At 50.6% G+C, this 64,040-nt stretch overlaps 5 protein-coding genes across 6 annotated transcripts; 4 read left to right on the top strand and 1 right to left on the bottom strand.

The window, feature by feature from the left end:
- The first annotated feature begins 5,455 nt into the window (after positions 1-5,455).
- On the top strand, positions 5,456-8,126 carry LOC105190929 (probable pyruvate dehydrogenase E1 component subunit alpha, mitochondrial). Its single transcript, XM_011153953.3, has 6 exons — positions 5,456-5,768; positions 6,177-6,413; positions 6,474-6,692; positions 6,764-7,012; positions 7,093-7,341; positions 7,461-8,126. Exons 1-6 carry the CDS (start codon positions 5,718-5,720, stop codon positions 7,644-7,646), a joined length of 1,191 nt encoding a protein of 396 aa, XP_011152255.1. The 5' UTR covers positions 5,456-5,717; the 3' UTR covers positions 7,647-8,126.
- A 280-nt stretch (positions 8,127-8,406) lies between these two features.
- Positions 8,407-11,078, top strand: LOC105190928 (receptor expression-enhancing protein 5). Of its 2 annotated transcripts, none has more exons than XM_011153952.3 (4): positions 8,407-8,640; positions 9,030-9,262; positions 9,347-9,482; positions 9,579-11,078. In XM_011153952.3, exons 1-4 carry the CDS (start codon positions 8,514-8,516, stop codon positions 9,620-9,622), a joined length of 540 nt encoding a protein of 179 aa, XP_011152254.1. In that variant the 5' UTR covers positions 8,407-8,513; the 3' UTR covers positions 9,623-11,078. The 2 variants fall into 2 exon arrangements, with proteins under 2 accessions (XP_011152254.1, XP_011152252.1); XM_011153950.3 differs by having other exon boundaries at positions 8,410-8,640; positions 9,576-11,078.
- A 24-nt stretch (positions 11,079-11,102) lies between these two features.
- gudu (Armadillo repeat-containing protein gudu) lies at positions 11,103-15,037 on the bottom strand. Its single transcript, XM_011153956.3, has 10 exons — positions 14,938-15,037; positions 14,512-14,815; positions 14,216-14,419; positions 13,909-13,995; positions 13,577-13,825; positions 13,042-13,473; positions 12,272-12,676; positions 11,872-12,093; positions 11,486-11,601; positions 11,103-11,168 (listed from the first exon to the last, which is right to left on the bottom strand). The coding sequence occupies exons 1-10, from the start codon at positions 14,988-14,990 to the stop codon at positions 11,135-11,137; spliced, it is 2,106 nt and encodes a 701-aa protein (XP_011152258.1). The 5' UTR covers positions 14,991-15,037; the 3' UTR covers positions 11,103-11,134.
- Positions 15,038-16,328: 1,291 nt separating this feature from the next.
- On the top strand, positions 16,329-17,355 carry mRpS21 (mitochondrial ribosomal protein S21). Its single transcript, XM_011153949.2, has 2 exons — positions 16,329-16,460; positions 16,978-17,355. Exons 1-2 carry the CDS (start codon positions 16,344-16,346, stop codon positions 17,248-17,250), a joined length of 390 nt encoding a protein of 129 aa, XP_011152251.1. The 5' UTR covers positions 16,329-16,343; the 3' UTR covers positions 17,251-17,355.
- A 9,392-nt stretch (positions 17,356-26,747) lies between these two features.
- LOC105190925 (uncharacterized) lies at positions 26,748-51,896 on the top strand. Its single transcript, XM_011153948.3, has 6 exons — positions 26,748-27,243; positions 41,754-41,883; positions 44,165-44,307; positions 45,732-45,873; positions 47,985-48,099; positions 48,708-51,896. Exons 1-6 carry the CDS (start codon positions 27,180-27,182, stop codon positions 48,822-48,824), a joined length of 711 nt encoding a protein of 236 aa, XP_011152250.1. The 5' UTR covers positions 26,748-27,179; the 3' UTR covers positions 48,825-51,896.
- The last annotated feature ends 12,144 nt before the right edge of the window (positions 51,897-64,040 follow it).

Below are 64,040 nucleotides of genomic sequence, written 5' to 3'. Positions count from 1 at the left end.
TTGGAAACTTTAAACTTCGATATCTCCTAAACGGGTTAGAGATACAGGTTCGGAAAGTACCAATTAAGCCCTTTCAAACCTATTTTGGACAACATGGACACTCTCTACCCCAGTAGAAGGCGAGATATCGACGATGAAGTGATATCGACGGAGAAAGGTCTGGAAAACTTAACCTTCGATATCTCTAAACGGTTAGAGATACAGGCTTCGGACAGGTACCAAATTAAAGCCCTTTCAAAACCTACATTTGGACTACATGACGACCTCTACTCCAATAGAAGCGGAGATATCGGATGAAGCGGATATCGGGAAAGGAAACTTTAACCTTCGATATCTCCTAAACGGTTAGAGATACAGGCTTCGGACAGTACAAATTAAAGCCCTTTCAAACCTACATTTGGACTACATGACGACCTCTACTCCCAATAGAAGCGGATATCGACGATGAAGGCTGGATATCGAGGAAAGTTAGAAACTTTAACCTTCGATATCTCCTAAACGGTTAGAGATACAGGCTTCGGACAGGTACCAAATTAAAGCCCTTTCAAAACCCTACATTTGGACTACATGGACGACCTCTACTCCAATAGAAGCGGAGATATCGACGGATGAAGGCTGGATATCGACGGAGAAAGGTTAGAAAACTTTAACCTTCGATATCTCCTAAACGGTTAGAGATACAGGCTTCGGACAGGTACCAAATTAAAGCCCTTTCAAAACCCTACATTTTGGACTACATGACGACTCTCTACTCCCAGTAAGCGGAGATATCGACGAAAAAGGTTTGAAAATCTTTAACCTTCGATATCTCCTAAACGGTTAGAGATACAGGCTTCGGACAGGTACCAAATTAAAGCCCTTTCAAAACCCTACATTTTGGACTACATGGACGACTCTCTACTCCAGTAGAAGCGGAGATATCGACGGATGAAGGCTGGATATGACGGAGAAAGGTTTGGAAAACTTTAACCTTCGATATCTCCTAACGGTTAGAGATACAGGCTTCGGACAGGTACCAAATTAAAGCCCTTTCAAAACCTACATTTTGGACTACATGGACGACTCTCTACTCCCAGTAGAAGCGGAGATATCGTACGGAGAAAGGGTTGGAAAACTTTAACTTCGATATCTCCTAAACGGTTAGAGATACAGGCTTCGGACAGGTACCAAATTAAAGCCCTTTCAAAACCCTACATTTTGGACTACATGGACGACTCTCTACTCCCAGTAAACGCGGAGATATCGACGGATGAAGTGGATATCGACGGAGAAAGGTTGGAAAACTTTAACCTTCGATATCTCCTAAACGGTTAGAGATACAGGCTTCGGACAGGTACCAAATTAAAGCCCTTTCAAAACCCTACATTTGACTACAATGGACGACTCTCTACTCCCAGTAGAAGCGGAGATATCGACGGATGAAGGCTGGATATCGACGGAGAAGGTTGGAAAAACTTTAACCTTCGTATCTCCTAAACGGTTAGAGATACAGGCTTCGGACAGGTACCAAATTAAAGCCCTTTCAAAACCCTACATTTTGGACTACAATGGACGACTCTCTACTCCCAGTAGAAGCGGAGATATCGTCGTGAGAAAGGTTGGAAAACTTTAAACTTCGATATCTCCTAAACGGTTAGAGATACAGGCTTCGGACAGGTACCAAATTAAGCCCTTTCAAAACCCTACATTTTTGGACTACATGGACGACTCTCTACTCCCAGTAGAAGCGGAGATATCGACGGATGAAGGCTGGATATCGACGGAGAAAGGTTGGAAACTTTAACCTTCGATATCTCCTAAACGGTTAGAGATACAGGCTTCGGACAGGTACCAAATTAAAGCCCTTTCAAAACCCTACATTTTGGACTACATGGACGACTCTCTACTCCCAGTAGAAGCGGAGATATCGACGGAGGAAAGGTGGAAAACTTTAACCTTCCGATATCTCCTAAACGGTTAGAGATACAGGCTTCGGACAGGTACCAAATTAAAGCCCTTTCAAAACCCTACATTTTGGACTACATGGACGACCTCTACTCCCAGTAGAAGCGGAGATATGAGATATCGACGGAGAAAGGTTGGAAAACTTTAAACTTCGATATCTCCTAAACGGTTAGAGATACAGGCTTCGGACAGGTACCAAATTAAAGCCCTTTCAAAACCCTACATTTTGGACTACATGGACGACTCTCTACTCCCAGTAGAAGCGGAGATATCGACGGAGAAAGAGGTTGGAAAACTTTAACTTCGATATCTCCTAACGGTTAGAGATACAGGCTTCGGACAGGTACCAAATTAAAGCCCTTTCAAAACCCTACATTTTGGACTACATGGACGACTCTCTACTCCCAGTAGAAGCGGAGATATCGATAAGGCTGGATATCGACGGAGAAAGGTTGGAAAACTTTAACCTTCGATATCTCCTAAACGGTTAGAGATACAGGCTTCGGACAGGTACCAAATTAAAGCCCTTTCAAAACCCTACATTTTGGACTACATGGACGACTCTCTACTCCCAGTAGAAGCGGAGATATCGACGGATGAAGGCTGGATATCGACGGAGAAAGGTTGGAAAACTTTAACCTTCGATATCTCCTAAACGGTTAGAGATACAGGCTTCGGACAGGTACCAAATTAAAGCCCTTTCAAAACCCTACATTTTGGACTACATGGACGACTCTCTACTCCCAGTAGAAGCGGAGATATCGTCGGGAGAAAGGTTGGAAAACTTTAACCTTCGATATCTCCTAAACGGTTAGAGATACAGGCTTCGGACAGGTACCAAATTAAAGCCCTTTCAAAACCCTACATTTTGGACTACATGGACGACTCTCTACTCCCAGTAGAAGCGGAGATATCGACGGATGAAGGTGGATATCGACGGAGAAAGGTTGGAAAACTTTAACCTTCGATATCTCCTAAACGGTTAGAGATACAGGCTTCGGACAGGTACCAAATTAAAGCCCTTTCAAAACCCTACATTTTGGACTACATGGACGACTCTCTACTCCCAGTAGAAGCGGAGATATCGACGGATGAAGGCTGGATATCGACGGAGAAAGGTTGGAAAACTTTAACCTTCGATATCTCCTAAACGGTTAGAGATACAGGCTTCGGACAGGTACCAAATTAAAGCCCTTTCAAAACCCTACATTTTGGACTACATGGACGACTCTCTACTCCCAGTAGAAGCGGAGATATCGACGGAGAAAGGTTGGAAAACTTTAACCTTCGATATCTCCTAAACGGTTAGAGATACAGGCTTCGGACAGGTACCAAATTAAAGCCCTTTCAAAACCCTACATTTTGGACTACATGGACGACTCTCTACTCCCAGTAGAAGCGGAGATATCGACGGATGAAGGCTGGATATCGACGGAGAAAGGTTGGAAAACTTTAACCTTCGATATCTCCTAAACGGTTAGAGATACAGGCTTCGGACAGGTACCAAATTAAAGCCCTTTCAAAACCCTACATTTTGGACTACATGGACGACTCTCTACTCCCAGTAGAAGCGGAGATATCGTCGGAGAAATGTTGGAAAACTTTAAACTTCGATATCTCCTAAACGGTTAGAGATACAGGCTTCGGACAGGTACCAAATTAAAGCCCTTTCAAAACCCTACATTTTGGACTACATGGACGACTCTCTACTCCCAGTAGAAGCGGAGATATCGACGGATGAAGGCTGGATATCGACGGAGAAAGGTTGGAAAACTTTAACCTTCGATATCTCCTAAACGGTTAGAGATACAGGCTTCGGACAGGTACCAAATTAAAGCCTCTCAAAACCCTACATTTTGCCGTAAGTGGCGACTCTCTACTCGCAGTAGAAGCGGAGATATCAACGCAGAAAGGTTGGAAAACTTTAACCTTCGATATCTCCTAAACGGTTAGAGATACAGGCCTGGTTCTGGCACCAAATTAAAGTCCTTTCAAAACCCTACATTACAAAACCCTACATTTTCGACTACATGGACGACTCTCTACTCCCAGCAGAAGCGGAGATATCGACGGAGGAAGGCTAGATATCGACGGAGATAGGCTGGAAAACTTTAAACTTCGATATCTCCTAAACGGTTAGAGATACAGGCCTGCTTCTGGCACCAAATTAAAGTCCTCTCAAAACCCTACATTTTGCCGTAAGTGGCGACTCTCTACTCTCAGTAGAAGCGGAGATATCAACGGAGAAAACTTGGAAAACTTTAACCTTCGCATACTACTTAATTTACACAATAAATGTTCCCCGGGAGGCATGCCCCCGGGGTAAATACAGTATATTTTCAGGCATAGGCCTGACCCCAATTTTATATAATTTATTGTCGGGGGACAATCTGCCCCCCCCAACAGTGGGCAATAGATGTAATATATAAGACGTATTATACAGTCAGGGGACATTCTGCTCCCCCTGACAATGGGCAGCAAAAAAACGCATATTATATATAAACTTGGAAAACTTTAACCTTCCGAGCTTTAACCGAGCCGAGCCGAAAAACTTTAACAAGCCGAGCGGAGGGCGGGACTTCAGACGGATAGACGGGAGCAGTTTCTCTGTGTGTGTGTGCCGACTACATTCTTACATAGATACGTACGGCAATTGAAAATGTTTAAGCATATACCCTGAGATTCTATCTGTTGCGTATGACACGTGTGTGTGTGTGTGAGTGCGTATATGCACACGTACGTCACGCACACTTTCAATGCAACACATGCACACGGACACAACTGCACTAAAAAACGCCTGCCGGAATATAAATAAATACTAACGTAACGCTAAAATATTTTGGAAAAATAATTTTGGGTACACACGAAATATTATCTTATTATCATATATTTATATATCGATATAAATCGTATATAATTTTCATGATATTAATCATATACAATCTCAATTCTTATTTTTTTGTGCATGTTAACATGTTAATTCATGTTACAAATGCATAACAATGCGTGAGACCGTGCTTGTCAAGTATGCTATTATGGTTGTAGCACGGACATAAACCGCCTGAAAGTGGATGTAGCACGGACAGCCACCAGATGGTTTTACCGTCGAGACCTAAAAGTGGTTGTAGCATCGTAGTTCCCCTCTCAAAATGGATGCAGATAGCGCCCATTCCCAGTGCGAAAAATCGGTGTCGCCGAAAACGCCGTGTTGGCCGCTCTCAGCTTCCTCTCTGGTGGTTAGATCCGTTGCTATAGTTCCGGAGTATCTGTTATGAGTCGCTACCATCCTTAAATATCGAGGTCGTAGTACAACTCCACGACAAATCGGCCGTGCTGATATTTTTAAGTAATGCAACTCGACGGCACTATTTGACCGACATTTTCCCTTTTCTTTTCTCTTTCTTAACGACATTTTAAACATTGTAATGATATTTTTTAAACATTAAATAGTTTTACGACAATATTAAAAATAAATCGACAATTTTCTATGTTTTTTAGATATAAAAGTTGTCAGAAATTGGCGTCTTTTGTGGTCGCCACTACCTAAAGATGACAGTAAACATTTTTTTAATATGCAATAAGCATGCCCCTACCCACGACCCACGACGTCAGCCTGACATCGCGGACGGAGTGTATCTTTATCTAGTCCGCACTGGTCCGTGTCAGGTAGAGGTGGTCTCTGACGACAAAGTGTCTCATAAGATCTCTGTGAGGGACGTAAAGCTCAAGTTCATCTTCCTACTTTCCTCCTTTTTTGCCCGCTACTGAAGAAAATGATACCGAATTGCATTAGGAATGCAGTCGCGCAATCGTCCCGACGAAACGTAAGTGGTGCACGAAACAATGTGGTGTAACGTACATATGACCTCTAACTCGTTGTATCGCGTTCCGTGATAGAATCTCGTGATTGCTACTTGCAATCGATGTTACGACACGATGTTTCATGAGTTTTCTTTCATTACCTCGCATACTCGCCCAGTTTGGAAGCTGGAAGGTAATTATCACCCGCGCGACTCAACGGTGCAGTATTCTTGTAAATAGCGCTGCTACCTTTTGCAATTTCTGTCTTCAAAATCGATATTAACAAGAGCACAATACCATAAACACTCGGAAGAGAAAATGCATACAAAATACCAAATTATATAATGTAATGCTTATCATATTCATGCACATGTATAATATTGTATCATTTCCATATTGCTGCAAGCTGATCGAACTGCTATTACTTTTAGATGGCCTCGTTTTTCTTAAGCAAAAAAAATAACTATGCCACTGAAGCTTCCTTCGAGACGAAGCCTTACCGCTTACACAAATTAGATTCTGGTCCTTCCACTCAAGTTACTGTGACTAGAGATGATGCCATTGCACTATTTAGACAGCTGCATATGATACGTCGCATGGAAACAGCTGCTGGTAATTTGTATAAGGAGAAGATCATCCGTGGTTTCTGCCATTTGTATTCTGGACAAGTAAGAGCTTCTCAACAGTCAGCATGTATTCTCACATACTCACTTGTATGTCTTTTACAGGAAGCTTGTGCAGTTGGCATGAAGGCTGCTATGAGACCTCAGGATTGTGTAATCACAGCTTATCGTGCACATGGATGGACATATTTGATGGGCATAGATACATTTGGTGTGTTATCAGAACTAACAGGTAGACAAGGTGGCAATGCCAGGGGCAAGGGTGGTTCCATGCACATGTATTCCAAGAATTTCTATGGTGGTAACGGCATCGTCGGTGCTCAGGTCGGTATTCGGCCTGGAATAAGATATGATCCTTGATAACTGGATCCTTTAGCGTCGTCCTCACGAAGTAGGTGCCACTGGGAGTTGGAATCGCTCTTGCGCACAAGTACTTGAACACTGGCGGTGTCTGCCTGGCGTTGTACGGTGACGGAGCGGCTAATCAGGGCCAGGTGTTTGAAGTGTACAACATGGCGAAACTCTGGGATGTACCCTGCATCTTTGTTTGTGAGAACAATGGGTACGGGATGGGTACCAGCGTGGAGCGTGCCTCAGCCAATACAGACTATTACACAAGAGGCGATTATGTACCCGGGATATGGGTATGTGCATGTGTTTTATATCTTATAAGTGATATCGATCTTATCTTGATGCTGGTGCTTATGCCGAAATCTGCACACAGGTGGACGGAATGGACGTGTTAGCCGTGAGGGAAGCCACGAAATTCGCGATAGATTATTGCACCTCAGGCAAAGGACCAATGGTCATGGAAACTGTGACGTACAGGTATAGTGGACACAGTATGTCGGATCCGGGAACTAGCTACCGCACGCGAGAGGAGGTGCAAGAGGTCCGGCAGACTCGGGATCCTCTCACCAGCTTCAAGGAGAGAATTTTGAACGCCAACCTCGTCACCGCTGACGAGATCAAGGTCGGTTCGTGCTCTTGATGAGCGCTCTTTCCTATACAAAATAATACTAATCGATTGTTAAAACTTTATTTCGTCTTGGAAAATGATCATATATGCATTGGGTCTTTTTCTGGTTGCAGACGATAGAGGGTGAAATTAGGAAGAAGGTAGACGACGGCGTGAAAGCCGCCAAAGCCGACAAGGAGATCCCCTTGAGCGAACTTACTGCTGACATTTATTCGATGTGCTTAGAGAAAGGAATTCGCAATACGACTCCTTTCAATCCTCTAACGCACATCAGTCTAGGGCCAGCTGTGAATGCTTAAAATTGCTCAAATTTCGTTTCATAAAATATTGTATATTTTACAGTCCCATACCACCCTCCCCTTCTCAGTATTTTTAGTGAGGTAGATAGGTAGATTTACAAATTAGTGTAGAAATGTACATGCTTTATATACGCGATTTTTTGATTCGAAGATGTATATTATTATTTTATTGAGAAGGAGCGGGTGTTAATGAGACCGATTAATTTGAGTACAATTCTCGCACATTGACATTGAATTCGATGCTTCGACGCGTACGTAACGTTTTATATCGAACTAATTGCCAAAAAGAAAAAAACAACGAGAAATCCTTAAGGATCGGATGTATTTATTTCCAGTGGACAAAAGTTACCGCAAAGATAAGTCCTGTGCGATACAATGTACGCTTAAGATCTGAGCCGTCTGTTAATGTATTAATACGAAGGTAAATATAAATAGTGTAAGAGAAAGAAAAAAATAAAAATTTGTTAACGGATAGTCGAAGAAGACTCTGGTAAAATATTCACAACCTTCGTTCCCGATGTATTTGCTGATATATTTTTTATCTCGCTTGCGCCATCGGCTCCTTTTTCTCTACGTCGCCATTATCGCAACGAAATTCATTATTAATTGATTCAGCGGTGAGAATAACGGGATAAAAGTGATATGATGATGAGAAAATAAAATGTGCGGAGCGCGCGTCCGGTGGAGCCTCTGGTACAATCGCACGTTTGAATCGAACATCGCGCCTCAGGGTCGAGGTCGAAAGAAAGAAGCGTCGATCGGTCGATCGAACGTCGGCCATATCACGCAGCGGCGACACTGCGACAGTGCGGTAGACGGCTGACCAACGGCACGCACAAGGTCCGTAGCCCGAGAGTTTCTGCGAATATGGCCCGAATCGTCGCCGCGAAAGACTACCTCGAGAAAGCACTGAAGGATGAGAGCAAGCCGTGGACGAAGCTGTTCGCCCAGGCGGAGGAGAAGACCGGCGTCGATCGCCTGTACATTTTTCTCGGTGAGTACCGCGGACGAACGATCGCGGGAATTTCTGAAGTCATTCTTGCATCGATTGCACAGAAGCCGCGTACATTCAGATAATGTTTAATTGCGCTGCGATGTGGACGCAACTGCTCCGCTCCGTCGCTCATTATCATTCGTTATGCAATCATACGTAACTTTTCCTCGTTACCTTCATTTCTCTCACCCGTTCTACCGACGGATATACATTTTATTTCTTTCCGGAAAATTCGCAACCTGTTGATCTTTGTATGGATCCAGTAGAACGACGGTTTTTAATAGCGAATTCTACTTTGCTTGGTCATCGTTGAATTCTCGTGAAATAATGTAATGCTCATTATTTGATCGACATGGAACTTCTAGGGATCATGGTCTTTTTTTTTGTAGGACTATTAACACTGTTAGCTGTGTACTTGGTATTTGGACTAGGACAGCAGCTTGTCTGTAACATAGTTGGATTTGTTTATCCGGCATATCAATCTATGAAGGCACTGGAAAGCCCTAGGAAGGAGGACGATACAAAATGGCTCACTTATTGGGTTGTGTTTGCTGTATTCACTATAATAGAATTCTTCTCAGAATATATTGTCTGTTGGTTTCCAGTCTACTGGCTGTTCAAGGTACAGCTTTAGAGACATTGACCTTGAAAACAGAGATATACTAACAAGAGCATATCTTGTAAATAATGAAAAAAATTTTTACAGTGCGTCTTTTATGTATGGTTGATGGTACCAACTGAATATAACGGATCCTTGATTCTCTATCGGCGTGTTGTCCGTCCAAAGTTCTTGCAGTATCAGCCTGGACTAGACAGACTTTTATCCAATGCACGTGACACAGGTAAGGCAATTGATAAAACTTACTCTTAATATCCACATATCATTGGAAAAACTAGAGATGAATAGAAAAGTAAGAATTATTTTCTCGTTGCAGCAGTTAAAACTGCAGCGGAAGCATTGTTGACAACCAAACAAGATTAACGAGATGAATGCAAATCACACTATAAGAGGAACTTGTGAAAGTCTAATCGTTCCTTTTTTCTCTCTCTCTCTTTCTCTCTTTCTCTTTCTCTCTTTTGATCCTGACAGGAAGAGTTGTGAACTTTATGCTTTTCTGAATATTTCTAAGTGTTCTACACTTTAAATGATACAATAAGAAATATTGATTTGAAAATTGTGCAAATAGCCACAGGTAAAAATGACGATTGTTAAAGTTGTTAGGGAAACAGGTTGAGTGAAATCTTGCATTAATAGTGAATACACCAGGGCACAAGAACAAAAGAGAAAAAAATATCTCCCTCTGAAAAATAAATGATTTGCAAAACAGTGTGATAGTTTGGTTATAGAGATAGAACTGATTAAGCAAGGTTTTCGTATGGTATGGAAATATGAGTTTTGTTTCCAGTTGGTCGAGATGGAGCTCAAAAGCAAAACTTTGGAGTGTTTTTGTATTATAGGATAGGAACATCGCGTGTGTCTCCGCCATCCTTACATGTAGTAATTGTTAATATATATATTCCAATGTATCTTACTTTTACAGGGGGCCTCCATCAACATCGATTGAACATTTAGATATTGATTTAAATCGTTGTTCACACATTAGTTGTCTTGGTCAGTCCTCTGTTTGAGCATTAATATTCATTGTACGTCAATGATTCCTCGATGCTTTGTATTTCAAATCGTCCTCGTTATCAATTTAAACTGGATAAGATCAATGTTGATGGAACCAACCTTTAGCATGTCTTACGTAAGTCTTTAGACACTACTGTTAAGGAGTGGCAAAAAGATTTTAGAAATCCAAAGTGTGAAAAATGATAAGATTGTCGGTGATAATATGCGTGTGAGATTCCGATAAATTTCTTATCACCGTTGCCATCTTATCGTACAATCGTGTCTCGACGCTTATTTTTTTTTTTTCCAAAAGTATTCAGGGAAGCGAGCCTCCTTAGCTAGTTTACGAGCCGCCAAGTGCGACGAGAGGGCGGACCAATGATACGATATCCACGATTAGTGTAACTTTGTACGCCCCACGTGTGAACTTGCATCGTACTTGCATGCGACCGTTTTTCGTTTAGTGTACTCTACACTACTCGTTACATTCTTCGTTTTTAAATTGTAGACGTCCAATCCTAAGACATGTGTTGCTCAAGCGAAGACTTTGGTATTGATGCTGAGTAATTAATTATCGGTAGTTGTGTATCCAATGTCCCAAGCGCGGATCGTCGCGCATGTCCGGCTTTTTTGTGACCGCAGAGACCAAATTTTCCCGCAACTCTTTCAATTGCACTTGAAGCTTATCGTTTCGTCAACTTAACGACACGCTCGGTGTTACGATCATTGCCGGATTTACGGGTTTTTAATTGTGAATTGAAATATATTGACGATGATTGTAAATTGCAACTAAGGAATGTGCACAAATAAATATCTTTATTTTATACACCCCTCTCCGTTCTCGTTCTCTTCCGTCTCCTCCTCCCGTGGCGGTAATTCAATTCACAGACGGAAGTCGGTTTCTTGTAGCGTGCTTCTGCGGAAAACCGCGTTGAGGCGATTAAACGACGATTAAAGTTTCGCTAAGTAGCAAAAGCGGTGATTCAGTTTGAAGAGCGCGTACGGCACAACAGTGAGACTGTGACGAAACCAACATGCAATTCCTCTCAGAGGCGTTTCGAGCGAAAGTCGAGGGATAATTTAGACCCGAGGAATTATTTCTCAAGACTTGTAATCGTAGTCGTGAAGAAATCATTAAATAGTGCGCGAGAAATTTAAAATAGAAATTGCCCATTGTGCTCTTCAGACTTCAAGGCGAAAGGAGAGACTAGAAAGCGAAAAGAGAGGAGTTACGTTTCATTGAAGTGGAACTTCTCCGCCGTCAACGCGAGCTTCCTTATGTGGCGTATGGTGGACGCAGCTGCGATTTGCACTTCCGGGTCGTCCGAGCCCACCAGGCGTAAAACGTGCTGTTTCAAAATCCGGAAATTCCAACATAAGACGGCAAGACGCGAAGGTGCTCCGCGACGATTTGCTATTTCGTCGCGTCGCCAGCGGCATTGATCGAGTTGCTCGATGTTGAGAGAGGTGCTGCCGCGACGATTTCCTTATTTTCTCGCGCGGTGAGTCCCGGGATTTTCAGGAAAACTCATTCCCGCGCAGAGCCCTTTTAACATCGAGCGACACGATTCGCGCCGCGTGCACGAGGAGCGTAAATGCTTTGTACGGTGTTTTTGTACCTTGATCACGCTGCAGGTGTGCATAGTCACGCAATTCAGGGGCTCCTTGCTCAAATGGTAAACGGCGATGCAGACGCCCTTCAGCACACTCTTGTTCTTGCTGGTCATGTAATTAACGAGCGGTGCGACCGCGTTCAGTTTGCCGAACTCGTAGCTGTTCCGGTTCCACTCGCAGCAATAAGCTATCGCTAACGTCAGGTTCGCCCGCAGATTCTCGTCCTCCTTCACCGGAAAGAAAAAAAGAGACACATGCGGAATCAACAGATGAACGAGACGCTGGTCGTGACGAGAAAGGACATTCTGATAGCTTTGTTCTTCGCTAAAGTGTGCTTCACCCACGAATTCCTCGACGTTAAATCGGAAGTCAAGCGGGTTACATCGAGTGGTGCCACACACTCACGGTTCCCACGAGGCCCGCCAACTTCTTCACGACGCCGTGATCCGTCAGGATGCCCAGGTTCTCCGGGTCGGCGGCGATTTCCGCAATCATGGCGCAAACCGCGCTAAGCACCTCCATGTTTCCGCTCTCGAGCAGGCTGACGGTGAGCTCCAAGCCGCCCACGAAGGCGCGCACCATCTCGGGCGAGTCCTTGGCGTGCTTGATGCAGGGTACCAGAGCGAGGCAGGCGTTTCGCTTGATCACGTCGCTGGGGTGCTTCAAGAGCGACCAGACCAGTCGCACGCCGTCCAGCCGGTGCTCCGAGTCGTTGATGATGTCCATGCACATCTCGTCGACGGCGCATTCCTTCAGCACCAGCGGCACGTTCTCCAGCAATGGCTCGTACGTGGCGCTCAACAAGCGGATCTGCAAAAATTCCCAGCCGTTATTCGTACGGTCTCGTGGAAATTCGCGGCGGTGAGACGTCGAGTTGGTTCGAGGCAACGCAGTCTCAAAAACGAAACGAATGATCATTGCGGAATCGTCAGAAAACACGACGGGAAACAACGGTTCGCGCGACAGTCATTAGAGACCCGCGATTATTAGTTTCATCATTGTCAAGCGCCAGAACGTAGTAATCTTTCTGCGGTATTTTCCTAACCGATTTCTCTCGGTATCCAGCAACATCCCTAACGCTCATCGTTAGAGCAAGCGGGCAGAGTTGTTTCGCATGGAGGACCGAAGTTTCGTCCTGAGACGCGAATCATCACGCCTGAAACAGCGATCTTTACCAGTTTCGGCAGGCCTTCGTTAGTCCTCAAGACGGTCCTGTTAGCGGGATCTTTACAGCACTCGGCGAGGGCGCCCACGACGTTGGCCAAGACTCGTTCGTCCTCGTTCTCCTCGAGAAGTGGCACCAGCAACGTCACCAGGTCGTTCTGATTGAATCTCGTCACGTTCTCCGGGCTCATGGCACACTTCCAAACGGCACCAGTCACCGCGGCCAACAGGTGTTTATTGGCGCGGACCAAATCGCTCTGCACGAGCCGGCACAGCGGGTCCAGGCCGCCGGACTTTCGCACCCTGTTGCGGGTCTCCTGGTTCGAGGCGCACTTGAAGATCGCCAGGGCGCAGTTCTCCTTGAGCTTGACATTGTCGTTCTTCAAGTGGCGCACCAGCTCGTCGATGATGCCGACCCGCTCGAACTCCTCCCTGAAGACGTTCTGCGAACGCGCGAGCGCATTAGCGAGGGTGCGCCTCTGCAACGGCGCGAAAAATTGATATCGTTTCTCTATCGATCTATTAACTAGCAAGTTTGCGGTAAACCAGATCAGCACACTGCTGCACGACGCCCATCGTAGGTACGATCAGCTGGGTGTGCCTGGATCTTAAGAAGCGCGACATCAAGCGAACGACGCCGTGCTTGCGCAGCTCCTCTTTGACCTTTGGACTACTGCTGAGGGAGTCCAGGACCTTAGCGCAACCCACGGCGACCGCCACGAGTTCCTTGTTGGTCTCGTTCAATTCGTCGTACGGGCGACGGAGAACCTCGTCCGGCACGTCCATCACGTCTAGCTGTCGAGTAAAATTTCGATCGCTCTATGCTGATTTTTCCAATCTTCTCTTCCGTTACGTAACAAAGAGCTGATTGCACTCACTATGAGCGGTATTCCGCTGCGAATTCGAATCTGCTTCCTGGCCTTCCGCACCTGAGCTATAATCGCCATCGTCTCGGTCGCCAGAACCTTGGAGGCAAAATTAACCCTCCTGTACGCGTAGTCAAATTGAGCATCATTACAATAACGCGGTCGAGAAATGTGGAATTTAGCTTGTAGACGCATTCGAGCGACGGAGAATCTCGTTAATCGGTAAGTTGATCAAACTCCGGACGAGCTAGTAAAGTGATGATTAATCGACACATCGAACATTCATTAAGCACAAGCGACTCAGAGGTTGATAAACCACCTGAATATCTCTGGCGGGATGCTTCAGCATCTGAATTAACGGCGTCGTGATGTCCAAGTCAATCAGATGCCGCTTCATTTCTGTCGAAGTCGCAATTTGCAGCAAAACCGACAGCGAACCGTTCTGACACTTGATATCCTTCGTTTCGAGGAGGTTCACGAGGACCTCGAGACCACCCATCCCCTGAATAGTCTTCTGTATATCCTGCAAGTTCAATCAAATGAGGGGGGGGGAGATTTCAAGAAAATCATTACATTCAAGAAACATAATATGCAGAATTAGTGGAACGTGTGTACTTTGTTCATAAGATCGTAATCCTTCAGGAGGCATAAGGACACCATGGTAGCGGTCTGGTTGCCAGCTTTCATGTATTTGATGAGCTTCTGTATGTGCCAAAACTCGGAAGGCACCTCCGGCTGGTCCCTCTGAAGGTATCTGTCCTCCTCTTCGCTCTCCGACTCCAGTTCGTCGTCCGAGCTCTCCTCTTCAGCTTGTTCGCTGATGAGACGTACTCGAGGACCATATGTTTCCCCGACCGTCAAGGATACCCTCGATTTTGTGGTTTCTGGCTCAGCCGGCTCCACGATTTTCGGCTCCGATCTGTAAAAGCCGATTCGAATCGATCGTTTATTTCGACAACGCGTTACCGTATTGTCCAACCAAGACGAGAATACGCTTGTCGCAGTGAATACCGCGGAGACCGTCGTATAATTAAAGCTTACTCTGCGAGATCCAGTTCCAGCATCACAGTGTCCCTTTTCTTTTTCGGGGGCATTTTTAACAGCGAGCCTTAAATATTCTTCTCACTCGACGTATAAGAAGGAGGAGCATCTCCCGATGGGGGAACTCGTTTTTGACAGCCGCGACGGAACAGTATATTATTGATCAAACAATTATCGCCAATCTCGCCTGGAGAATCGAGCGGTTCAACCGAAATAACGGAAACGCTGACGCTTATCGCGAGTGTAGCGCGAGCCACTGATGACGTTTCCGATAATACGCGCCGTTATTTTTCGCTCTCTGTTGTCTCTCTGAAGTGCATCGCTTTCGAATCTGTCAGTTCTCTCTTGGCGCACGAAACTTCTCCGCGAAATTCCCAGTACAATTTTCAAGCAAGGCCTTTCGGCCGAAACTTGTCAGCATATCGCGAAATCATACCGCGTGTACCATTAGCGAGAGGCCCGATTAAAAGAGCCGCTCGCAGCGTTGATCCGTTGATAGCCTCCGCCCTCTTATATCGTCGATATCTGCGACACGAATAAAATCGACGAAGTGGCTCGATTCGTTTCGAGGAGAAGAGAATATAGCGAGCGAAATGAATCGTAAACAAGATTTCGAATACGTCGCACGCTTCTAAGCTCGATGAAACGGATAAAACGATACACAGCGTCTCGTGTCGAAATATGCGCGTGTCGTCGGGCAAATCGGATAATATATGAGAGATCGTACGACATGAACAAATGTTTGTCGTACACGTATACGCTTCCCCGTTCGCCGTCACTTTGCTCCTACTGTCATTGAGCGTGTGGCTCTGCATATGTCGATGGGGATTCGGTTACAATTTGAAAGACCAAGAGGTAATTCATGCACATACATATTTTTTTCGCGTATCTTCTGCTTCACCTGTAAGGATCATCGCGACATGCAGCAACGTTCCAGAGCGTAAAAGAACTTCCTGAAAACGTATTCGTGTTTCTTTCGAGGTCGTCCATTGGCTGGTGGCCTACTTCCTTATCATCACGCTCTTAAACGTGCTCTTCTTAGGACATGTACGATTCTTCTGCGATTTACCCGCCGGAAATGGATAATTAGGTATATCTATTTATATGTTAGGTATCGATAAACGCGCGGTTGCATTCGATTTATGCTCTCTTTTGCTCCGATTCTTTTAGAATTTCGCTTATTCTCGAATGGTTAACCTCTATCTCTAATTCTGCGCGCTTCTTGCTTATGTATTTTATATATTAATGCGACTTGAAGGACAAATTGTATGACACCTGTATAAAAAAATAGCTTGTATTGATCGATTGTTAAATTCAGACTCCCTTCCCTGCTGTGTTGTGTGATAAATATTCTTATTTGTTTACCGTTTAAAGCTTCGGAACTTGTGTCAATTTGCTGCCGCTAGATGGCGTTACTTGTGTCGTTCGGCGTCGTGGAAGATACTCAGATGCTGTTAGATGGCGACACTTGCATCACTGCGCCGAAGGGAATATTTGGTTACGTTCGGATTCTCGAGTGCAAGGTATGTCAATTTACAAATGAATCAATTATTTCCTCGCGATATTTCTCAATTATTCGTCACGATTCTCTCTGAGAAAAGTTATTTATTTCGTGAAAGTGTGAAGAGTGAAACGTGATCACCAGACTCAATGAGAATAGTGCGAATACAGTTGATGGTTCTCCACCTAACCTACAAATCGAACCGCACGATAATATGTATTAATAATATTAATAATATTCGACGGTGTATTAATGATTAATATTATTATAATTAATTCGACGTTCGATATTCTCTTTAAACTCACGAACATGTAATGTGACATTTTATTTATTCTCGCGGTATTATAATAATCTTGGTAAATATGTATTTTAAGCTTTCTTTTTTATTTCTATTTACGAGGAAATTATATTTGTGCTGACAGTAAAGTTAAAAGTAGTATATCATAATTTTATATAAAAGTAGTATATCATAATTTTATATAAGCAGATCGCAGAAAATGCATGAATTTATGTGGTTGTTCTTGATATCTCTTTCTCAGATGGGTCTCGGCAGGCACGCTCAATTCATCAGTCGCACCATCTTTGTACAGAACAACGACGTAGATAAGGCATGTCGCATATTAAATCGAATATTGTCCAAGGAGGATATCTTTGGCCAATACAGGCGCACCAGGTATTATGAGAAACCGACTCAAGTAAGACGCAGGGTCAATTTTGAGAAATGCAAATCAATCTACACGGAGGACATGGCCAGAAAGATTGAGTTTCTTTTTCGAAAGAATCGAGTCGACCCTTATCCTGGTGCATCGTAAGATCACATATTCTATTTTAAATTGTACAATTATATGAAAATCTATATGAAAACTGGCCCATAATTTAGAAATATCAAGATCGGAAATACAAAAGATATCCTGTCACATGCTGTTAGCTAGTCAATTATTCCAGTCGTTCTTGTTTCACACATATATTGATGTATTTAATGAAAACTTATTTAGTCTGCGTTCCGATATTCACTGCCAGCACTGAAAATCTATAATATATGTGACATAAACTATATATTTTCAGCATTGGCAGTGAATATCGGAACATAGCCTTATTTGACACAGATATCATCTTTCTTTTGTTCGAACGATCTTATGTCTCTTGCTCTCTTAAAATTGCATTTGCATACATCAGTATGTGCACGTGAATATGAGTATTAATCAGCTTCAGACGATCTTTAATGCATAATACAGCTCGGGGCGCGAACATTTCATCTGCGAGAAAATATCCAAAAATAAAATTATATTGCATGACATAGTGACACATTACGTACACTACCATGCACATGTGTGCCTATAAAAAAAAGGAATAGAGTACCTCCTCTCGAATATTGCCGTGAGTTTATAGATCGTCTGAAGCGAGAGAACTGTACTCCACTTATCAAGATACAAAAATAAAATTCCCCCGCGCTCTCTGAGAGCCGCGAACGAGTGCCGCGCGTTGATAGATCAACGGCGCGGCATACGATTAAGTGCTAATACAGCGCCGCGGAACGAAATGAAAAATCGCCCCGGCGGACAGGAACGCGTTCCGCCGCTATCTCTCGCCATAACTAACTCAAGGAAGTCCGCGCGCGGGAAAGCGCGCACGCCCTTCCTCCTCTTCTCCTCTTTCGTCTTTTTTTTTTCTCCTTCCATCCTCTCTCCGTAAGCGACTTCCATCATCTTTCTTTCGCGAGAGAGGCGAGAAAAGACAAAATGTCCGGCCGACCGACCGACCGACCGACCGACCGACCGACGACCGGTCGGTTTTCTTGGCAACGACTCCGCCAACTTTGCGAAAATTGAATAGATAGCGGTGCCGGTCATGCCAAGTTTTCCAACGGGGATTGTCGAGGGAGAAGAAGGATAAGTTAAACGTAGAGAGAGAGAGAGAGAGCGCGTAGAGAGGGAGAGACACGGAGGGGAGATCGGTTTCTCTTGTATCCGTCGTTTGGTGATAACGCAAACGTCGACGACGTGGTATTAGAGCGAGATAAGCAGTTCTGGCCGCCGACGGTGCCGTCGCTCGCGACTCGATTTTCGAAATCGTTCCCGCAGCGGAAAACGTTCGGCGAAAATGTCCGCCGGAATGTTAGCGCGAAGCAGGAAACAAGATCCTGCGTACGTTACTCGTATACATTCTATACGTTATACTCGTTTATATGCAGCGTCGCGTCGGCTCACGCTCGGATATTTGGTATCTAACTTTCAAGGGATAGTATCGTTAAATCGGCCCTTGAATTAACACCGCGCTCGAAATGCTCGGGAGCATTTCGCCTCGCCCTCGGTAATCGTCCCGGCACGCGTTCTGTGCGCGTGCGGTGTTATCAATTATACGAGCGATCGCGCCTTTACATCGAAATTCCCCGCTTCTTCGTATTCAGCATCTCTTCGTCTCTCTTTCCCCCCTTTTTCCCCCTCCTCCTGTTTTTACCCCCATTTGTCGCTTATCTTCGTTTTCCTGTTTTACTCGACCCCTCCTCTCGAGTAAACCATTAATTTCCGATAGTGCGATCAGGGCTCGGGCGCGCGATTCAATTAATAAGTAGCCGTTTAACGAGCGAAAGAATGCCATAAACGTATGATTTATCTGAAGATCCCGCGCCGAGAGAGGTGCGGCAACACACCTCATAAGACACGCGGATATCTCTCTTAGCGGGCGTAATGCGCCCGAAAGGGTTCAAACGCGGGTATAAATTCCAACAAGTCGACGACCGGGAGGACCAGGAAGCTCCTCTCAATGCGCTCGACAAGTCGTGTAATCCGCGATTTATTCGGCCTCGGCCGTCATAAATTCGACGGTGCGTTATATTCCCGTGCCCACTAGGGGTGGTAAACGGATCTCATCTCAGCCATCCAGGTAATACTGAGGAGAGAACGGAGGAGAGGCCGTTCTTCGTCGTCGTCGTCGTCGTCGTCGTCGTCGTCGTCGTCGTCGTCATCGTCATCTTCCGCGTTGTCGTCGTCGACGTCATCCCGCTTGAGAAGGCGGTTTGGCTTAACTCCCAGGGAATCTGGATCTGAAACTATCCGACGAACTACTCGCAAGACAGTTTGCCCAGAACCGGATTTCTCAGTCCCGGGGGATGCCACCCTTCGCCCCCCCTCTACTCCCTCCCTCTGTGGCCCGTCCGCCCTCATACCCACACCCCTACCCTCCCGACTATTTCGATTTGAAACTCCGCCGCGTGTGCCTTCGCCGGCCGAGTGACACGATGGCTCCATTATTGCGCGAGTGCTTTGGGGTATTACGTTATGTGGCGGGATCGGATTTCAAGTATGCCGTCGAAACTGTCGTCGAAATAGACCGAGCGTGTCGCGTAGAAAAAGCCCGCGGAAAAGTGCGGATCATCGGCGGCGGATTTACGATCGAGCAAGGCGATACGAGCGGTGACGATTTAGACTCACCAAGCCCCGCTCGAATTTCCGGCGGTTGAATATTTCGTCGCGCGCGCGCGCGCCAAATGTATTTTTTCTTTCTTCTTGTATCGTATTGAATTTTCATCACGCGCGAGATGCGATGCGCTTCTTGACGCTTCCGACGGGAGGCAAAATTTTGCCCTTCTCGTTCATCACTTCACTTTATTCATCCATCTAATTCACCTCAGACGAGAATGTCTCTTCTCTTTCTAATTTCCCTCATCGAGGATTCGTGATTGTTATTCAAGAGCCAGTCGATCTCTTAAATTCGCGGAAAAATACCTCTCTCTCTCTCTCTCTCTCCGTTGTGGATTCGCGATTATTATTTAAGGTGTATTGTAAATTTTTATGGAGGAATATACAGACGACCGGCGAATATATCGCCGGTCTCTCTGTGTTTTCTGTGTTATCATGTACCTACGCCGGATATCGATAAAAGTCCCGAGCACCGAGGGAGAATTGTAAAATTTTTATTTGAACATTGTTCCGACGTTTGCCGCGCTTATCAAAATATCGGAGGTACGGCGCGGCGACCACCTCGAATTATGTCGACTGTCTTTAAAGGTCGACTCGCACGGATCGCGTTTTCCCGCGGGACGGATGCGTCTAAACTCGCATCCCGCGATCCCTCCGAATGTTCGCCAACTTTCAGCCGCATTGAAAATTTCGGATTTAAGAGTTCGTCTTGTCAGAGTCCGTAGGCGAACTGTGCTTTCCGAAACTTTATTCCCGGCGATACCGACTTATCTTCTCGTTTTGTGGATCAATTCGCGACCATCTCTTGAATGTGATTACCACTCGAAGCCACGAGAAGCCGTGTTATTTTTTCGGAGTAACGTTGGAGACTTCGACGAGAAATATATGCGATAACGTCGTACTTTTCTCGTGGCTTACATTAAAATATATTAATATACGCCCAAAATTCACTCGGGAGACAATCTATAATTTTATAATTTTATTCGTAATTTACAATTCGAGAAAGGAAAGAATATTCGGAAGATTAGAATTCTATTTAATACAAAAGAAGACGAATTTCTAAAAACTAGCCTTATATAATAATAAATCCAATCGAGTTTTTTAGACGTCTATTCTAAATATTTTAAATTCTAAAATACGTGGAATTATAAATAGGAGTCGGTTCTATATTCGATCGCGAAATAATTAATCATTTCCAGTGAGTCTGTATGTAATAATATCGCAAACATGTCGCGAATATGGTTATACCAACTTCTTCGGCATTTGTCAAAATCAGAAAAATATCAAAGTGACACAACCATGGGTCAAATATTTCTGTTTCTTTTATCGAATTTCGCGATGAATGATTTCTATCAGCGGTAGCATACATTCGCGGTTGCATTTTGTCGAAATGAGGAGACAAATGAAATTAAACGTGCGTACACGTGACGATATTTTGGCGAAAAGGTTAATCGCAAAAAGCGAGTACAAACTCGACAAACAAAACAAGAGCCGGGATTCGTTCGCTTTTCGCTTTCTCGCGGTGATCATCACGACTCTATCACGAGGGCCGTCTATCACGGCGCGAAAGCGAGGGACCTATCCGTCAAAATCTCACCCCTCCGCGCGCGCGCGCGCGCGCGCGAGGATTAATCGCCTTTTAGCGAGGCACCCGCGGCGTTTGCCGAGACGCGCTTATCAAAAAACTTCTGCGACGATATTTCTGTCTGTCTTCGGGCCACTGAAAAAGAGTTCGCAAGTTAGAATTAGCGGGAACTTTACAGTCATAAAGCATAGAACGGAGTTAAGCCGTGCGCGCATACGCGCCCGCGATCTCTCCAGTCCTCTATTACCACCCCATCCCCTCTTTCTCTCTCTCTCTCTCTCTCTCTCTCTCTCTCTCTTTCTCTCTCTCTCTCTCCTTTCTCTCCCTTGTTTCGCGCGCACGGTGCACCAGTTCCGATTTCCCATGCTCAATGGAACTCGTTTAATTCAGTTTGGTCGGTCGTAGACCGTCGAGGGGACGAATTTGTACCGCCATGACGAAGAACAGTCGCGCGGGCGGGCGACTGACGAGCTCGACCTTTAAGCGCGACGACGACCGCCTCGAGGTATTCACGGTGGTTGACTCGCTCGACTCGACGTCCTTACTCGATTTTGCAAAGCCGACGGATATCGGTATCATCAGCGAGATACAAACAAAGCCCCAACCCGATCCCTGGAACTGACGCGTCGGGCTCGGCTGGAATAACTGACGTGGCCTTCCCCGCCGCGCAAACAAGTCCCGTATTCCCATCGCTCATTCGTCACTGGGCGCGCGATCATCTAATTCGGGATTTCGCCCGCCCGCTTCGTCTGATCGATCGCAAAGATCGCAAAGATATGCGACGGAGCTGCCGTTGCGTTTTTTCGGCCAAATCGAATCGCTCGGAGAGCGCGCGCGCGGGGCGGCCGGCCGAATGTCAATATCGCGTCCTCTAAGTCGGCGAAAGGACCATCATTCTAGGACGATTACTCGAGCCGCTGGCCACTCATGAATAGCGGCTGGTCGAGTGTACAAAAGCGCGTCACAGACGGTTGTCCCCTCGTGCATATTGCAAGGGAAGCCTCAAAATTACTTTCGGGCTCCGGGTAGTTAATGCGCGTCGCTGGGGCTTTAAATATTCCAATTGGCGAAGTTCGGTGTCGCGTCGCCGACAATGGCTGCACCGAGAAAACTAAATGAGCCGCGACGTAATTCAGTCTCCCCGAGAAAGTTTTACGCGCTCGCGCGTCGTCTCCCTCAGCCCCGTCGAATCGCAACGTCACGTCACGTTGGCGCGCTTAGAGATCGCGCGCGCGCGCCGAAGGGTAAGGACGAGAGAAGGGCTCGCCCTTTTTCGGCAAACGGCGCCCTGAGGAGCGCCCACCGAAGGCCCGACGACTCGCCGAGGAGCCGCCTGGCTTAAGGAGAGGAGACAGAAAGCTCCGCGTTTTATTTTACCCCCCTCCCCCCTCCTTCTTCCTCTCTCCGCTCCCGTCGCTCCACTTTTGTCGCCAGAGATGAGAATAATGTTTTCGCTGCGCATTCGCCTGCCGATCGGTCACATTGATATTCCCGGGCGATGTTTATTAATTAATTCTTGCACGCAGCGGTTGTGTACACTCGGAATAAATAAAGCGATAAAAAACATTCGGCGATGAGTGGCTGTTATCGAGAAAAAATGAGCCAAACACGCGCATGAGGGAGCAAAAGAAACGCACATGACGCGAGGAGGAACGAGTCGGGTGACGTCTTCTTGTCGAAACGAATAAAATTTGTCTTAGAAGCCGAAAGACCGCGTTTAACGACTGCGACGCGCGCGCGCGACTGCCGTTTCGTGCGCGAAGGATGTCAGTTATTTCAGCGCTCTCCGCGAGATCGATGTTAAAGAGACATCACCATCATCATCGTCGTCGTCGCCTTCGCCCTCGTCCTCGTCCTCGTCGTCGGTCGGCGGTGAAAATCGACGGCGAGGGCGAGGAAAAGGCGGACAATCGACGGAGAGTGGCCGGGGTAGCCGGAGTTTCGAGGAGAGCGATCGATGAATATGGAACGGAAAAAAGCGTTGGGGCGGGGGAGGAGGGGGGAATAAAGACGCGCGGAAATATTCGAGAGAGAGAGAGAGAGAGAGAGAGAGAGAGAGAGAGAGAGAGAGAGAGAGAGAGAGAGAGAGAGAGAGAGAGAAAGAGCGATTCGCTATCATATACATATATAAATATATATGTGTAGCTGGTTACCCCACCGAGACACGCGTTTCTACGAGTCCCAGGCATTGACGTAGATTCAATTTGATGCTAATGCTTGCAGATGATATACCACAAAGGTATCAGGCCACTGATGAAAGTTAAACAGTGAGTGCGGGAGCGAATGGCAAAGTGGTATTACAATAACTTTCATATTCCGCTCCGGTCAAGTGTGCGAGTGCGTGCGTGCGTGTGACGACGATTCCGTGCAGTTTACCGTGACGGCGCTCTACGAGTTTCCGATCGACCTTCCTCGAATGATGATCGTACTGTTGAATGAGCATATTGTTGGTAAACACTCGTAATTCGCGGAATCCACGATGTGGAGTTTATTGTGAGGATCGTGTGTGCGTCACTCATCGATCCGTACAGCATACGGGAAAAAAATTTGTTTATGTCGGATCGCGGAGTTTACGGATGCGATCGAGCGCACATTGTATAACGAGAATTCTCATGTTAAATAAATATATAAATATATATTACTCGGGAATAAAGAGAGAGGTGGCGCGCGCGCGCGCATTCTCTCGGCGCGAGAGGTCATGCGCAAAGTGCACCGGCTGCAATTAGCCGGCGGATCACTTAATTTTCTCTCCTAATGTCGCGACCCGGCCCACGAAATTGCAAATCGACCCGGTGAAATTCAGTTCCGCATACATTCCTCCGCGCGCGCGTTTCCATTTTGGGAAATCAAGTTGTCGTATTTTGAAAAATCTATGCGTTCCGCCATTACTTATGCATTCTTCTCGGTACGGCTTCTTCTTCTCTCTCTCTCTCTCTCTCTCTCTCTCTCTCTCTCTCTTCCTCTTTCTCCTTTCTGCAGCGAATAACGACGTTGTAAACGACACGCAAGTCATACGTGAAAAACGCACCGAATACGATGCGAGCCAAGGAGGTTTAACATTTTCATAGAAAAATATATTATTCCCGTATGATAATATCTCGCGAAATTAATAATTAAACTCGAGCGTTCGGCGGATGTTAATTTGATCATTCCTGGCGGCGAACGCGAGTCGCGGAGCGTGCCTTTCGCGAGCGAGCGAGCGAGCGCGCGAATTCATCGCAACTCCCTCTGCGACTTTTCTTTCCTTTGATCCTTGCCCCATTTTTGCTACGGCCATCCTGCGCCAACGTTATGCTTCATCGACGTGCGTCATTCGGCATCGCCGTTCCCGCGGCGGTCACGTCTCTCGCCACCCTGGTGTCGTCGTCGCCTTTTATTTGCTTATTTCTGTCCCTTACCCTCCAATCCTTGAAAATGGTTCGGCGGCGACGGCACGTGGACCGTCCATTTGCATGGATTTCAATCTCAAAGATTCGTGGCTCGCCGTTGATCCATGTGCGGGCAGTGCTAAGCTACGGTATCCTTCGCACAGACGTCGTCGTCGTCGTCGTCGTCGTCGTTGCCTCTTTCTAGTCTGAATTAATGGCTTGGATCGTACTGCACGTCCGGACCCTCCGCTTTTCATTTCTTATTATTCCTTTATTTATCCTAGCTGGCTCGAACAACGATGTCCTTGGAGCAGACGTCGTTACGCTGCCTTTGGCGTGGTCCAACAACGCCACCCAAGCAATTCCTCCGGAATTTTCATTCTCTCCTTCATTACTCACGCGAATTATTAGAATCTATAAAAGGATACGATATGTGTTAACAGCCCGACAAGGAGAGAACTTTGTCGGTGGTAAGTGTTAGCGTTCCCTTTTCAACTCCGACTCGCATAATCCGGGATATACCCTTTTAAGTCATGCAACTTGGGACTCCGGGCGTTTCCTACGTCGGTATTAAAATGTAAAAGTCGCTTCGGCAAAGATGAAGCATGCACCGAATTCAAATTGAATATAAAATATAGGTTATATATTTGGACACTTTAAGCCGTAAGAGAGAAGGAAAGAGAGAGAGAGAGAGAGAGAGAGAGAGAGAGAGAGAGAGAGGGAGGGAGGGAGGGAGGGAGGGGGAGGAGATCTCTTCGCGTCGGTAGAGAGGCAGCAGAGAAAGCGGGAGAGGGAGAGGAGTAGAGAAAGGGAAAATAATTTATTAAAAGCATGAAATTTTTAGAAAAGCATACGATATGAGAAAAGCCAGGATAAAATCTACCCATTTAGGGGTTAAGCGGATATCCAAGAACATCCGCACCGGATACCGCCGCACGCGCGGATGCTTTGTGAGGTAATTTGTATGGCGATTATGAAAGCTAAGTACATACATCGAAACGCGAGCGAACTGCTTTCGACGAAACATTGAAGCGGAGAACGAAGCTTTTTACTGCTTCGTTCATAGAAGCGAGTTTCTACGAATGGCGCCGGCAAAGTTGGAAAACTCGTACATACCGGTAACGCTAAGAAACTTTTAATGAAAATCGAGCAAGACTCTTTTCTATCCCGCGCGATCTTCCGTGCCGGGGAATGGATTCGAGAATGGTTTTCCGAAATTCTATCTATCTTGGGCGCTGCGCGACGTCGCGTGTATACGATCTGTACTGGGCGAGTGGCGCGTGGAAGGCTAAAGTTGCGCCTCTTTTTGTTTCCTACACTCGTTCTTTCGATACTTTTTGCGCGATTAGGGCCGAGCGAATGTGAGCTGCTCGTCGCACACTGAGCGATTCGTTTTTCCGGCTGGAAAGAGAGGTCATTATCGATTACATTTCAATATGAATGCAAACACGTGACACTCTCGCTATCTCGCGACCAATGACGGTTCGCCTCTCGAAATTGACTTGCTGACGATTCTCCGCCTTCGAGGAAAAGAGTGTCATCGCGCACATAATGAATTGACATTTCTCGCGCGAGCGCGAGCGTGCATGATTATCTCGCGTTGACGAATTTCAGCAAAAAGCGTGCAGCTTCGCCGGAACATTTTCCGTTCGGCGAAAAAGCGCGCGAAACGTCTGTCATTTTCTCTCCCCTCCTCCCCCTACTGTTTCCTTCTCGTCGCCGCCTGCGTCAAACGTGATCTCACATGTGTGCGTAAGGGTTCGATTATTAAATCTCACGCCAGTTGTACGGATGCCGTAATAACATCGGCGCCAGCGCGACCAAGGTGTACGAGACGATGCGCGGCGCGAGAGACGCACGGTATACTCACGAGAGCGGTGGCGTGAGCGATACACGCATGCGCGCTGAGTGCTTCGAAACTCGGCGGGCATTCTCTCTGACGTTGGCCGCGAGTCGCGGCGAGTCAGTTGTGCACGGTCGCTCGCGCGTTACGCATCGGACGTTGGCCACGCCGCACGGACGCGTTCGCAACGTAACAGAGACTGAAAGAGAGTCACAGACAAGCCAGTTTAACGCGCGCGCGCGCGCACCGCACCACTCCGGCACATTCGCTACTTTCTACAGTCGCTCTCGCGTCTCCGCCGAAGGACAACACTCTCGTGGCGTCTCGTACTCTCGGCGGCCGTTAGCGCAGCATCTCGCCGGACAATTCGAAACTCGCTCGAGTTCGCCAGAGTGCGACACGACGATTCTTCGTGGCCGATCTCTCGCCCCGCGATCAGTCTGCGCGCCGTCGGATCCAGATCCACGCCGAAGAGAGAGAGAGAGAGAGAGAAAAAAAATTGAGCCGGAGCTGAGCGGATTGGAACATGAAAACACCTATGGAGAATCAGCTGTCCTGGCTCGCGCTGTTGATGACCGCCCTGTATTCTCGTGAGTAACATTTTGTGTTTTTCCCGAGAGTGACGTTTCGAGCGAGATCGGATCGCGACACTGCTTGTTTTTACATCCGACTTAGGCGGCGGGTAGGTGCGTAGGTAGGTACGAGACGACGTAAGTAGGTGGTAGAATCGCACGATAACTCAAGCCGACCAATCACAACCGAGTGTCTCGATTCGAATTTTACGGGTGCGACGTTCTCGCTGCTTCTCTCTCTCTCTCTCTCTTTCTCTCGCTCCTTCTCTCTTTTCTGCACTTATGCTCGACTACCGATCGGCTTGAATTTCGCCTTGATTAAGTCTGATTAATGTACGCGCCATGTGCAGCTTTTCGCCGCTCTTACCGTTCGGCGCTTACTCCCGCGGATTTGCCGAGGAATACGTCGGCCGACGAACGAGAGCGGCTTGAGTCTCTTTCTCTCTCTCTCTTTCTCTCTCTCTTTCTCTCTCTCTCTCTCTCTCTCTCTCTCTCTCTCGTAACTTTAGAACGCGAGGTATCTCGAGAACGTTGGAACGTGAGTGTATTTATTTGACCGACGTAACGATATTAGAATGACCGGTCTCTCGAGGTCTCTCGTGTAATGGCGGATCGTTTGAGATTTCCCTCATTCTACCGTTTTGCGTCTTAACAAAGTTGTTATCGAGTTTCTCGTTAGCTCTCGCCTTACCAACCGCTCTGTCCACAGATTACTTCCCTACCTGACCAGAACTTCCTTGACATGATCATTGTTGTTGCCACGTGTATCGCGCTCCATCGCCGTGACGTTCGCGTTATACCGTGTTCAGATCCGACGTACGTTCAAGCGCCGCTTAAAGGGACGCGAGAGAGTAGATTAGAGCAGAGCGAGTGAGTGAGTGAGTGAATGAGTGAGGAAGTGAGTGAGTGAGTGAGGGAGTGAGCGAGTGAGTGCATCCCCCGTAGACAACACGGACACGATTCTGCGGGAATCGCGCGAGCGCGCATGTTTACGATTGTTATGTTAATTCGCTGGTCATCAGGTAGAAGATAATTCGCGAGGTAGTCGGCGGCAGGACGATCCTCGGCGAGTCGCCGTGTGCGTGCGATTTCGGGCGTGTTCGGACGCTATTTTTGCGAAGGTTATATGCGCCGCGTCGCTCGTTTCTGATGTCTTCATGCTGCCGCCGTCGTGATCGATAAGAACCAAATATGACTAGCACTCGTAATTATCGACCGCACCGTGATTTTTGCGTTGCGATAAGACGCACGCGAGTCGCGTGCACGCGCCACTCGGGCGACTAAATATAGCGAAAATATTACGTCTAACGGCGGCTGACATTCCACATTAATCGCACCGCTGAACTTGCCAGGAACGAAAGGCGCGCGCGCGTGCGTTCGGCGTTTTTCTTCTCTCTTCGCGCCATCACTTTCCAAGTGTGTCGCAAAAAAGTGCGAAAAACGATGCCTTACGCGAAACGTAGGTCAAGGACGCCGCGTCAAGTACCTAACAGGCGGTGAAGGCGAAAGAGGAGGAAGAGTAGAATCGGCGTAGAGATTTAAGCGAGATACGCGCGACGACGCGATGACGTCGTCGCGCGGCGTCTCTTAAAACACGATAAAAACGTCGAAAGAGACGAGAGAGCGCGCGCGCGCGCGCGAGAGAGAGAGAGAGAGAGAGAGAGAAGGAGGGAGGGTGAGCGTGAAATTGGTGCAAAAATTCCACACCGGGAGTTTCGCTCGTTTCAACGTCCGCACACGTCAATGTCAATCGGTTAGCTTCAACGCGCGCCAAAATAGCCGGCCGATGCCAAGTTTCGATGAAATTGCGAAAAGTTTGCTAATACGAAGGGGCGATTTGCCTGGGTGTTCGCTTGAAAAGTGTCCTGTTGTCACGCGTTATTTTGCTTCCCGTCGAAACGGACACTCCGTCGCGATCTTCCGGAAGGTGGAATTTTGTGCCCGAGATTGATTCCACCGCGGAAGGAGTTGATTTCTCTCCCCCCTCCCCTGGCACTTCCTCCGCCCTCGTCCGCGATTTTAGCCGAAGGAAGGAATTAACCTTTACTTCGGTTGGTTCTCTTCGCGCGACGAAAAGAGGAGGTTTCTTCTCCAGGATTCGCACGAGCGCGAATCGGTTAAAAACGCGGTTAAAGTTAACCGATGATCTCGGAAGCTCGGAAACCGGTCGTAGAGAAAGAGCGGGAAAATTTCCGCGATGGGAAATGTTTCCGCGAGAGCAGCCTCGCTTGCAGCCTCACTTTAGGGCCGCGCGAAGGGTAATTAGCCGCGCTGTAAAATTGGGAGCGCTTAATTGGAACGGAGATTGATACCGTTCGCGCCGGCGTTTGCTCGCTCGCAGCGAGCGTTTGGCAAAAATTCTCAGTGTCGCCGGCTCTTCCGCTAAGTATCGCCCCAAGCTTTATCTAATTAGGTCGTGAACAAGTTCTCCGCATTCTCCTCTCTCAGCCATATTCTTGACGACGCAATGTCCCGAGATTATCGAGGGTTCAGAGACATCCACGTTAGGGTGGAGAACTCGACGGTCGTGCATCTCTCTCTCTCTCTCTCTCTCTTTCTCTTTCTCTCGCTCTCTCTCTCTCTCCTCTCTCTCTCTCTCTCTTTCTCTTTCTCTCGCTCGCTCGTTTATTTCGAAAGCGAGTCAAAGCCGAGATCGTTACGAATCCATTCCCTCCCCTCGATTGTGCATATAATTACAGGTTGCGCAGAATTCGGAGAGGGAAAATAAAATAAATTCTATGAATGTCATTCAAACGTGCGCAGTGATGAAAAAGAGTTAGGAAAAATATAAATATTAATTTTTATCGCGCGGCATTACGCGCGACAATTTTTTTTTTTTACGACAGATATAGTAATATTTTGCCAAAATTACCCAAATGGAATTTGCGAGCCAGACCGCGAGATAAACAGAGAGTGAAAGAGAGGGAGGAGGGGGCAGGACGAGAGAAAGAGAAGGATGGAAAGTGAGTGAGGGAGAGACGCGCGCGCGGTGTTGTGGATGGCTCGATAAAAATCCAAAATTTATACGTTCCGCTAAAATTCCACGGCAGGACGGACGCATACGTGCTGGTATCCGAGATGACGGATTAACATATACAGCGCATACATCGCACACATACACACCGATTTAAGCGGTCTTACACAAACACATCGCTCAATTAAGTGACCGCCTCGGGCGTTTTCAAAATAGACGGCCGCCGACACGTGTGTCCGCGAACGGAAGCGCACCTCGGGGACCGACACACCGACGCAGATGATCTGCGATGTTCTCGCGCTCCAAATTTAATACAACCGTCTGCGTTAGAAACGCAGACGACGACGACGACGGCACTTGTGACGACGCGCGTTCGCGCTCGCGCGTGCGTTTGGCGCTAACTGCGAGTGCGCGCTAGACGCGCAGATGATTATTCTCGCGCTCGTGACGTTTTTCTGCAAATTGATGTTTACGTCTGTCGAAGATTGGAAGAAACGACGACGGCGAGAGGCGCGCGCCGGCCTTGAATTCATTCACTCCGCATATCGTCCGCTCCGTATCTCGCAACTGCGAATAAACAAGATGAGCCGTGAATCGGCTGCGCTTCCGGTTATCTAATCGCGACAGCGATACTCTGCGGACACGGCACTAAATATTAATTGCGTCTGGTCATCGGCTGTCTCTCGCTCGCTCGCAGACAGTCTCAAGCCGCAGATAAGGGATTTAAATGACGCGCTAATGACAATAGTTATGTATTGATCCGATCGATAGGCGCGTCATCGCCGGACCGCGTCATCGTCGGCTATCATTCATACACTTGTGCGTCGCTTCAGCACGCTACACGTTACGGAAACCATTACACGACTAGTAGATAATTGACTTGTTTGCCGGACAGTTTGCGCTGTATGAATGTAGCCTCCTCCTCCCCCTCGTCTCGCGCGCCCTCAATCCCGAGCGTCATTTTTAGATCGCGCACGCGTTTGCAATTAACGGAAAATCTCTCGGCTGCGGTGCGACTGTGTAACCATCCCCCTACCCCCTCCCTGGAATTTTCCCCGGCGCAAATTTCCCAAATTAAATCAGCCCTCCGCGATACTGCGCGTTATTGCGCGAGTGTGGGCGAGTACCGGCTTTCTCGATAATTAAACACACGCGCGTTCATTTTTAACGCCTCGGACGGGGCGCGACGACGCGACGGAGCGTGAAGCGAGGACAGCGAGCAGGGAGGGGGGGTGGGGGGAAGAATAATGTTTTCCGAGCGGCGCGTCCGAAAAGCGATTCTAGATCGGTCCCTTCAGCGAGATCTCCGCGGCGAATATCTCGCTACCGAAATAGCACGTCGGCACGCTCAACCACGTGGGTGACTCGCTCCGTTACATCGTACGAGATGACGTAGCGCGCGGCGATTGGCCGAGCGGATGGGCGTGCGTATCGCCTCACCTTACCGTCACGCACGCTATTCACCGCGCGTCTCACCTCACCGCATCTTATCGCATCACACACCGCACGCACCGCACCGCGCCGTCGGGCGCATCCACGGGTACATAGAGTCGTTTTTCCTCGACGACCGAGTGAGAGAGCGAGCGGTGAAACGCCGCTGCGACGGCGAGCGAGAGACGGTGGAGAGGAAGAGAGAGAGAGAGAGAGAGAGAAAGAGAGAGAGAGGGGGAGAGAGAGAGAGAGAGAGAGAGAGAGAGAGAGAGAGAGAGAGAGCGAGAGAGAGAGAGCGAGAGAGAGAGAGAGCGAGCGAGCGAGAGAAAGAGGGAGAGCAGAGCGGCGGGAAGGAAGGAAGGAGGAGGGAGCAGCCGGTTCTCGCGCGCGCGGTGTGCATTCCACGTTTTTTAGGTTGTTCCACGTAACTACGCTCGCGCGACCGAGAGGACTTGTTGCGTGGAGCCGCGAGGAGCGTCGCGACGACCGCGCGGCTGCTTTTCGCGCGTCATGCGCGACCGCCGCCGACTTCGATCCATATTCGCCCGGCGTCGTTCGATCGGCTGCCTGGCCACCACCTACGAATGATCCCCCTTCATCCGTCCGAGTCCCCGCAGCCCAAGTTCTCCGTTCCTTCCCTCCTTCCCCCGGGAGTGCCGGTGCGTGCGAATGGGCCTCGTCTCCGTGGTGAGGGTGTGCGCGGGTCAGGATACGGGATTAGATAATCCGAATGCCTCGCGGAATGAAAGTATTGTCGTGCGCGCTCGCGCGCGGCGATTGGAAATAGAAACTGCGCGGCGGGGCGAGGGAGGAGGAGGAGGGAGAGTTGAACTTGTTCGGCGGCGCAGACTTGTCTCTCGTTCGCGTCGACTTGCTGCTTTTCTTCTCGTCTTATCGGCGTTTGCGTCACGCTTTTTTCTCTTTTCTTTTCGTCGCGCGTTCTCCGCGAGAGGAAGAATCGACGGCGCTCTTCGTCCTAAATACGAGCGCACGCGGCGCGACGCCGGCTCGGCTGCGGTCGTTCTCAAGGAAATCAGGTGCATTCGCCGGAATTCGACGTCAAAAAGGCTTGTCCATCGACGTCACCTGCGTCACCTGCAGACGGGGGACTCGTCGATGTCACTCGCGCGATGTCGCGGGAATTTTGCTGCGTCTCACCGGTCTCGGCGGAATCGGCTGTGTCGTTTCCGAGCGAAATGTATCAACGTCGATTAGCGCTAATTTCGACAATAGGAACGGCGCATCGCTAATCAGCGTTAGTTAAGCTAAACCATGGTGATGAGTCAGCCCGCGCTATTAAACGCCCCGCTAAATGGAGGTGCGAACGGATTGTCTTATCTGGAACGCGCGCGCGCGCGCCGAAGCACAGAGTTTCGGTAGCTTCGATTCATCAACTCCGGATTAACGACTCGTCGGATTAGCGGCTTTCGTTGGATCCGCGAGATTCATCGGACCGGCGCGGCGTGCCGGGCGGACCCAGTTCGCTCGTATCAACGCCTCTCGAGTTTCTTCCAAATGATATACACGTCGCCCCGAGCGATTTTCAGAGGGTCATGTGCGGTCGCATGACCACAACTTGAGGAGGCAATAACGCGGGGTAGAGTGACGAAAAAATAAACGTCACGGGATACATCGGGAGAAAGAGAGAGAGAGAGAGTGAGAGAGTGAGAGAGAGAGAGAGAGAAGGGGGAGAGATAACGAGCACACATGATACTCGCAGCATCTACCGGATGCCACGTGCGTTTGCGGGAAAACGAATCCCCGATTATTCGGCGCGATGCATCGCGCGGAGCGTAAAATGCGATGCATCGGAAAAAAAACCCCGAATCTCGTTCCGGGGACGCGCGGGGGGTCTCGCATTAAGCGAGATGAGAATACGGGGCTTTACCCGATTACACCGGGGCGCGGCTTAACGCAGTGTGTGTCGATTAGATTATCCCGCTCGCAGACACCGCGCGAGCCGGGATCTGTTTTATCGTGTTATCGCACGCGTGTCGTCCCTTAGCGCTCGAAATTTGTTCGACCCGCTAATCGCGACATCGCGACTTAGGCGCGCGCACATGCGGGTCCCGCGAAGAACACGCGTAAAAGAACATTCGCAGCGGATACACGCGATTATTCTTGTTAACATATTCGAATGCAGCGGAGGAAAGTACAGCCGACGGCGGCCGCTAATGGATCTCCAGACTTAACTATATGCGATGTTTAGTCTGCGCTCTCGCGTATCGTCGGAGATTCTCTTTCATGCTATTATTTCGACTTTTGCCATTTAGCCGCGCGCGAGTCCCGTGCAAAATTTGCCGCAGCTCTCGGCTCGGGTTGTAAAATAACTCCGCACGTTAAATTAGCCCCGCGCGTTATCTCGCGCGAGAGGATAAAAAAAAATAGGAGTGCGCACACAAACACACATGTATGCATGCACATTGGTGCGTATCGTGCGTTATTCATTATGCGCGGTGGCCATTCCGCACGTAGGTCAGTCACGCGACGATAGACTCGATAGCACGCGAGAGGAGAGCTCGCAGGGTCATCGTCATCCACCGACCATTCATCCGTCCGTGTGTCCATCCACCCGTCCATCCGCCCAGCCATTCGTCTCGCGAGCCGGGAGAGCGCGAGGACACGCGGTGTTAAAGCGGAGCCGCTTCGCGGTCGTTTAAGTTAAGCCTACGTGCATAACATGCACGGCAGAGCGAGAAGGAGATAAGATAGCGCGGCTAGCCGATTCACTCTATCCGACCATTTGGTTCAACACCCGACGGTCTCTCTCTCTCTCTCTCTCTCTCTCTCTCTCACTCTCTCTGTCTCTCTTTTTGCAGGGAAGCCCGCGTGGCGCTCACGCGACCTTACTATCGCGCTTATCATCGTCGTTTAGTCTATCTCGGCCTGCCGCCGGCTGTCGGATAACGCCAAGTCGGCAGAAATTTCATTAACCTAATTGTACGGTCGCTGTACCTAACGTCAATCAGCCGAGGCGCCCCGCGAAATTCCGTCCTGTGGGGTTACGTCGTCGCGCCGGCCTTCTCACGAAACGAGGGACAATGGCTTCGCTATCGTGGTTATGGACAATGGACAGCGCCTAGGGGGTTAGCCGTGCCGATTACTCGCGGCCAGGGCGGTTCGTGTATTGTCGTTAGAATCCCGAAGCGGTCGGCTTTAGGTCAAAATATAGGGGCGATCCTCGCAGGTCGCGCTTTTGCACATGTGTGTGAGTGTGTGTGTGTGTGTGTGTCTGCGCACGTGTTCCGGGCCGAAGATTGACGCGGGTCTAATTCCGGAGCCGCGAAGACACGCGCAGAGGCGACCTCTCGTCGGCCGTCGCGGAGGGGCCGTCGCGGAAATCCCCTCGCTCCGCGCAAGGATTCTATTCTTTCGCGCCGAGACTCGCCTCCGAAATTACCACGACACGGCGCTTCCGATCCTTCGACCGCCCTAATTTCGCGTGTTTCGGTAATGCGATCCGCGTCCGATATCTCACCGCGTGGATTCGGCCGCGCGCGCGGGCTATTTTAACGCCGTTATAACGAACCTGGTGACTGATACGATCGCGTCAGCGTGACACGGCGGGAGAATGAATATCGTTTCGGCGACAAGTCGGTCGGGTAAATCGGGGCTGTGTCGTCAACGGGGGTGGGGAAAGAAGTGGCGCGTCGGAGAGAAAAGACGGTATCACGGGCGCGATATATCCGTCCGTCGAAGCCGGAGAAATGGCGACATAGTTAATCATGGCGTGATGTTATCGCGCGAGTCGATACGCGGTAGCGGAATCTTATCGCTGCTCGGGGAGAAATTGTCATCATTGTGTCAATGTCGCGTCGTCCTATCTGCTCACGTGGCCAATGACGCGCGCTTGATTTCCATGCCGAGAGAGCGCGCGGCGGACGGTGACTTCTCGGGGGGGTTTTTTTTTTTATAAATCTGTGCATGCGAGTGCATTTATGAATATAGATGGACCATGGGCCACCGCGCCGTAATGTTTCCCGATCCTTCGTTACTAAGAAACTACTTCCATTACATCTGAGAAGTAACTTCCAACGTGATAAAACTACGACGGCGCAGATCGCGAGTGCCAATATCGGTCTCATCCGTGCGCGCCGATAAGTTTTGCGAATACACCGTCGTTTCTGCGAAAATTTGTAAGACTCACAGTTTCTCCTTTTCATCATTCTACCTCCTCTCTCTCTCTCTCTCTCTCTCTCTCTCTCTCTGTGTGATTAGATTACTCTAAAAAATTACAATATCAAATTTTCACGGCTCAGCCATTTTTAAGGGTTCTCGGCAGCTTCCTTTTCTACCCCGCGAGCTCGACGAAACGGGGAATTCGAGAAATGAAACGAACGAAAGGAGGGGAACGACACTTTCCCGATTTTTTTTTCTTTCCCTATCTCTCTCTCGCTCTCTCTCTCTCTCTCTCTCTCTCTCTCTCTCTCTCTCTCTCTCTCTCTCTACTCTCTTTTTAAATGGAAAGTAATCTTTCTTTCGCGCGCGCGCGCGTAATCGTGTCCTCTCTTAATCAAGTCAACTTCTTATCGTGAGAAGGATGCAGATAAGGCATGTCGTACGATTCGCGAGCGCGTGACACTATCGTCGCGGCGATTTAACACACGCGTGTATAATACACACGTGTTTAGCAACCACAGCAAGGCCAGCCTACGAAATGGCTCGCGATTGGTCGTGCCGACATCGTACGATGGTCTCGTCTCGCCTCGTTATAAATACGAGCCCCAACGAACCTCTTCCTGCTACAGCTGCGTGCATGCATGCGTGCGTGCGTGCATGAGTGAGTGAGTGCGTGAGTGAGTGCGTGAGTGAGTGCGTGAGTACGCGTGCATGTACTAACGCAGACGCATGAGTGAGCGAGCGAGCGAGCGAGCGAGCGAGTGAGTGAGTGAGCGAATGCGTGCATGAGTAATCCCGTGTATTTGGACAATCACACACCCACACGTGTACGTACAAGGCGTGAGCGCAAGTGTGCGCGCTCGTGCGGCCGCTCATTGAGCAGAGTCTCGGCCGGTGCAGGTCGATTTTACAATCGGCTTGGCGAATTCTCGCACGAGGGTGACGCACGAGGAGAAAAAATCGCACCGAAAGAGCCAAGTCGGATGTTGAAGAGTGCGCGGCGAGAACGAGACGATTTGAGGTACCTCGTGTTTCCGCTAATTGCGCAAAATCCGTCGACGCGAAGTCCGCCATTCGTCATCTGAGACTAAAGCGCGGGGATTATGTAAGATTGTTCGTTTCTAATTCTCCGATTGCGCGTCGTCGAGCAAACAAATGCGACGGGCGAATTTGCGTCGCTAATCGGGCCGGACGCTTTTCCATTCGATCGAACGGACGTTCGAAATTACAGACGTGCTGATTTGATTATGCACACGGTCGTCTCTCTCTCTCTCTCTCTCTCTCTCTCTCTCTCTTTTATTATCTCTGGATGTAGGCGGATTACTTGTTCGATTTGACCTCAGATTGAAATCTCGAAACTGTCGTCATTCTCGCGCGATCTTGAATAATTCGACTCCTCCTCGCTGGAGAATCACTGGCACGGAGTAGTGTTACACGGAACTCTTCTCTCATAAGCCGGCACTCTTTTCACGAGTGATATTTTAGCCGAGTAGAGAAAGCAAGAAGAAGAGCTAGAGAGGACGAAACACGATCGGTAACGGGAAAATGGGTTACGACGTGTATACCCCGTGACTAGGGATGACCGCTGCGCGCGAGCGAGGCTACTCGTGCTTTGAGTCGTTTAATCTCGAGCCGCCTGGACTCGCGATTTCGCGGATTTTCGTCAAATATCCTCCGCACCGTTACGTCGAGCCCATCTTTCATCAGCCGTCAAACGCTCGGGAGGAATCGCGGGAGCGGTCGCGCTCGCGCACCGCGTGCGCCGCCGCATTTTCGCCGCGTCGATATATATCTGTTGCGCGAATTTTCTCGGCTGTGAATTTCTCGCTCGCGCGCGACCTCTTCTCGCGTAGTTCAAGCACGACGTTATATCACGGGAGCTTGTTAAAACTGTCGAGCTTCGCCGTAAAGTACAAAGGGAAGGAGAGAGAGAGAGAGAGAGAGCGAGCGAGAGAGAGAGAGAGAGAGAGAGAGAGAGAGAGGAGAGAGAGAGAGAGAGAGAGAGAGAGAGAGAGAGAGAGAGAGAGAGAGAACCGGCCGACACGCGTCGTTTCTGCACGCCTGCTCTCTCCAAGGCCGAGCGCTATTCAAGCGTCGAGGCGTCAGCGGCCGTTTAAATCGGCGGCTCCATAAATCCCGACAATTCGTCCGGATAACGCTATCTATTAATCGCCGAAGGACGACGGACTCGCAGATTTATCGCGCAGATGCGCCGTTCCATTGTTGCGTGCCGTTTACAAAACGATCGTGCCGCCATGGGGCTGCCGCGGGCGGTTTCGCGGGCGGCCCCGGTCGTTATCGTAGCCGTCCCGCCGAGCCCTCCAATAATTTCGATAGTTTGTAATTAAATTTAATGGCGTCGAGGTCGGTGGGAGGCAGGGAGGGGGGAGGGGGAGAGCGTCGCGTCGCACGAGGGATTTCGCGGAGTTAGTCGCACGCATCGCCGCACCGTACGGCCGCGTAACCGTACACGCTCGTTGCGGGACTCGCGTGCGCTTTGTCCTCCGGAATGCAATTTCTCCGCTCGATAAGAGTCTACCCGGTAAATATGACGACCGTGCCTCTCCTCTGCAACCCTTTCGGCCGTCCCCGCGGCTGTGCGAAACTCGCATGTTTACGTTTCCGCGCGTCGGTAACAATAATATTTTGTTTGTTACTTATTATATCATTATAATGGCGTTATGTTATTTATTATATTATTATATATAATGTCGTTATATTATTTATTATATCAGTACAATGCCACGACTGGTTATGTGCACGCGCGCGCGCACACACACACACACACTTACGGTATTATATGCGCCATTGTAACGATACAATGCGCACAAGAATACGCGCGCGCGCGTGCGCGCAGCTGTTTGTTATTTTATTTATATCTCCACGTTCCGCGCTCGGTAACTTTTGACCAACGTCCGAGAGTATCCGCGAACTTGCGCCATATTTAAAGTATTTTAAGTTACGACGAGTTATTCAGTAATTACTTGATAACGTGGAAAATTTAATGAATGCTCTCACTGAAGCTGCCGAGGAGAGTCAGCTTTCTTCAAGGGATCCCATGATAATGCCCGTCCCGCTCCCCCTCTTCCAGCCTTTTCTTTTTCCCCTCCCCGGAAGTTTCATCTTGTTAAAGCGGACGATCAATTTAGGAGGAGAAATATGAGATTCTTCTTCAAATATGACGAGAATCATGTTTATCGTCGGATGTTTTAACAATCTCGTCTTGGTAGCGGCGTAACAACGACGATTGCAAACATTAATTTGCAATGTTTATCCCGACGCACGGCCGCGTTCGCAAATACCCGCGTGGCGCGGGTTACAAAGATTATTTTATATGGCACGCGAGCAAGTAATCCATTTTGAGTTATTAGGAGCGTGGCTTCCCGAAAACGCGCAGATCCCGCCAGCCCAGAAATAACCTCACGAAAACGCGCGCGCGCGCGCACGCGCGTGTGTGTGTGTGTGTGTGTGTGTGTTGACTCGAAAAGTTTTATCAAACTCGCTTTATATACATTAGTCTCATCGTGTTACAAACTACTGTGTCGCTCATCCAACTTCTTGCCGCTTAATATCGCACCATTTCGTTTCGTCGCGATCCCTTTTGAAATCTTCACCGCGAGAGACATTTCAACCGCTCGCGAATAATTCACGAGACATCAAACGAGGCGAATAATTCATCGGGACTGTAGCAATTCGATTTCATTTGGGATACGCGCGCGCGCGCGCGCTTTAAGTATATAATACTCAGTTATTTCAGTAAAGTTCGTCAAGGCAGAGCGAGAGAGAGAGAGGGAGAGGGAGTCGCCGAGTTAATACTCGTAGAGTTACCGAAATGCTCGTCTCTGGAGCACTTCTTGCGATGTCTGCTGAAAGAAAAACGCCGCGAGAAGTGAATAGATCGCAGAGTGTCTCTGCTCTCGTCGCATTCTTTGCCGGATACTGTTCCTAAGGATAAACTTAATTACGGCTCCTCGCTGTCTCTCTTCTTTGCCCCTCTTCCTTTCTCTCTCTCTCTCTCTCTCTTTTCCTAATTTATCAGTCATCTTAATTCCTCCCGGTGAGAAATGTTGCGCGAGCGTGTGCGCGATGTTGCTTTCCATTTACCCCCCATTAATTCTATACCAACGCAAATGTCGGAAACGTGAACCCATGGGGGTTGGAGGGGGCCAGAGGGAGGGGGAATCGCGGGTGGTACACAACGAAAGAGTGAGAGAGAGGGAGGGAGGGAGGGACGAAGAGAGCACAGCAGCGGCGGCCTTGCCAGCAGTTCTCTTTTATTACCTGGAAAGTGGCACTTCTGGGTAATCGGTTTCGAGCGGAAGTTATAAGTTCATTTGGTGGTGTCGAGAGAGAAAAGTCGATCTTGACCTCGTTCCCTTCCCTCCTCTCTCTCTCTCTCTCTCTCTCTCTCTCTCTCTTTCTCTCTCTCGCTCGATGGCTTATTTATTACGACGGAGGTGTAAAACCCCCGGCGGACACGCTGAATAATTCGCGTTCTCCCCTTTAAAAGGCGGACCGCGATGCAAGCTGCGACCCGCAAGCAGATGTTTATACAGTTTGTCCGCGTTTTAATTTATATGACGGTTTCTTGGACCGCTTCGGTGGAGGGACGCGGGTCTGCTCCTAATGAAAATCTCGCGGCACCGATAGCTTTTTGGGTTAATATCAATCCAAGCTCGCCGCCGCGCCGAGTCGAGACGCTCATAAACCCGGGCTTTATTGAGAGCTTTATTGTAACAAATAGTTTCTCCTGGCGAGAGATATTTATTCGGCAGTCGCGCAGGAATCTCCGTTGGGGGCAAGATTAAGGGCGGTTTCCAGGGGGGATCCTGCGCGCGAATGTGCGCGACACACACGCACGCAACGTTTTGCAAATTGTACACGCGGCGATGTAATTGCTAATGAATCGGCAAAAGTTGGTCGAAAAGTGCGACGAAAGCGCGCTGCTAAACTGAGCAAACAATGCGCCCATTAAATCCAAATCAACTTCCTAATATGAACGAATGGTTTTTCGCCAACGGCACAGCACATGACGCCGTGATAATATCGCGCGCCATTCGTCATCATTAGCCAGCCGGCGAATGCATTTCCTGTGTTTTTTATCCCGCATCCCGAATTTGTGTGTGACCGATACTCACACGCGCGAACAACGCGCATCTTGTATGCGCGCGCGTGTGTGTGCGTCGGTGTGTGTTCTGTCGTGTGTGAGAGTCGCGCGGTGTGAGGTGTAATTTCATTTTCAAAATTTAGATACAAAAGATATATACACCGACTCGACGGCGCGGGAGAAGGGAGAGGGGGGAGATAAAGGAAGAAGGGCGCTCGATAAATCTGAGTTACAAGCAATTGAAAAATATGAGGTATTTTTTTCTTTTCGCGCGCGTGTGCGCACGCGCGTGCGAGTCAGGCTTTTTGGAGTAATAAATCGCCGACCGATCCGTTTTGATTAATTCGAAACGGAGTTTTCTTTTTTTTTTTGCGCCCGGCGCGACCCGCCGTAGTTTCGAGGCGATCCGGCTGTGATCTTTTCTCGATTTATAAACTCTCGCCGCTACAAAGCGATGTAAATTTCTCCGGCGCGGCCGGCGATGAAACTTGAAGAGGGCGACTCTCGGGACGGGGCGGGTTCTCGGAACGGTCGCACGGATATGACAATTCTATCGAAATGAGAGAATATCGGGCTCTCCGTCACCGCGTGCTATGAAGTTTCAGGCACTGCAATCTGCATTGTTTCCACGTCAATTAAACTTGTTTGATATTTCCGCTGCAATCACACTGCAACATCAATTCCGCGCGCGCTTAATCGAATTCGAGAAACAGTGCTCTTTGCGATTTCCTGCTAATAAGCGTTGTTATCGATGGGGTCGACGTATCGAATCCCTGTTGCCTCTTACATTTCGCGAGTCGACTACGTTTCTCTGCCTCTTTCTTTCTCCCTCCCTTCCTCGCTCGCTCGCTCGCTCGCCCCTTCTCAGCTAACCCGATTATCGCGTTTCTGTTTCAGTGCTCGCTAGCTGCCGAGGTGAAGAGTGCGGACACGAGGAGCTGGTGAGGTGCGCCAGGCCCCTCGAGAGAATCAACAGCAACGACCTGAGTCTCGTGACGAAAAAGGAGGAATTCAACAAACTATGCCCGTGAGTTTCTTCTCGCCCGGGCGATCTCTTTAAGCGGAAACGTCCGTTGTTATTCGTCGCCTTTACATGTTCCATGAGGACGTCGCTGCGGCTCTCCGTGACGCTCCGTCTCGCGGAGAATTCGTGACGATCTTCTTCCTCCTTCGCCCTCCTCCTTCTGCTCTTCTTTCCTCCTACTTTTTCTTCCTCTCATCTCTTCTCCACTTTTCCACCCTTTCCCGCTTCCGTCCGCTGCTGCTCGCCACGGGAAATTTTCCGTCGCGAGAGAGAGAGAGAGAGAGAGAGAGAGAGAGAGAGAGAGAGAGAGAGAGAGAGAGAGAGAGAAATAAATGCCCGGTCGCCCCTCGTCGCAGTTCGTATCAATTTTAAGCGCGAGCGGGAACGCGTCGAGTCCTTGGCGAAGTTAATCGCGCTAATTGTGACATTACGGGAGATAAAAGGGAGCCGGATAAATACAATGCTCTTCTGGCGACCCTTCCTCGCGGACTCGCCATTGAATTATATCTCGCGTGCGTTTTTATAATATTATTGAAAATGCGCAATTTGAGTCGTCGTTAACCGCGATGAACAATATCTCGGACGGCGCAAAACACAAAAGGGGTGTGTCGGGAATAATTTATCGCTGATACCCAACAAAATCAGACTCGTGGATGTGGAGGAAGAGGTAGAGTGGAGCGGGGGACGAGCGGAGGAGAAGGAGGAAATTCGGTCTCTCTCTCTCTCTCTCTCTCTCTCTCGCGAAATTGGAACGCCGGAAAATAATATCCGACATTCTCCTATCTGCCTTAGTCCATTATATTCGTCCGAATTTCGCGATCGTATCGGGCCCGTGCGCCGGGCTTATCACACAACGGGCAATGCTCGATCGCTCGAATCTCTCTTCTTCTCTCCCGCCCTCTCGCTCCCTTTCTCTCCTCCTCGGCCGAGACTCGACGGGCGCGAGAGACGGGGCTACGTATGTAATTGAGTGGATGATTGCATGCAAGCTGGCTGGATATCTCGCGCGATATTTTCAGCGTATTCGCTGAAGAATCTTATTACGATTGCAATTTAGTTGGGCCGCGGAGGCGGCGGCGGCGGCGGCGGCAGCGCAGAAATTCGGCTCGTTTCATAGAACTTTAAATTTCATTCGGACCCGGTTTGCTCGCCGGCCGAAAGCCAATATGACAAATTATTAATCAGGATGCTCCCCGTGTTGCGCCCTCCCGTGTTCCGTCGCTTTCCGCTTCACTGTCCCGGTAATAACGCCGCCGACGAAGACCGTCGCGGCGACCGTCGTGTGCGCCGCGATATTTTTACGTTTGTGCTTCCCGAGGGCGCGACGGAATCCCTCGCCGCGCGGGAGAAGTCGCGTTTTTGCGTAATCGATTTTCGAAGGAAGAACGAAGGTGGAACGCACGTGCCGCTATTAATAGCTCGCTACGCCGGAGCGGCCGGCAGTTTGTGAAGCTTGAGTCGATTCGCTCTCCCGATGCTTCGGATTCTCCGTTTCACACGCGATCCCTCCAAGACGGCAGGCCACATGGTCGCGTGTCCCATTCGCGTTTCCGAGCTCCTCCGCTCGGCAAATGTCACGGCGATTAATTACGGCGTGGCCGTTCGACGATGGCCTCGCGCGCGATGATGAAATCGCTCAGCGACTCGGAGGAAAATTCAGAGAAAACGTAAGTGGCAGCTATATAAAGAAAAGAAGGCGAAGAAACTCGACTATTACGTCCGCGGTGTGGTGAGAATCGCTACAAATAGACCGTCGAGAGGTATTCCCGGCCACTTGCGATTCTCGCCATTGGCGCGGAAGCTCCAAATTATTCCGGCCGATTCGCCCTTTAATTGATACCAATGGCCGAGACCGCGGTGACGTGAGTGAAACGATCGAGCCTCTCGCTTGATATTTCCAGAAATGGTTGTTGCGTCTTCGCGTCTGCTGTGACGACTCGAACGAATGTACTCCGCGGTGAATAAGCCGAGAGGGAGAGAGAGAGAGAGAGAGAGAGAGAGAGAGAGAGACGGTTTGGCAGGTATTCCATTGACGTAGCCGAGCGATGTTATTATCGCCGGCTTAAACGCGCACACCGTCGGACTTCGCGAAGCACATGTTTACCCGCGGTAATTCTCGCCGTGTGTACATCACCGCGCGTAGCGCCTCTATTAATAAATCCGGCGCGACATCCCTCTGGATGACCTTCGGTCGCCGGCCCGTTCGCCGAAAACGCAAATTCGTCGTCGTCGCGAGTAGCCGAGCAACGAGAGCTACATGCCTTTTTTCTCTTACGCTGCACAGGGATCTCGAGGCTGGTATGAAGTGCATCAAAAGGTACACGCTCAATTGCATGAAGGAGAAGCAGAGGGAACACTTCAACTCGCTCTATACCGGCACCAACATGGCCATCATGGAGCTCTGCCAAGAGGGCCCGTACCAAGACGGTGAGTGCTCCTGCTTAAATTATCGGACTGATTCGGAATATTGCTCGTCCGGGTCGAAATGTAATTGGCGAGAGTTGCCTTTGCGCGCGGGGCCGCGATGAATGAGCGGAAGTAGAAAAAGCGGCAGTAGCGGAAGTATCGTTGCGAATGATGAACCTCGCCGAGAAGGCGAGAGGCGAGGCGAGGAGAGAGAGAGAGAGAGAGAGAGAAGAATACGACGCGATAGATCGCGCGCATCTTCTTAGCGATGTTTGACATTTCGTGTCGAGAATGAGATGGTACAAGCGCGTGCTCGGCTTTCCGGAGTCGAAGAGAAAGGCGAGAATGTCGCCCCGGGAAAAAGAGGAGGCCCCGAGAAAAGGGGAGATGGACGATCCGGGAGTGACTTGTTACGCCCTTCATCGCGGCGCGGAACGACGCGTTTCGCGCGCGCTGCTCGACTTTTTTCTCGCCGAGACGCAGTCGCGCCGTAGCGGCGTTTAAAATATTTCGCCTCTCGTGGATCTTACGTTATCGGCGAGAGTAATAACGTGTAAAGTCCGCCACAGCCGGCGAAGCAAGCCCATCGCCAATTGGGCAAGCGGCATCAATGCAATTCCAAACTGTCGGTCTCCAGTCGGAGATAGCACTAGACTCAATAATGCATCCGGCACTCTCGAGATTACAGGAATATCGTAGCGTAGATTGTCCGCGGGTCGATCGAACCGGCATGACTCTTCATAATGTACTCTCAGCCGGAGAGGCTGAACATAATGAATCGTTAGCAAGGAGCAGCATCGATTCCTCCCGCCGGCGCGGCAGCTAGCCTGCGTGATATATACGGCGCTCTTATATCGTCAACAAGCCGGGAAAAACGGCCTTGTCGCGCGCGTTGCCGCATCTCGGAACGAAAAACCGTGTTTACTCCTCCAATCATTGATCGCGATTGCACGAGTTATCTTTCCAGATATAAAATCGCAGGCGGCTCGGAGATCGATCCTGCGTCCCGATTAATTTCCGTTAATACATGAAGCGGCGGTAGTTATAATTGATGTACAGAGTTTACAGAGTTCAGAAAATAGCGTCCTCGAATGCCAATCTTAATTTTGCCATGATTAAAAATTCATTTAAGATATACTTTTATTAACTGCGCTCTCCGGTGCTCGCTTATATATCGTTCTGCTTTCCTCTTTATCTCTCTCTCTCTCTCTCTCTCTCTCTCTCTCTCTTCCTGTCCATCTGTGATATGAAGTAGCATATTTTCATAGAGTCGACCTGTTTGCCTGCGGGATCTCCTCATTGATTTTCCGCCCTGATTCACGCGGAAACTCGCTACGGCAGGGAGAGAGAGAGAGAGAGGGAGAGAGAGAGAGAGAGAGAGAGAGAGAGAGAGAGAGAGAGAGAGAGCGACGGGAAGTTGAAGGAACACGATTTTCTGTTCGCAGAATTCCTCAGGCACGCACCGTGTATGCAGAAAGTCAAGGCCGAGTACGAGATGTGCTACAAGAGGTACCAGAAGACCACGCAAGAGATCGAGAGAGCCAACCGCACCACCGCCAGCCAGGGCTCCCTCAAGTCCCTATGCTGGTGAGCGAAAGAAAACAATGGGCCGCGCCATTGTCCGTTGTTACCGGGCGTCGGCCCGGTCATGCAAAATTTGCATTAGACGAAAGCGATATGACGATTTTATCGGAACTCGCACATCTTCGTAAACAGAGCGTGCTCACGGTCCATTTGCTTATCCGGCGAACTCTGTTAGCTCGCGGCTACGCGGAGGTAAACTCGGAGAACGCGGAGCGCGAGTCAATTTGACCTAGCCACTCTTCAAAATGTAGACTCCACCTTGACTATTTTATCCGAAGCCGCGCGCGCGGCCGCGGCTTACCGGCTTCCCCGTGCGAAAATAAACTCTCGAGTGGCGCGCCGGCGGCCGAGAGAAATGTGTGTCCGCGCGGGAATTTACTTGGACGAAACTTACGCAGATGGTCATCCCCCGATCGACGTGCGCGCGTACAAGCGATGTTCTCTCGTCTTCGTGCTTTGTCAGGATTTTCTAATCCAACACGCGCGTATCACGGCGTATCTTCCTCGTGGATCCTGCCCGGAAATGGCAGCTGCAGAATGTTAATGCCCGGAAAGGAATTCGCGCGCGCGCGCGCGGAGAAGAAACTTCGGCCAAGAATGGAGCAATTTTCTGGCGGAGCTGAACGATTTGCGGGGGGCGGGGGGAGGGGATTCCGATTGAAAATATTTTAGCCCGTGTTTAAGTTAGCCGGCGATCTTGATGATCTAATTCCAACAGAATTCTGATAACTTGGCCCGGAATGTCTGTATCGCTGATACTTGAGCGGGCGTACGGGTCCTCCGAGGGGGGGGGGAGGGGTGCGATTAGAAAACCTCGGTAATCTCGCGCCGAATGTTGACTCTGTCATGTCGATCTGCGCTCATCACGGAGTCGCGTCCGACGCTCCTCAGGAGCAACAATACGAACGGCGTGTAACGAATACGCAGAGCGACGCGTGTATAGACGCGCGACAATTATGCTCTCTCCATACGTCACATTCCCGCGTCTCGACGAGCGTCGTAACGATCCCTCGAGGACCGAGCAGACCGACGGCGACCCGTTTCCAGGTCGACGTTAACGTCTCCGCGGAAGAAAAATCGAGTTAAGATACGAGATCCTCTCCCGGAACGAAGTAAAGCATAAAACCCGACAAGTACATTCGAGAAAGGGGGCGGGGGAGAGAATGCAATACTTTCGAAATTCCGAAGGGTAGCTGCGACGAGGAGGCGAGCCGCTCCTCGGCCGTGACAATCCGACACTTAAAAGCTCACCGACGAAACAATCGTATTAATAAAGACGGCGTTGCTCAAAGCACTCGCAAAAAGAGCGTAATCAGTCGCCTTTAGGTCGCGAGTTTCACGCTGATGCCTGGCTACCCACACACACCACACAGAGGGGTAATGTCATTAGCGTATCTCTGCCACGGTCTACTGCAGCTTTTGAACTTGCGCATCCCTCGGAAAGGGTGGGAACGGGCGAGGGCGGCAGGGCAGGGGCATAAGTATGCTGACCCAAAAGTGGATAACGCAGATCCGCAAAAACACATTTCTCGCGTCATTTTGTTCCCCTCCCGCGGAAATCCAATTAGGCTCCGAAAGTAGAGAGAGAGAGAGAGAGAGAGAGAGAGAGGGCGGAGAAAGAGGCGGGCGAGAGCCACCACGCAAGAAAATAGCCACGAACGAAATTACACGCGCTAAACAAATCGGGAAATTTACTCGGCAAAGTCGCGATTTTCCGCAGAGCTTCTCCGAGCGTCGGTCGAAAGTGTCATCGTGTGCGACGATGACGCTCGGAGTAAATAATGGAGCTAAATAATTGAGACGCACGACGTTCTCCTCCGCGCATCTCGCATGATAATTCGACTCGCACTGTTTGGAATTGGAATCGCGCTGTTCCAGCGAAATCAAACGGATGCCGACGCGGCGGTCGGTTTTTTCGCTCCTCGAGGCGGAATTGCTCGAGATCCTGCTCGAGATCGCGCGCGCGCGCGCGCTTCGTCCCGAATCGTCGCGTTTTTCCTGGCGATCTTTCGCGCATCAGTCGGGTCGCGCTATATGTACGACGACGTTTCGTCTAAAGTGCTCGCGCCACGGGGTGGAATACTGAACAGAATTTGGGATGTATGTTTGTGCAGCGCCTTCACGGAGTACTTGGAATGCTCTCATCATACGGTACGCCGTCAGTGTGGCGATGATGCAGCGCGATTCACGAAGGAATTCCTCGACAGGTTGTCAAGCTCGCTGATGAAGGTGAGTGTTACCCATCACGTTACGTCCCCACGGCTCTCGTCGCTTTTGTCGCCGAGAACGAAAGGATCTGTCAGAGTGGCTCTCGACAGCTAATCGCTGCCCTCGCGGACTTTCGTCCTCTTTTTTCCATCGCGATATCGCGTGCGAGCTGACGACCGAAAACCGCGTCGCGGCTTGATTTGTCATCGCGGAGAAACTTCCTCGCAGCCCCCCTTCTGTTTGCGTTATTTCGTGCCGGCGATTACCGCGCGTGGGAGGAGAAGAAACGTATGTACTATGGGTTTCGTTCGGCCCGTTTAGCGGATTAGCATTGTCGAGAACAAGGACCGAAAGTAAATAGTGCTTGCTTCCGCTCATATCGCACATTGCCGTGCCGTGCCGTGTCGTGCCGGAGTAATTAATTCGTTCGGTAAGTTGCCCCCCGATCGTTGCCATTCGCAGTCCATTATCCAGAGGTTAAAGATGCGCGCGGAAGTAAGTCGGGGGGGAGCGTCGGAAGGACGGAAGGAGACGGGGCGTCGATTTTAGCGAGTAGTAAAATCGATAACGAGCGCGCGCGCGCTCGGCTGTTCTAAAAGACGGACGAACCCCGTTCGTTTGTGTTGCAGATGCACTGCGCGCCCTATACGCACGAGGAGTGCGCCATGTACAGCGGTAGTTCAATGCCGTACCTCCCCGCCATTATGCCAATGACGCTTATTCTCCTTATGAGATACTTCACGTAATTGGCCGCGTCAGGATCATTTTTTACCTTCGAAAGATAGAGAGAAAGAGGGAGCGGGAGTGGAAGAGAGAAAGAGGGAATCGAGGGGAGAAGAATGGTGAGAACGAGGAGGAGGAGGAGGAGGAGGAGGAGGAGGAGCACGTAGGATGGAGGAGAACGCGGAGGAGTCCTAAGACATGGACCGACGCGCGGAAGGAGGTGGGAGAGAGGGAGGCCATGCGGCTTTTATCATTCTTCGCTTCAGAGAGAATATATTCCTTATTTTCGAAGTGCTCGAAGAGAGGCCGGTGGAAGAGGGAAGAGAGAACGAGGAGGAGACGGAGAGGAAGGGGGAAAGATGGAGACAGAGAGAGAGAGAGAGAGAGAGAGAGAGAGAGAGAGAGAGAGAGAGAGAGAGACTTCGAAAGGGAACAAAGAGAGCATTAGGTGCGAGGGGGAAGAAGGGAGATCCGAGGACGCTGAAGGACTCGGAGAGGGAAGCAAGCAGCAAGGAGAGGACCGAGTTCCTTTCTTCAAAGGGACGATATTTTTCATTTACGAGATGGCGCGAGAGATCACGTTAATCGATCGCGAATGGTAAGCAAGTAACAGCCGTGAGATCAGTATTAAAGACTGACGGGAGGGAAAATAGGACACTCCAGAGAAATACGAGTCGTACGAGAGAGAGAAAGAGAGAGAGAGAGAGAGAGAGAGAGAGAGACGCAGCATCGAAAGCGCGGAAAGATTCGCTAGGGGGGAGGGGGAGGCAGAAGAAGGATCATTAGTACGTTTCTCTTATGCACGTCGCGAAGATCTTGCGAATGGTACATAAAAGAGGACGCGATCGCGACGCGATGTGCCGGACAGCAGCTGAAGAACGGCGTTTGGATGAATAGATGGATGGATCGATCAAGGGAATAAGCGAGCGAGCGAGTGAGCGATCGATCGATCGATCGTTGGACGACGGATCATGGAGGAGGCCGCTGATTTCGTGTCCGCGCCACGCTGCCACGCAAGACTGACCCGATTTCTGCGCGCGACGTCGCGATAAGGACAAAATAAAAATACTCCATTATTAACCGGCGAGATTCTTCGCGGAGGACGAGCGAGTCCGCTCGCGAGCGATTCTTACTACGAGCTCTCTCGTCGGCGATCCCGACGCTCGGAAGAACGACGAGCAGAGAAGAGGAGGAGAAGGAGAGGAAGAGGAGGAGGAGGAGGAGGAGGAGGAGTAACAGCAGCCGGGCGAAAGACGGAGGTGAGATTTATAGCGAGGTACGAGAAGAAGGCAAACGTGTCTTTCCGGCACGTTTCCGCCTCGATTTCGGAAAAGGGCGCTCGTGCGGAACGAACGGACGAACTATCGTCGCCCTGAAATCAATTTCGTCGAATAATCGCGATCTATCGATTCGCGCGAGGCGGGTACGTCGACCTGGGCAGAGAAGAGAAGAGAGATCGGCGCGGAAGAAGTCTAAGCGGGGACGAGGAATCGCTCTCCTGCTCGCTCGGCGAGGCTGAAGAAGAGAAGAAGCGTGCGGATGAAATCACAGGCCGGCGAGATCATCTCTTCTCGCGCGTGTGTGTTTCGTCGGCGAGAGCGCGCGAGAGGCTCTTCTCGGGCCCGATCGTCGCGATTCCGCGAGCGAGCGAGCGAGTGTGGAATTCATTGAAAGTAAAGAGACATTAGAACAAATATTAGAACGCGTTATTACGACTCGTCCAAGTCGGCGAGAGCTCTCCACGGGGATCCGATCGGCCTCGGGAAACACACACATGCACACAGCGAGAGCCGACTGGCAACGAAGCTGCGAGCTAGGTATGTCAAACTAATTTTCCCTTTCCGCGGGTCATAGGGGAGCGGGTTTTCGCACTATTTTTCCGCGGCTACGTGCGTCGCAATATTTGCGAAATGAGCGATCCGACACACAGCTCGCGCAGCCCCGTTCAATTTCAGCGTCACAACGTGGCTTTGCGGGGCTGGGCCGAATGTTTCCTTTGCTTTTTTTTTTTTTTTTTTTTTTTTTCCCTTTTTCTTTCTCGCTGCCGCTCAGCGCGCGCGAAATTTGCGCTACGCTACACTTCGCCGTCGGACTCGAGGATGTAATCGGCGGGATTGATCTTACGAAGGACGAGGAGAAACGCGACAGGCGATGATGACGCGTCTCCTGACGCGCGTCCTTGCGCCGCGCGAGCACCGTTCACAGACTGTAGGTCCTACACACGGTGTAATTCGTAGGTCGTAGGTCGTAGGTCACACACACATACACACACACACACACACACACACAGCCACTTTGCGAGCCATGCGCCGCGCGTTTTTCCACGCGTTCGTGTCCTAGGCATGCCTGGTCGTAGAAATTCGAGCGTCGTGTGTGTCAGGTGTGTGAGGTCCTAGCCAGTGGGAGCCGATTCGCCGATGAGTCTATATTTTTCTGAGATCTGTTGTAGTTGTTGTACGTATTACCGACACACTAATTTAAATATACGCAGACACATACAACACACACACACACACACAAGGACACGCGCACACGCTGCACAGAGAGATAGTATTAGTACTTGCATTGCCGTGTCTTAATCTTAAAGTAGATAGTCCGAAGGAGAGCGAGTGTGTTTGCGAGAGTGTACGTGCGAGAGAGAGAGAGAGGGGGGGGGGATGAGTTCGCGCGAGCGACACGCGCGCTGTCCCTCCGCAGGAAGGAATCTCCTGGTCACATTTCCATTTTTTAGAGTCGATTCTCGTAGCGTTTCAATCGTTCGATCGGGGGATTACGCGATTCTCGACACTGCCGGGGCATCGATCGCGCCTCTTCCCTCGTGTTGTTGTTGCACCGAGTGTTTCGGGAGGGAGAAAGAGAGGGAGAGACACGCCATTAGAGGCGCCATGCGACCTCATCAGGAACGTCGTCGTTGTACCGAGCTGGTATCCTTAAATATTCGCAGGATCACCGGAACCGCTCGCGGCTCTTTCCCCTGAATCCTGCGAGACACGACCGTTTCGCGCACGGAAGCAGGATTAACGCCGGCAATTCGGAATCTCGGCGCGGCCGGAATCGTGCTCGACTTCGAAACCGCTCCGTCCTCTTCGGATCCCTTCAGACGCCGCGCGGATTTCGCGGACATCGCGAAACCCGCGCATCGCAAACAATTATCGCGTTTCGAGCCGGCGGACCGTGGTAAAATCCACGCGAGAAAGTCATAGCGTTTAATCAAACGTGTCCCATTCACGCAATTATCGATATCTCTCCCCATTATCCCGTGCCGCTCGAGAGATGTATAATGCAGATTAATAATCTAGAAATTAAATTCCGCTCGGCCCCGCGCGGAGTACACCGCGCGTCATCGATAGCCGCGTCGTCGCTCTCTCCTACCTGTACATAACGTTTAATGCGCCCCCGACGTCCTTGCGCGTCCTTTGTAATTTATCACTTTGCAGATTCCGCGATGAGAGACGAACGCGCCCCGGGAACTTCGCCTCTCTCTCTCTCTCTCTCTCTCTCTCTCTCTCTCTCTTTCTCTTTCTCTTTCTCTTTTTTCTCTCTTTTTTCTCTCTCTCTCTCTCTCTCTCTCTCTCTCTCTCGTTCAGTCAGACTCGTCGCGCGAGCATCGCGTAATCCCGCGCTTCGTCTTCAACGAGATCATATCTGTATGCTTGTGTATGTATGTGCGTGTGTATGTGTGTGTGTGTGTGTGTTGTGTGTATGTGTGCGTGCATGAGTGAGTACGGAGGTACCTATATTTATTTGTAACATAGTTAAGGCCGCATTGTGTACATATGTCGAGCTGGTCGAGCTTAAGAGAGTGTGTAAGATAACTTAAATACATTCGTAATAAAATCCATTATTTTTCACTAAGCTGTCCGTCTCTTGCGCCGCCACCGCCGCCGCCGCTGCCGCGTGTTCTCAGCGCGACGGCCAACAATACGAGGCAGAGAGAGAGAGAGAGAGGGAGAGAGGGGAATATACAGCAGCCCGTTGTGTACATTGTTGTACAGCGCGTTGCGGTACGGGCTTGCGCTCTCTCGGCTGCTCGTAAAGTAATAAGCATCCCTTCAGCCCTATGGCCGTAGCCCTCTCGGTGCAATGGGGAGTCCCAGCGGGGGTGGTACGCCGGAACGGGCGCACCCCCGCTGGCGGAGGCGGCCGTCGAGCTTCGCAGCGCCAGACTCGGGCCAGATGCGTCGGTAAATGACGGATCGCCGTCGAGTCGCTGCTTTTCACGCGAACCGCACTCGTGCGTGATTACGCTCAAACGATGCGATTACGATTCCGAAGGACGGCGCGTGTCGTTGCCGTCGCCGCCGCCGCCGCCGGTGGTTTCCTCTTTAATCGCTCGTCAGCGCGATCTCGACGTCACGCGCGGCGATTGCGATTCTTTTGTGATTTTACAAGAGATCTCGCGACTTCTCGTTTGGATTGTTTTTTCTTATTTTTCAGGTTCTTTCTTTTTTTTTTTTTTTTTTTTTTTTTTTAGATCAATTTTGTGTGAGTCTCTCGAGTCTCTTGTTTCTCACTATTATTCGCTCGTTTGTTCTCTCTTGTGGTTTAGCTTTTCATGAGAATGTGATATTTCTAGGTAAAGATACTAAAGTCGAGGCAACCGAGAAAGAAAGGGAGAAAGAGAGAGAGAAGCGATGCTCTCTCGATTGACCGTCGAACGAGGTCGCGTCGAAAAGCGTCGCGACGCAGCGGTAATCCTGCGCTCGCTGAGTTTGCGAGTAGTTGCGCATTAGATTGTAAGGATCGCACAGGACGCGACGAGCGAGAGGGACACCGAGGGAGCGCGACGAGCTCGCGGCTCGGCAAAGGTAAGAAAATACAAGACGCCATGCGCGAGTTTGCAAGTTAACCGCGACACACGGAGGCGAAGCTGAGAGCGCGTGTGTTTGCGTCGTCGCGAGGAAAGCGCGGCCGAATTATCGAGCTCCTGCGAGCGAGATATCGCCGCGCGGAATATCCGCGCGCGATAACCCTGCCGTCAAAAATGTTTCATCGACGAGAAATCGCGCGCTCGGTGAAACGGAAGCGGTGACGATAAAATCACGCAGTCGAAAGAACTCGCTGGCACATGTCGCGCGCGTTAACTGCACGACTGTCTATCGACCATCAGGGCGAGGGGAAAGTTCTTGGGAGGGGAGGGGAATGTTGCGGCAAAAATTGCGCTAAAATCGTATCTCTCGCCGCAATCTTTCTGCTTTCTCTTTTTGCAAAATCGGATACCGCGCCGATACCGTCTCGCGGTATGAATTACTATGGAAGAGGCGAAACCAGCCCGTCCAGCGTTCGCTAATCGCACGATATCGCGCGGCAAAAAGTCAAACGTACGTACACACCGTTTAAAACAAAAGAGAGAGAGAGAGAGAGAGAAAAAGCGAACACACGCGTGTAAGTGGCGATAAATATACGGGGTTGTAATTTCGGGCGTGTATAATTCCCCCGCGATGCGGAACTTTTGTTCCGCAACGTCTCGCGGTATTTCCATGCACCTTGCAAATCCTCCGCCGTGTGCGACAATTTGGAGCGTGTTTTGCCCGCTGCTGACGTCATCGATCAAGATGACCGAGTGAGGGGCCACGACGACGAGGAGCAGGAGGAGGAGGAGGAGGTTCTCTTTCACGAGCGCGCTGCACGCGCGCACGTCCCTCTCGCGCGTGAGCCAAGAAAGCGCGGGGCTGCTGCTGTGTTTTTTCCCTCGGCGAGGGAGCAGCGATATCGTCGACGTGCAAGAACCGCCGCGACAGATTGCCACCGCGCGATATAATACGCGATATTGAACGGGACGTGTACAAACGCGAAAGTCAAGCCCGCGCGAAAGGGTGACTAGCCCGGCTGAGACTCGCCTCGCTCATATTTCCGCCCTGTCCCGCAGAAGGGCGGCTTTTGCCGGAGAATTATTGGTTTATACGAGTCGGATAAAAGTACGTGACAAAGGCAGAAGTCCCGCGAGCGAGCCAAGGTGTGGTGGAGAGGTGTCCCTCGTGTGCACGTAAAATACGTACACACAGACACTCACACGCGCCCGTGGATACCATTTAGCTTCTGTTTCCCATCCCCCCGCCGCGACTTTCTGGGGTTGTCCGGCGGAATCGATGGGCGAGTTTTGTCGATGGTTAATGGAAATTAATGGTCCGCTTTTGGGCGGATGGAGAACGCGGCGAGAGTGAGTCACCGCTGCCGCGGCAGCGAACAATGCGCCGGCCGGCGTGTATACACGCGGCCCCCGCGCATAGTTTACCGCTCGCTGTTATTATTATTTATTATCATTATCACGGCGGTATCGTTGAAAAAGGCGAACGCCAGCCGGATTAACGGAATTCGATTCGAGCGGCCCGCGCTCGCGAGTCAAATATTTCGCCCGCTGACGGCTCTCTCTCTCTCTCTCTCTCTCTCTCTCTCTCTCTCTCTCTCTCTCTCTCTCTCTTCGGGTGTAATTTCACGGTAAGAATCGCGAGGAACGGTGAAAGAAGCAGGAGGAAACGGATCGTTCGATCGGCCGACTTACCTCCGGCGAGCGAGCGAGCGAGCGAGCGAGCAGCCGGCGGGTATTTCCGTCCGCGACGTTCCTGAATTGTCGCCAGCTCGATTCGACTCGCCTACGTACTCGATACTACGTAGTACTTGATGCCCTGTCGCGTCCACTGCTGCCATGACGCGAATAATAACACGTGCAATTATATTACGGCGCTTTGTGCGTCCCTCGTCGAAGCGCGGATCAGCAGCGGCGGACAAAGACGGCGGCTGACGAACTCTCTCGGCCAGCCCCGTCCGCGAGTATATTCGGATACGCTCGATCACGCGATCCTGCGAGTATCGATCATCTCCGCGCGAGAGAGACGCTTCATCAACATCCTGCTCGAGTTGGCGCGAGCGACGCGCGTCTTCCGTTCGATTGAAAGTAACTTCCCGGCGGAAAAGGGAGCGGGAGCGGGTCTCGCCAAGTCTCATTTGGAAATGGCGCCGGGGGGGGGGGTGCTTCTTCGAAAATGTACTCGTACATCGGAGAGAGAGAGAGAGGGGGGGCCAATTCGATATTTATTTTTCAGATGGATAATTGAATCCGTCTCGCATAATTGACGACCGCCGATTTGGAGATGCTCGCGGCGCGATCTATTAAGGTGTTTATCATGGTAGCCATCAGCCTTCTTCTGATTCGCCGGCCGGAGTAATGGCCGAAAAACCATTCGCGTGTCCGCGTAAACTATAAATAATCGTCCACGTCGATCTCGCGCCGATGATTTATGGTTAATTCGGCCGCATTTTCACCCACGACGCGCGAATATTGTGCATGCGGCGGTGGTGGGTTTTCGCGGAGGGGCTCGGGGGGGAGCATTGAGGCTCGTGCACATACACCAACACACACACACACACACGCGCGCGCGCGCGCGCGAAAGCGCAGCACGCCGCGCCATATCGGGCGTTTTTGCAGTGATTGTAACTGCCAGTCATACCTGATCGAATGCATTTTGCGAAGATTTATCGTCCGCGAGCTTTCGCGCTATTTTCGTTATTGCGCTCTCCCTCTCCCTCTTCCTCCCTCTCCCTTTCTCTCTCTCTCTCTCTCTCTCTCTCTCTCTCTGTCTCTCTCTGTGTAATATTTACAATGAAATCTTCCGAGAAACGACCGAAACAAATTCAGCGCGCCCGTCTGTATTATTTATCGGGGATTTCATTTAGCCGGGACGCAAAAAGCGCCGCGCGTTGTCGCCGATGAATTTCGTATCACACGCTCGCGCAGATTACAATTTGCCATTCGCCGGATATGCCGCGAGTTCTGCTCGGCGCAAAAGGTGACGCGCGATGTCAAAGGGTGAAGGGAGCGAAACGAGAGAGAGAGAGAGGAGAGAGAGAGAGAGAGAGAGAGAGAGAGAGAGAGAGAGAGAGAGAGAGAGAGAAAGAGAGGAGCCCGAACAAAAATCCCGGAAAATGCGTTGCGAACGCAACGCTCTTCGGCGGCCTTTCTTTCGCGACTTCGCGTCGCCGAACTTCGGCGACGTTTGCTCCGCCATGGCGTGAGTTCGAAATTCGCGGAAAGTCGCCATGACGTCGATGACGGGATCGCAACATCCACCTCCCCGCCCTCCGCTGGCTCTCGCGTAAAAATATCCGCGAGCGGCAATCTCATTATGGAGACAATGACGCTCCGCGCGATTCGTTTGCTTTTTCGCCCGCGCGACTCCGCCCGCAGAATTACTCGGCGACGCTCGCGCGCGCGCGCGACGTGTTGTTTGGCCGAGGCTTTTTAATTAGCCGACAGTACTTACGTTGCGGCGCCGTGCCGGGCGCGGTTTAATTAAAACGAAACACACCCGCGGCGATCCCTGTAAACGACTGCCGATTGATGCGCAGTCAGACTTGACGGTCGAACCCGCTCGCCCCGAGCACGAGCGGGGGGGTGGAGCAGGGGGGCAGGGGCAGAAGGGAAAGAGAGCAGCAAGACTCGGCGAACTGTCACCGGCAGTCTCTTTCCGCCGCGCCGTCGTCCTTTTGCCCTGTTTTCCATCCTCCTTCTCTCTTTCTCTCTCTCTCTCTCTCTCTCTCTCTCTCTCTCTCTCTCTCTCTCTCTCTCTCGCCCTGGCGAACCCGATTCGGACGGCCGTTTATCCGAGAAATCCGAGCGATTAATGCCGCGCGCGCGATTGATAATCCGCGACGGATCGAGACGACCAGCGCGAGAGAGGTCGCGTTTCGAGAGAAAAGCTCTCTCGGCCCGAGGCTGACGGAGGAGCGCGTCCTCCCGCGCTCTTCACGGCGGATGTAAGATGAACGCGGGTGACTGGCCCTCCTCGACCGTCGCCCGCTCCGCGCGCATTCGAAACTTGGCCCGATCGATTTTCTCGCGGGGGTGGTCGAGGGGGGAGAGGCGTGACTTGGTTGTTACAGCTGAATAAAAATGCGGACATTTACGAGCGGCGGGCGGCGGCGGCGGCAGAGGGAGAATCTTGTGAACACTTTGTTCCCCCCCCCCGAGTTCCTCCCTCCTCCCTTAATACCGGGAAAACTTGCGTCGCTCGTTAGAAAAGTGAAAAAAACCGGCGGCGAGGAGGGGAGGAGTGAAGAGCGAAGCACCGAGTCAAGCCGGTGTATCTGTTTTCCAAGTTAATCGGCGGCGCGCACGCTTTGCATAACACCGCGCGCGGTGCGGCTGCTGCGGGGAGGGGGCGGGGGGCCGGGGGCGGTATGAAAATCAAATTTCGCAGGGGGATTTGTTCGGCGGTTTAGCGCGGACGTCGCGTCGAAGCGCGCGGGCCAGCTCGGCGCGGCTTTCAAAAGATGAGCCCGCGGAGGATTAATGGGCCGGTTCACCGATCGCTGTTGGCCCGATTGTTCGGCGTCTCGATTGTTCGGCGGCGCGCGTGCACGCACAATGTGTCAGCCAACATCGGCTGATTACGCGAATAACCGTTTACACGCGCGCGCGCGCGTCGCCGCCTGTCCGCGAGTTTCCCGGGGCCGGAGATCCGCTTCCGCGCGCGCGCGCTAATTTCCACCCGTCTTGTCCGAGCGAGGAAAGCTCGACGAAAGCGCAAGAATCCCCCCTCCCCCCCCTCGCAGGCGCGTAAGAGCCTTGACTCTCAAAAGCTGGCGTCAAATCCCACCCCAAGCTCGCCTTTGTTGTTACCGTTCGTAGCAAAGTATGCGCGAGAACTCCGTTTGGTCACAACGTCGTCACTGATAATAAAATGGTGCTGATAAATAAAATTAGTGCGTTACGTTTTCTAATAAGATTGAAAATTCGCACGGGGTGAAATTTCACCCATGGCAGCCTTCTTCTTAGGGAAGAGCGACTCCCCCCGCGGCCCGCGTTGGTCTCGAGCCGCGGGGAAAAGAGGCACGGTCAGAAGGGCAAACTCGATCGCGCCGGTATTTCCGGGGGAAGTCCCTGGGATAATTGGCCACAATGTCGTCGCTGTTTTGCTGATAAATACTGATAAAATTAGTAGCGCGTTTTTTAATAAGATCGAAAATTCGCACGGGGTGAACTTTCACCCATGGCAGCCTTCTTCTTAAGGAAGAGCGACTCGCGCGTTGGTCTCGAGCCGCGGGGAAATTTCCGGGGGAAGTCCCTGAGATAATTGGCCACAATGTCGTCGCTGTTTTGCTGATAAATACAGATAAAATTAGTAGCGCGTTTTTTAATAAGATCGAAAATTCGCACGGGGTGAACTTTCACCCATGGCAGCCTTCTTCTTAAGGAAGAGCGACTCGCGCGGTCCGCGTTGGTCTCGAGCCGCGGGGAAATTTCCGGGGGAAGTCCCTGAGATAATTGGCCACAATGTCGTCGCTGTTTTGCTGATAAATACAGATAAAATTAGTAGCGCGTTTTTTAATAAGATCGAAAATTCGCACGGGGTGAACTTTCACCCATGGCAGCCTTCTTCTTAAGGAAGAGCGACTCGCGCGGCTCACGTTGGTCTCGGGGAAAAATGCACGATCAGAAGGGCAAACTCGATCGCGCCGGTATTTCCGCGGGAAGTCCCTGGGATAATTGGCCAGCGGTCGCGGCTGCGCTTCCCGAGCGATTTCCTCGGCATGTTAAAAAAAACGGAAGTATCAGCAGTCGCGGGATTACCTCGGCCGCTTAGCCTTCGTCCGTAGCGGTGTCGTGTGAATCTCGATATAAATTGAGGGAAAAAAGGAAGGACGCGTGATTCCCCGTCCTGTCGAATTAAGGGACGCCAAGCGGGCTGACGAGAATGGAGATCGACGGAGTGTCGAGCGAAGTTTAAACGGAATCTTAAGCCGAAGCTCGGCCGCGCTCGAGGGAGTCGCGGCGTCGAGTTAAAAAGTTGCCGGGGGACAGGGATAAGACAAAGGGACGCGGCGCTCGATCAAATAACCCGCCCGGAAACAATTGATCGAGGCAACCGCCGTCGTCCGCGCAGCAGAAACTCTCTCTGTGTGTGTGTGTGTGTGTGTGTGTGTGTATGTGCGCGCGCGCGCGCGCGCGAGCTATGCGAATCGATTATGCTTCGTCTATTAGCCCAGCGCCGTGGCTAATTAATACGCCTATTTAATTTGAACGCAAGCTCGTTACGTCAACTCGATCTCGGCGCGGCCGGGCGAGCGCGCCCGCGCCGGAGCGACCGAGAACGGCGAGGGAGCATTAAAAAGGCAGCGGAGAGGGCGGCTACGCGGCCGACCAGGAGGACGGATTACCGGCAGGTAAGATCGCCGGGGAAAAAAGGACAAAGGAGGCCCGACCGCGGCGGCGAGGGGCGGCGCGCGCGGGGAGTCCTGGCGACATTTATTATTCATGACTTTTCCGGCTGCTCGGCCGCTCGGCGGATACATAGAGCGGAGAGACTTCCGGGCGATCTTACGTGTATCGGATATCGCCGGTCGTTGCTCCAGATTATCGAATATCGAGGGTCGCGACCCCTCGCCACGCTGCCCTCCCCCCCCCCGTGTCGGCAAAGTGGACGAACGCGCAGCGTGTAATACGTCGTCCCGTGTAAACAGACGACGCGCAGCGGACGACTTTCCGGCGATCCTCTGCCGGAATAAACGGGCCCCCGGAAATCCCGTGAAATCTTGCCATCGGCGGCGGCCGATGTAAATCTCGTCGAGATTGCCGGGGAAAGCCGCCGCGAAAAGTCTCAGCGAGCCGATGGTCCTACCCCCCCCCCCCTCTTAGCCTCTCCCCTGAAACGACCGGCCCCGTTACCGACTACTGAATTACTTCCGTCGCCGCCGCAGCGCGGAATCAACGGCGAAGTAACGAGCATAGACGCGAACTCGCCGAGACGCGGAACCGCGTCTTCGGCTTTCGATACTCAACGACGACGCTCCCTTGGAGGCAGCCGACCTCGTCAGCCCCTCAGCGGGGAAATGAGGAGCGCGCTCGCGCGCTGCCGTCGCATATTTTAGCGAGCGTTATTCGGACTAGCCGGGGTCGCGCGCAAACGAGCCGCTAAGCACCGCGAGATAACGGGGCGCGCATCAAGGCCCGACTTATATTAACTTATTATATAATATTAACTTATATTAACGTTCGCCTTATCAAACACCACCCGGCCGAACAACGAACGAGCATGACGTAGCCGTCTGCCGAGCCCGTTGCCGGCTGCGTCACCTGCCTCTGACCCCGTCCAACTTTCTGTATTTCCCGCACGCCCCCGCCTCGCCGCCCCTGCACTATGCGGTGCACACACACACACACACACACCCAAGAGGAGCGCGCGCGCGTCCGGCTTTCCAGCTCACTCGTTCCGCGTCCGTCGGCTTTGGCGACCGTCCAGGAAGTCATCGCGTCCGAGTCGCCATCGCGGCCGAGCATGATTTACCACTCGCCCTTCGTCATCCCGCAGGTGCATCTTGCCCTTCGACTCGCCGTCGATTCATCACCCGAGCGGTCTTACGCTCGTGTCACCGCGAATCGTCGCTAATGCACCGCCCGCCGCGGCGCGCTCGTGCGTCGCTCGCGGACGCGTGCACGCGATGGATTTCTCGCACTTGGCCGCCGGAAATGGCGGCCGTTGGGGATGCTGCCTTCCTCGCTCGCGCGTCGTTTGCACGCCGATCGGCGAGGTGAGGTCGCCGAGCGGTCGACGGAAACCGCCGACCAGGTCGCGCCGTCTCGGTCGCGCTCAGCGAAGGTGAACGACGCGGTTAAAGCCGCAAGCAGCCGCTTTCGCTGAAGCTGCAATATTTATTTATTTCATCAGCGAACGCTCGGCGGCTAATTAACAACGTACATTCCTGACGATTCCTGTCGATTGAAACGCCGGCTCCTGGACGGCGGCGTCCGCTGCGGCGGACTTTTTCTCGCCGACAATTTACGCTCTTTCGGCGGGAGAGTGGGGGGGGGAGGAGATAAAGGGGGACAAAGAGCGCACACACGCGGAGCGTTGGCGCTGGTGATGGGCAAATATCGATCGATGAAACGAGCATCGATTGTTATTTTCTTGAAAAATCGGCTATCAGACCGATATTTTTGGGGCCGATTATCGGGGCCCTAGATCGATTATTCTTCTCGTCGATTATATTACTAGATTTGTTAGAAAATTTTTGTCACTAGGGAATTTGGCTACAGTAGCTGCAAAAATAAAGCTGTAACAGTAAACAGTAAAAGATAAACCGACGAACAACAGTCGACTATTACGAGAACAACCGACTTTAATTGGTTTATTTCTTGTAGCTTACGCTTATTACAGCCTTACTCTTATATAAGCTTATGCTTGCAGCCATTGTAAAAGGGTCTTTAAGGCTTTAATAATATATTAATTTATTGTCGCAACATATAAATAACTCTTCACATTGATTTAAAATAAACTAGGAAAACATCGATTGTTATCGATATTTTTAAGAAAATATCGATTACTGCAGAAACGATTTTTTTGATAATCGATCAAATCGAAGACGGTGCTTTTTTTCCTGACGAAGCCCATCCCTAGTTGGCGCGCGACTGCGAAAAAATTTCTCGGGAGTCGGGAAATCGGGGCCAACGCGGACGCAGTGGAAACCGCGCCGACTGGTCGGACGTGTCGGAGAGCGAGCGGCCGGGACAGCTCGACTGCGGCGCCGAAATTTTTTCGCCGGATTAATTTCACCGTTCCGGAACGATGGACAACAGGTGAAGGCGCCAGCGGGGCTATCTGCGGGCATTAACTTTATTTCGCGTCAGTCTCCCTCTTCTCTCCGCCGCCCCCCCCCCCCCCGCCGCCGCCGCAGTTGTGTATTTTACATGAGGCGCGATTTATCAGCGAAATATCTTGGTTCGTCGCTGTTTTTCCGGCTTTCAAGCCCGTATATCGGAGTATCGGAGATCGCCCGGTCGTGATCGCCGGCAGCGAAGCCATCCGCCGGCAATCTGATATCGTTAGCAGGGCAAATGGCACGCGTTACGCCGTATTAGAAAATAGAAACGCGCCTGTAACCCGCGTTGCCGCTGCCGCTGCGAGAGCGGAGAGCGGCGATTGAAGGTTTCGGGGAGAAATTGACGTGCTCTCTCTCTCTCTCTCTCTCTCTCTCTCTCTGTGGGCGCGACATCGGTGAATTTTCAGTCGGGGTGGCCGGAAGCCAGACTCGCACTTCTGGTGATTCGTTATGGGCGAACTTGGAGTTTTGCGGTCGCAGCGGATGGTCAGAAATGTCGGTCAGTCGTAGAACTCCTTCGCTCTGTTTCCTTCTCGCGCTCTCTAAATTACGGCGAACGAGACATTTGATAAAAATATTTTACGGCGCGGCTGCACAATCGCGCCGGTCGACTCTTCTCCTTCGGCTCCGGCTTTTCGAGTTCTCTCTTTCCCCGTAACTCACGTGCGCTTTTATATTTTTCATCAGCGGGGCAAAGAGAAAAAGAGACGAAAAGTGAGGGAGGAAAAAACAGAGAGCGAGAGAGAGAGAAAGAGAGAGAGAGAGAGAGAGAGAGAGAGAGAGTGTGTGGCGCGGGGGGGGGGGAAGGGGGCAGAAAGGCGGGAATAAAACAGGTGGAAATTCGAGATACAGTTTCACGATTTTTCAGTCCTTTTGAAAAGATATAAATACTCGCGATGCGCGTCCGCGTAATTTACGTTTGTGCCACCGAAAATGCGCGTAAAATCCATCGTCGCGATCAGTTTGACTGGAAACTGTCCGGCAAACAGCGCATCCCTTCCGCAAAAAGCTGCTCTCTTCCTTTTCCATTATTATTTTTCTCGTTCCCTGCAACTTTTCCGTGTTTGCTCCTTCGGAGAGAGGCCCGCTCTCCTCTCGCTCTCCCTCCGGACTGTTCCGATCGGTCACACACAGGTCGAGCCATAGGCCCTGCCTGCAGTCTGTATATTATTTCTCGTTCGATTACATTACAAATACACGGGGCTGCTCCGTAGCTCCTAGGGAAAGCGAGCCGTTCGCTCGCTCGCTCGCTCGCTCGCCGTTCGATAAACGCGCTCACGCGTCAAAACTTTCAAGATAGATAGCCGAGTTGCGGATTCACATTTAATACGACCTGGCTTGTGCACCTACGTCGGAAACAGTTCCATCACGGACACCGTGATTTTCCAAAATGCATGCGGGATATTATCCAGAAAAGCTCTCCCTCTTCCTTTTGCAGTCCGCCTCACGTAGGAAGTACATTTTTCAAGTATGCACGCGAGAGAGCCGCGCGCGGCTGAAGTAATCGAGATCACGTCGGACGGGCGACTCTCTCTCCCCGCGATAAAGTCGCCGTGCCGCGCCGCGGAAATGTCGGGCTTTTCGCACGTGCACATCCGATCCGCGCGGCGCGCGCGGTCATTATGGAGGAATTGGCGAATTGA

This window comes from Harpegnathos saltator, unplaced genomic scaffold (genome assembly GCF_003227715.2).
Source record: "Harpegnathos saltator strain DR-91 unplaced genomic scaffold, Hsal_v8.6 scaffold147, whole genome shotgun sequence".
Lineage (NCBI taxonomy): Eukaryota > Metazoa > Arthropoda > Insecta > Hymenoptera > Formicidae > Harpegnathos > Harpegnathos saltator.
Note: the sequence above shows the minus strand (reverse complement) of the source record. Positions and strands in the feature narration are given on the sequence as shown.

What these genes read in the sequence shown, in the direction of transcription:
- LOC105190929 (XM_011153953.3), top strand. Translation starts at nt 5,718, where the DNA reads ATGATACCGAATTGCATTAGGAATGCAGTCGCGCAATCGTCCCGACGA. An exon ending in CGCAATCGTCCCGACGAAAC is followed by an intron (nt 5,769 to 6,176) that starts GTAAGTGGTGCA and finishes TATTACTTTTAG; the next exon opens with ATGGCCTCGTTTTTCTTAAG. An exon ending in ATTATGTACCCGGGATATGG is followed by an intron (nt 7,013 to 7,092) that starts GTATGTGCATGT and finishes ATCTGCACACAG; the next exon opens with GTGGACGGAATGGACGTGTT.
- LOC105190928 (XM_011153950.3), top strand. Translation starts at nt 8,514, where the DNA reads ATGGCCCGAATCGTCGCCGCGAAAGACTACCTCGAGAAAGCACTGAAG. An exon ending in TCGCCTGTACATTTTTCTCG is followed by an intron (nt 8,641 to 9,029) that starts GTGAGTACCGCG and finishes TTTTTTTTGTAG; the next exon opens with GACTATTAACACTGTTAGCT. An exon ending in ATCCAATGCACGTGACACAG is followed by an intron (nt 9,483 to 9,575) that starts GTAAGGCAATTG and finishes TTCTCGTTGCAG; the next exon opens with CAGTTAAAACTGCAGCGGAA.
- gudu (XM_011153956.3), bottom strand. Translation starts at nt 14,990, where the DNA reads ATGCCCCCGAAAAAGAAAAGGGACACTGTGATGCTGGAACTGGATCTC. An exon ending in CTGGAACTGGATCTCGCAGA is followed by an intron (nt 14,816 to 14,937) that starts GTAAGCTTTAAT and finishes CGGCTTTTACAG; the next exon opens with ATCGGAGCCGAAAATCGTGG. An exon ending in ATCCCGCCAGAGATATTCAG is followed by an intron (nt 13,996 to 14,215) that starts GTGGTTTATCAA and finishes TTTGCCTCCAAG; the next exon opens with GTTCTGGCGACCGAGACGAT.
- mRpS21 (XM_011153949.2), top strand. Translation starts at nt 16,344, where the DNA reads ATGGCGTTACTTGTGTCGTTCGGCGTCGTGGAAGATACTCAGATGCTG. An exon ending in TTCGGATTCTCGAGTGCAAG is followed by an intron (nt 16,461 to 16,977) that starts GTATGTCAATTT and finishes TCTCTTTCTCAG; the next exon opens with ATGGGTCTCGGCAGGCACGC.
- LOC105190925 (XM_011153948.3), top strand. Translation starts at nt 27,180, where the DNA reads ATGAAAACACCTATGGAGAATCAGCTGTCCTGGCTCGCGCTGTTGATG. An exon ending in AGAGGGCCCGTACCAAGACG is followed by an intron (nt 44,308 to 45,731) that starts GTGAGTGCTCCT and finishes TTCTGTTCGCAG; the next exon opens with AATTCCTCAGGCACGCACCG. An exon ending in TCCCTCAAGTCCCTATGCTG is followed by an intron (nt 45,874 to 47,984) that starts GTGAGCGAAAGA and finishes ATGTTTGTGCAG; the next exon opens with CGCCTTCACGGAGTACTTGG.